This window comes from Bufo bufo, chromosome 1 (assembly GCF_905171765.1).
Source record: "Bufo bufo chromosome 1, aBufBuf1.1, whole genome shotgun sequence".
NCBI classification, from domain to species: domain Eukaryota; kingdom Metazoa; phylum Chordata; class Amphibia; order Anura; family Bufonidae; genus Bufo; species Bufo bufo.
The window spans coordinates 611,978,123-612,050,211 of record NC_053389.1 but is presented as its reverse complement, the minus strand read 5'-3'; the positions used below and the strand labels follow the sequence as shown (position 1 = coordinate 612,050,211).

General features: G+C 44.8%; 1 protein-coding gene across 3 annotated transcripts; it reads left to right on the top strand.

The window, feature by feature from the left end:
• The first annotated feature begins 24,118 nt into the window (after positions 1 to 24,118).
• On the top strand, positions 24,119 to 48,316 carry PKM (pyruvate kinase M1/2). Of its 3 annotated transcripts, none has more exons than XM_040413683.1 (11): positions 24,119 to 24,267; positions 30,405 to 30,567; positions 31,113 to 31,204; positions 31,603 to 31,734; positions 33,979 to 34,165; positions 36,924 to 37,194; positions 38,214 to 38,364; positions 38,449 to 38,601; positions 41,236 to 41,402; positions 46,888 to 47,069; positions 47,833 to 48,316. In XM_040413683.1, exons 2-11 carry the CDS (start codon positions 30,411 to 30,413, stop codon positions 47,937 to 47,939), a joined length of 1,599 nt encoding a protein of 532 aa, XP_040269617.1. In that variant the 5' UTR covers positions 24,119 to 24,267; positions 30,405 to 30,410; the 3' UTR covers positions 47,940 to 48,316. The 3 variants fall into 3 exon arrangements, with proteins under 3 accessions (XP_040269617.1, XP_040269618.1, XP_040269619.1); XM_040413684.1 differs by lacking the exon at positions 41,236 to 41,402 and adding an exon at positions 40,789 to 40,955; XM_040413685.1 differs by having other exon boundaries at positions 24,120 to 24,259.
• Positions 48,317 to 72,089: the final 23,773 nt, after the last annotated feature.

The window sequence follows — 72,089 nt, the reverse complement described above, 5'->3', positions numbered from 1 at the left end:
ACACTCCAGGAAGTTGTATCAGCCGCACACTGCTGCATTATGGGGAGGAATTTAAAGGGCAGCAATCAGTCCGACTGCATGACAGCTGAGATAGACTAACGAGATGAGAAACTAAACCAAAACAAAGAAATTCAAGGAGGAGGATCTGAAAAGCTCCTGTGAGCGCTTCTCAGCTGTCTGGCTGTGACACGGTCTGAGGATCTCATCTCGGTACCTAATGGCAGTCAGGCTACCTCTGGCGAGCACATGGAGGGCTGTGCGGCCCTCCAAAGAAATGCCACAACACACCATTACTGACCCAATGCCAAACCGGTCATGCTGGAGGATGTTGCAGGCAGCAGAACGTTCTCTACGGCGTCTCCAGACTCTGTCACGTCTGTCACATGTGCTCAGTGTGAACCTGCTTTCATCTGTGAAGAGCACAGGGCGCCAGTGGCGAATTTGCCAATCTTGGTGTTCTCTGGCAAATGCCAAACGTCCTGCACGGTGTTGGGCTGTAAGCACAACCCCCACCTGTGGACGTCGGGCCCTCATATCACCCTCATGGAGTCTGTTTCTGACCGTTTGAGCAGACACATGCACATTTGTGGCCTGCTGGAGGTCATTTTGCAGGGCTCTGGCAGTGCTCCTCCTGTTCCTCCTTGCACAAAGGCGGAGGTAGCGGTCCTGCTGCTGGGTTGTTGCCCTCCTACGGCCTCCTCCACATCTCCTGATGTACTGGCCTGTCTCCTGGTAGCGCCTCCATGCTCTGGACACTACGCTGACAGACACAGCAAACCTTCTTGCCACAGCTCGCATTTATGTGCCATCCTGGATAAGCTGCACTACCTGAGCCACTTGTGTGGGTTGTAGACTCCGTCTCATGCTACCACTAGAGTCAAAGCACCGCCAGCATTCAAAAGTGACCAAAACATCAGCCAGGAAGCATAGGAACTGAGAAGTGGTCTGTGATCACCACCTGCAGAACCACTTCTTTATTGGGTGTGTCTTGCTAATTGCCTATAATTTCCACCTGTTGTCTATCCCATTTTCACAACAGCATGTGAAATTGATTGTCACTCAGTGTTGCTTCCTAAGTGGACAGTTTGATTTCACAGAAGTGTGATTGACTTGGAGTTACATTGTGTTGTTTAAGTGTTCCCTTTATTTTTTTGAGCAGTGTATATAAAAGCAATTATTTAATGCTTTGCTAGATTATGAGTCTAGATTCTTCTGCAGGTAGAATGAAGCCTCACACTATCCTAAGACTACATCTCAATATGGAGATGATCAATTTATTTAATCATTTATTTATTCGCCAATCTAGATGGTATAATTTCACCCACACTATCAAATTAGTCTTAATAAAATGAAATATCATTTTCTGTGTCTCTTACCAAGTCCTAGTAGGAATCTCACTTCTGCTCCTAGGAAAGCTGGGTGGTCCATCATAGCGCATCTCATTATGGCTTTCATCTCGATAGACCCCTCTAGAGAGCTCCACTTCTCTCTCTTCCTTCCTTAATCTCCAGCTCTCGCTTTTTTTCTCTTGCTAGCTTCTCGTGCTATTCCGCACACGAGTAATTATTCCCCCCCTTAATCTAAGAATCATCCCCTTTAGATTAGGGATTCCCAATCAGGTAGGGTGGGTGTATTCGCATGCTAATAAAATCATGACGTTATCTCAACTCCTAATATGGTATAGAACAAATAATGGAATAATATAATGTTGTCCATCTGCCTCCAGATGGCACTGCGGTACTGTAGATGAACATCCCAACTTTTAAGCATAAAATTAAATATCTAATAATACGTTCTCATGACTTTGTAGACCTTTCTTACCATAAATCATTGAGGAAGGTCTTTTCCTGACACTTTTAATTACCTATATCCTGGACTTGTTGGAGTTGACTGTCTTCTCCTATCTTTTTGAAATATAGGTTGACGTGATGAAAATTTTATATAGCGGCTTTGATGCTTGGCATCGGAATTTGTACATTTCACTTATCTACGTCCGTGAATAACTATTATTAACCCAATTAACATAAACTTACTTGTTTCTGTACCTTCTACAATATCTTCTAAATGGTAAATACATGGTATGACATATATATAAATCGATACATTGTTACACATAGATAACACATTATATGAATTATTGATTAACATATGTTGTAAACTAAATATACCATGCAGAGATATATGTATAATATAATTATGAATATATAAATTGAACCTCATACAGCAGGTGTGCTTCAAGGACATGAGTTCCTTATCAAGTAACCTTGTTCCCTCCAGACAGACATGTTTTAGGGAGTTGGCATACTCCTTACAGATGGTCTCATGTCTTTAGCACTAACTTTTAATACAATGTCCGTTTATGTTCACAATTATTTTTTTTTTATATAAACTTAACTTGCCATGAACTCATCTTGGCTTCCTCAGCCATATAACATAACTTTGGTTCAGGCTGATCTTATTCTTAAAGGCAATGAGATGAGCATTTATTTTGATTATAATGTCATTAGATAATATTGTATACGTATGAAAATGCACAACATCTATGTCTACCCAGAGTTTCAGAGTACGATTATGAATTAGATCCAGCACACAGTTTGCAATGGAGGCTCTATAGTATGCCTGAAAATCAGGAAGGCCTGCTCCCCCCAAACTCTTCGCTCTAGATAATACTTTATAACTCACTCTGGCCCTTGAGCCATTCCAAATAAACCGAGAGGCTATTGACCAAAGTTGGATAAAGAATCTGTTAGGGATATTACAGGGGACCGTCTGGAACAGGTAAAGGAGTTTGGGTAAAATGTCCATCTTCAGGGCATTAATTCTACCGAACCAAGAAATCTGAAGGGGGGACCATTTCTGGAGAGTAGATTCCACGGTTCTAATCAACGGTTTGTAGTTCAGCTTAAAGAGGTGGTTAGGGTTAGCAGGGAGATTTATGCCCAGATGGCGGATCGAGTCGGAGGCCATTTTAAACGAAAATGTTTCTTTGATGTGGGTGACTTCTCCATGAGCCAGATAGATGTTCAAAATTTCAGATTTCTGGATATTTATTTTGAAATTGCTAAGCCTGCCGAACCTCTCAAATTCCCGGAGGACCGAGGGCAATCCTATTCTAGGGGAGGAAAGGTATAGAAGCAAATCGTCCGCGGTTCCCTGGCCCCAACCGCAACCCCTTTTATAGATTTGTTGCTCCGGAGTGCATTAGCCAGTGATTCCATGGTCAGGATGTAAAGGAAAGGGGAAAGGGGGCAACCCTGGCGTGTTCCGTTCCTTATAGTGAAGGGCGTTGAGAGAACGCCATTGACTCGGACCTGGGCAGAGGGAGAGGAATATAATGCCATGATACGATTAATCATTTTAGAGCCAAGACCCACACACTCTAGCGTTTGGGCCAGTTGACTTTATCAAAAGCCTTCTCTGCATCCACAGAAAGCGGGTACAGAGGAGACCCGGTAGACCTAGCTCTAACTATAATGCCCAAGGACTTTAGGGTACTATCGCCCGCTTCCCTACCAGGAACGAAGCCCACCTGTTCCTGATGGATACACTTCGGAATAAGGGGATGTACCCGCAGAGCGATTAATTTGGCATACATTTTTAAGTCCACATTTAAAAGGGATATTGGCCTATAGTTGGCACAATGGGAGGGATCTTTGTCAGGTTTGGGTATGACTGTTATATGGGCCTGTAGAGATTGGGGTGGGAATGGGACTTCCGAAGCTATGGAGTTAAAAGTCCGGAGGAGAAAAGGGGATAATTCTTCCGTGATAAGTTTATAAAAACGAGGAATTAGGCCATCTGGACCCGGACTCTTCCCATTTTTAAGATCTTTCATAACTCTTATGAGTTCTGAGGATGAGAAATCATCTTCCAATGCTAATGAGTCCTCGCTGGGAATACGTTTGGGGTCGAATTGGCTCAAATAATCCCTAGTGTCTAGTCTATAGGAATCAGAACTCGGGTCTCTCCCGGTGTTAAAGAGGACCTTTCACCGATTCTTACCCTATGAACTAACTATACAGATATGTAGAGCGGCGCCCGGGGATCTCACTGCACTTACTATTATCCCCGGGCGCCGCTCCGTTCTCCTGCTATGCCCTCCGGTATCTCCGCTCACTAAGTTATAGTAGGCGGAGATACCAGTCCCTAAGTTATGGTAGGCGGAGTCTGCCCTAGCGCTGGACAATCGCAGCGCAGAGCTCACAGCCTGGGAGTTTATTTTCTCCCAGGCTGTGAGCTCTGCAATGCGATTGGCCAGCGCTAGGGCAGACTCCGCCTACCATAACTTAGGGAACGGAGATACCGGAGGGCATAGCAGGAGAACGGAGCGGCGCCCGGGGATAATAGTAAGTGCAGAGAGATCCCCGGGCGCCGCTCCACATGTCTGTATACTTAGTTCATAGGGTAAGAATCGGTGAAAGGTCCTCTTTAAGGTCATAGAGGGAGCTATAATAAGTTCGGAACTCTGATGAGATTCCGGAAGGAGTATGTACCATGCCCTTATTTGGCGTGTTAATCGAGGTAACCTGTGTCTGTGGGAGCCGAGGGTGTAGAGCCCTAGCAAGCCATTTTCCACTCTTATCTCCGTATTCAAAAAACCCGAATTTAACCTTATCCCGAAGACATAAAGTTCTCTGATCAAGAATTCAGAGTATTTGCTGCCGGAGAAGAGAGATGTCAGCTTTCAACTGGTCAGACGGGGCGAGCCTATTTGATGTTTCTTTACTGTCAAGTGCTATCAGGAGAGAGGAAAGTTTCACGGAGCATTCTTTCTTGAGTCTGGCACCATGGGATATAAAATTCCTCTAAGTACACATTTTAGGGCTTCCCATTTTATCGGAGGGGGGGACGGGTCATTTTGATGGATGTTGGCGAATTCTGTAATGGCCCTGCGAATGTCAGTCATGCAAATTAGGTCATTTAGAAGATTATCATTCAATCTCCACGTGAAGGGGCGGGGGGATGTCTGTTGGAACCTGAGCAGGCCATACACAGGTGCATGGTCTGACCAAAGGAATCCATCCACCGAACAGAGTGGGTCTGCGTCCAGTAAAGAATGTGAGACAAATAGATGGTCTAATCTAGCATAACTATTATGGGCCTGAGAGTGAAAACTAAAATCTCTGACTCCCGGATGCAACACCCTCCATAAATCAACGAGGCAAAGGGAGGACAGGTCTTCTCTAAAACCGCGCTGGGATGCCGGAGAGATAGCAGACTTACCAGTCGAAGAATCTATAACAGGGTCCATCACCATATTGAGGTCGCCACCTAGTATGATAGAGGAACCATCTGCAAAGCGAGCCAGTTTCCTGAGGATCTTGGAGCCAAATGGTACCTGCCCTGGTTGGGAAAATAAACATTAGCAATTGTATACACATGATGACCATCAGAAAGCTTGATCAATATGTAGCGCCCCCTACCATCAATGTCCGAAGACAAAACCGTAGGGCGGAAGGACTTGTGGAAGGCTATGGAGACACCTCCTGGTTTTTTGACAGGATTGGGACTATGGAACCAAGTGGTATAACAACCACGCTCGCACCTGGGAACCGAAGCAAGCCTAAAGTGGGTCTCCTGAAACATGATAAGCATGACACGCTTCCGGTGAATGCAATATAAGATCTGGCTACGTTTTTCTGGTTTGTTGAGGCCCCTGGCATTATAAGTGCAAAAGGAAAGGGGATTCATCTCATCCACTGCTTAGGGGACGGGGTAGACGTAAAGGAATTGAGGACACGAGGGGGGAAAAAGGGAGGGAAACAAGAACAGACAAATAACTATCAGGCAAAGACAAACAAAACTCCAAAAGGAGAGAGCCAGAAACGTCGGCTCAGTTGTAAGCTAATATGTGACTATGGTCACGTTCGACACCAGGTGTCGGTATCCCTAATGAGGGGAAGGAGAGGTCAAGGGCAAGACAGCAGCTTTACTGACCTCCGGCATGTAAACAAGAATACAATAAGGTAGAACACATGGCATGAAACACTGGAACATGAAGATTATGCACTAAACGAGCGCACAGGAGTATGTAGAGTCCCGCGGTGGCCCCATAGGCTCAAGCAGGTGTTGCAGGATGACGGAGTGTCTCTGGGGCTTCGGTGTCGCCGTCTACCACTCTTCGCGACCACTGGAGGGAGGAACCAGGAGGGGCCTGGGCCATTCTGGAAGGTCCACTGGAGGTAGATCAAATGTGGCCAGGAATTTGGGCAGGTCGACAAGAGATTTGAAGACAGCAGACCTCCCATCCTTTCTTGCAGAAAGTTGAAACAGGTAACCCCATCTTTATAAGATCGCATTGTCCCTAAGCATGGACAGGAGAGGCTTTAAAGCTTTCCTGAGCTGTAAGGTGCGTCTTGCGAGATCCGCGAGAATCTGAATGGCGTTCGGGTCTACATTAGAACCAGCCGCATTTCGGGCCGCTCTGAGGATAGATTCTTTTTCCTTGTAGAAATGGATGTGACATATGATGTCTCTAGGACGGTTCATGGCTTTGCACCCAGGCGGCAAGATCATCCACAGATTCAGGGACCCCTCTGATCCGGAGGTTATTCCTCCGATTACGGTTTTCTATGTCGTCAATGTGGGTCAGAATGTCCTGCAATTGTGCAGCGTGATCATTTATGACTTTGTGGTGGCAGTCCAAGGTATTGAGGATCTGCTCCTGTTTGTTTTCTACATCCTCCACTCTCTGCCCTACATGTTTGATATCTTGGTGTAAGGCCGCCATATCCTGCTTGTGGGAGGCTTCCATCCTACTAAGCAAGGCGTCCACTTCTGTGGTAGTGGGGAGAGATTTTAAATGCATCTTCCAGTCCCATTCATCGTCTTGAGAGTGGGTGGTAGGTGATCTGCTTGAAGCAGCTGACATGGCTGGGGAACCACGCTGAGAAAGCTGCGGGCCTGGGTAGGCCTCTGGGCCTCTAGACGCCGGCGAGATGGACGTGGCCACTGAGGCAGGACTCACCGCTGCTGCATATGAAGCCGGAGGCCCTTCGGTGAGATGATCTCCCTGCATGCGGGAGCTGAGGGCAGCGGTCTTCCCTCTGGTCACCGGAGTTGAGGCGCTGGGTTCCTGCGCTATCTCCGCCATCTTGGAAGCGGTGCCTGCGGGGCCTGGATTCCCGGGCTGGCTGGACGGGCCGAAAAATCTTGAAATGTCGCCCGGTTCACGTGCTACAGGCGCTGGGGTGGAAGATGGACCCCTCTTGCGACCCAGGAAGGATCCCAAGGTCCTCTGTGTGCTATGGGTGAGTGTTATAAGCCGGCGGCGTTCAGGAGCTCAAGCTGCGTGCTGCTTACTCCGCCATCGGCAAGCTCCGCCCCCCCCCCCCGTTTTCTTCCATTTTTAAAAGGAAAGACGGATCTAGTATTCAAATTTGAGAGATGAAAGAGATGCAATCAGTTATGCAAATACTACAGTGGCTATAAAAGACAACCGAAGGTCACTTACCACTCAGAAGCTCCCTCTGAAGATTGCAAAGATGATGCCGGACCATATTCGTTTTGGATTTCAGGCTCTAATTCTGGTTTCACGCTGGAGAAGACGTCTTCGAGCCAGACGGCGTCGTAAGCGTTGCTATTGGGTGCATCCAATAACTTCTGCAAGAATAAGAAGGGGAGTTTTTGAATTGAGGGATTATCCAGAAAAGTTTTTTAATTACTTACGGATGACCGTAGAAAGTTTTGATGATCTCTTACAACGTGTGTCACCTCACATTCAAAGACAAGACACCACTTTTCGCCGCTGTGCTTCCCCAGCAGAATGCCTATTGCTGACCATAAGGTAAAGAACAGTGTATATTTATTATATATTGTAAAATTTATTTTGAGTATAAATTTTTTACGGTTGATATTTTTGGTTTTAGTGTGACCCAAAATTTGCTAAGTAATTCTGGCATCACTGTACAAAGTGCATAATTGGGGCTACAAATGATGCTCAGCATTATTATTTTGACTTCAACATCTTGTATGGTAAAGTTTTCATCCATATATTGGTCATTAACGATGTTGAATGCACTGTGATCAATATTGTTCGCCATGGAGAGCAACTTTTATCGTTGCATTTTCAAAAAAATTGTTTAGGCCGCATAAATTTTTTTGACCAAACAAAAGAATGGAAATAAGGTCCCATAGAATTGCATCCGATTGATATATTATTTTTATTGAAAATTATTTTACTAGGATTTACCCTATATATATATATTTTTTTAGGTTTCTGGCAAGTGGAGAAAGTTTCAGCTCACTCCATTTTCAATTTCGCCTTGGGATATCAACTGTCTCCATAATTGTGAAGGAGACATGCCGTGTTTTGTGGGAACAAATGCATGATGAATTTATCCCACATCCAACTCGACAGCATTGGACAGAAATAGCTGAAAAATTTTGGGACGTTTGTCAGTTTCCAAACTGCATCGGTGCGGTAGACCGGAAACATATTAGGATTATCAAGCCCCAAGGAACCGGATCAGAGTTTTTCAACTACAGGAAATATTTCTCGATCATCCTAATGGCCATCGCAGATGCCCAATATCATTTTGTTGCCGTCGACGTAGGGGCCTATGGACGCACCAACGATTCAATGGTTTTTAAAAATTATTATATGGTCCGTAGTCTATATAACAGACAATTTGATTTTCATCTGCCTCAACCACTGGCAGGTACAGATGGCCCACCCATGCCATTTGTATTGGTTGGTGATGCGGCCTTCCAAATGTGTGGAAATCTTCTGAAACCGTATTCAAGCTGCGGATTAGATTTTAAAAAACGCACATTCAACTACCTCTTGACCAGGGCTCGAAGAATGGTTGAATGCACATTCGGAATTTTGGTTGCAAAATGGAGGCTTTTCACTAAACCCATTCATATGAAGGTAGAATAGGTCGACGAGGTTGTAAAGTCTGCTGTTGTGTTACACAACTACCTCCTTAAAAAAGAACCACTCAATTTGGAACAGATACCGGAGGACAGCGAGATGGCAAGCATTCAAAGTTTTGGACCTCGGTCAAGTGTAGCGGTTTCACGTATGAGAGACTGTTTTGCAGATTATTTCTGCTCTGATGCAGGAAGGGTGGACTGGCAGGACCGATTTGTATAAACATTTTGTGATTCATTAGCAAAGAACCATTAAGTTCAGTTTGTTTGCCTGTTTGTTGCTGGTTACAGTGTGCTGTACTGTTGTATATTCGATTTTTTGTTCAATAAATATTGTTTATCAATGTACTTGTAATTTTTTTTTTACTATATTTATGTCCCCACGCCTGAGGAGCGACACATTCTTGCGTCGCTCCACTGGCGCTGGTATATTATGTCAGGCCTGTTATAGAGACTCATTTTCAATCTCCCCACACTAGAGGAGCGACACATACTTGTGTCACTCCACTGGCGCTGGGAGATTTTGTCAGGCCTGTTATGGGGACTCTGGTTCAATCTCCCCACGCTAGAGGAGCGACACATACTTGTGTCTCTCTACTGGCGCTTGGAGATTTGTTAAGGCCTGTTCTACATACACTATAAGTTATCTCCCATTGCTGGTGGAGCGACCCAAGTATTGGTCGCTTTAAAAGCGATGTGAGATGTTACATTTTTGTAAACCCTTTTTTTTTTTTTATTCAAAACAAATAAAATTTTGCAAAACAAAAATATTTTATTTTTAAATATAATTTTTTTCAAATAAAATAAACATTACATTTTTTTGAAACAAAGGCTACAAATGCCTGTATGTTGGCCCAGTTGGAGTAGAAGGTTGGGTGGTGGAGGGCAGAACACGGTTTGGTCCCCCTCGGTCCTGTTCTTGTGCCCCTGTGGACATATAAGTGTGTGTTGGGGCAAGTAAGACAGAGGGAGTATGCAATCTGGAGGGGGGGCAGGAGAAGGAGTAGAGGGAGTGTTGAAACTGGTTGCAGGAAAGTACCGTATTTTTCGCCCCATAAGACGCACTTCCCCCCCAAAAGTGGGGGGGAAATGCCCCTGCGTCTTATGGGGCAAATGCTGCCATTTTACATCGCAAAAGTGGGGGGGAAATGCCCCTGCGTCTTATGGGGAAAATGCTGCCATTTTACATCGCAGTCTGCGATTCTGCAGCATCGCAGACTGCGATGTATCAGCTGGACGGGGAAGGGAGGAGGGACCGGTGTCATGCAAATGCGGCTGGGCCGATGCGGTCACTGTACTCCAGCCCCACCGCTCACTTACTGCTTTATTTCCTAAACATTTTATAATAATAGCTTTCATTGAAGTTCCGATCCCCAGCCCCATCTGTACTACTTACTGTAACGGTCACGTCCACACACACACAGGGGGAAGGATAGTGACCACTGCGCTCCACCCTCACCCCTGGCCCTGCCTACTTGCCTCACGAGTCCTGATGACAGGGGACAACTGGACGACAGTCCCTAACTTAGGATACGTGCAGGGAAGACAGACAAGACAAAATACGGAACATGAACGGACCGGGTCAGAACCAAGAGAGCTACGCAGTACAAAGGGTTAAGCAAAGAATGGTCAGGAGAAGCCGGGGTCAAATACCAGGAGAGTAGAGAAGTACAAGAGGAGTCCTAAGAGAGTAGTCAGGTGGGAGCCGAGGTCACAATACCAGGACGGATGCGCAGTACAGAAGGAGCAGGCAAAAGGATCGCCAGGGAACGGAATCAGGTGAGTATTCAGTAGTCCAACAAATAGCCAGGAACCTAGAAATTAACAGGCAACCTGTGGCTAGCAGGCTGCCTGTATTTATAGTGGGGAGTGAGGGTCATGTGACGTGGCCAGCGTCACATGACCGACAGACCAACCAGTTGAGCACCGAGTGATCAGCTCGGCGCTGTAACGCACCTAGTTGATCAGTTAGGATCTCAACTGCGGTAGCAATGAACATCCACTATTATCCCACCGCCCTTGTTTTTGGCTGTGGGATTCGCGGTTACTCAGTATGTACCCCAGGCGTCTCTCTCAGTCTTGGGCGGGGAGTTTGGGGTAACAAAATCATTTACCGCTATCCATCTAATTAGTTACTGCTGGAAAGGAAGGTCCCCCAGTATTACAGGAGTCACAAGTTAGTATAAGCTTGTGCACAGTTCAGAGTTAGTATATAGTATGCCCTCAGTTTAGTATATAGTATGCCATAGGTTCAGGGTTAGTATATAGCATGTCCACAGTTTAGTATATAATATGCAGCAGGTTCAGAGTTAGTATAGCATGTCCTCAGTTTAGTATATAATATGCAGCAGGTTCAGAGTTAGTATAGCATGTCCTCAGTTTAGTATATAATATGCAGCAGGTTCAGAGTTAGTATAGCATGTCCTCAGCTTAGTATATAATATGCAGCAGGTTCAGAGTTAGTATAGCATGTCCTCAGTTTAGTATATAATATGCAGCAGGTTCAGAGTTAGTATAGCATGTCTTCAGTTTAGTATATAATATGCAGCAGGTTCAGAGTTAGTATAGCATGTCCTCAGTTTAGTATATAATATGCAGCAGGTTCAGAGTTAGTATAGCATGTCCTCAGTTTAGTATATAATATGCAGCAGGTTCAGAGTTAGTATGGGAATATCGCCTTACACCAGCAGGAACCACCCCACTCTGAGTTCCAGGAACTTAATCAGATCAGGTAACAGGCATATACTTGCGGTTAGTTGGTCCTGGCTAGGAAGCCAGCAGTGGGGAAGCCAGTGGCAAGAAGGTAGGCAGTCCTTCACAATGTTGTTAGGGATCCAGGTCTGGATATGTGGACAGAGTCCTCAGATGCAATGGAGCTAGCAGGGTGCGCACTCCATTAGTGGAACACCCTGCTTAGCACCTGTCTTCTATTTAAGGCCCGGAGGTAAGTGGGCGGAGTCACAGGGAGTCGCTGCGATCCAGGCTGTACTGTTACAGGCGCTCAAGGCAGACTTAGGAGCAGGGAGCCACCCAGCAGTCAAATACAGATCCTCATTCCCAAAGCTAAGCAACAGTTCTGCGGGCAATGGGGGACCAAGTGCACCTTCGGAACCCCGTTACAGTACCCCCCTTTTACGAGGGGCCACCGGACCCAAGACTTCAGGTGATGGCTTTTCAGGGTGTTCTAAATGAAATTTACGAACCAGTCTAGGAGCATGAACCTCCCTGGCAGGTACCCAGGATCTCTCTTCAAGTCCATACCCCTTGCAGTGAATCAGGTACTGCAAGGAGTTACGCACTTTCCTGACATCCACTATTTTAGACACGACATACTCGACAGCATCATTATCAAGAACCGGCGAGGCTTTCGATGGTACTACCGGTTCAAAATATTTTTTAAGTAGAGATTTATGGAACACATTATGAATGTGGAATGACTCGGGCAGCTCCAACCTAAATGATACCGGGTTAATCACCTCCGTGATCTTATATGGTCCAATAAAACGAGAAGCAAATTTTCTAGAAGCTACCTTGAGAGATAGATTCTTGTAGGACAACCATACTTTATCCCCAACCTGAAAGTTCACCCCCCTTGAACGTCTCCTATCGGCCTTGAGTTTTTGAGAACTTTGAGCCTTTTCTAGGTTCGATTGAACCCGGGCCCAAACTGTGCACAGTTCGGAGGAGAGTTTATCAGCTTCAGGGTTAGAGGAGGAGACGGACGACCCAGAATGAAAACGGGGATGAAAACCATGGTTACAAAAGAAAGGGGAGATCCCAGCAGAAGAATTGACACGGTTATTCAAAGCAAATTCAGCCAACGGAAGGAATTTGACCCATAATTGCTGGTCATCAGCAACATACAACCTCAGGAATTGTTCCACAGACTGATTAAGGCGTTCAGTCTGCCCATTACTCTCAGGATGGTAGGCGGAAGAAAAAGACAACGAAATTTTACATCTTTGACAGAAGGCCCTCCAGAATTTGGACACAAACTGCACACCCCTGTCCGAAACAATATTTTCTGGGATGCCATGTAAACGAACAATCTCTCTCACAAAAATAGACGCCAGGGTTTTAGCATTCGGAAGTTTAGACAGGGGAATGAAATGAACCATCTTGCTAAACCTATCGACCACTACCCAAACCACCCAAGCCAGCGGTAGGTCAGTTATAAAGTCCATCGAGATATGGGACCAGGGTCTACTGGGAATGGGTAGGGGTCGTAGGTTACCAGCAGGGCGAGTCCTAGGTGTCTTAGACCTGGCACAAACCTCACAGGCTGACAGGTAGGACTTGACATCCCTGGTCAGAGTGGGCCACCAATAAGATCTAGAAACCAGATCCTTAGTGCCCTCAACACCCGGATGTCCACAAAAGGCAGAATCGTGACACTCACCCAACAGCTGGAGACAAAATTGTATGGGAACAAACAACTTATCTGTTGGGGTGGATGCCGGTGCCAGATGTTGTTCAGCCTTAATGCGAGCCGGGATATCCTGGGTTACAGCCGCTAAGAAGATGTTTGCTGGTAGGATGGATTCAGGCGGCGTCTCAGTGGGTTGAAAAGCATGGAAGCTCCGAGATAATGCGTCTGCCTTCACATTTTTACTTCCCGGCCTGAACGTAATGGAGAAATCAAAACGGGTAAAAAACAGAGCCCATCGGGCTTGTCGGGGATTCAACCTCTTAGCGGACTCGAGAAACATTAGGTTTTTATGATCAGTGACAACAGTTACTCGATGCCTTGCCCCCTCCAAAAAATGTCTCCACTCCTCAAATGCCCATTTAATAGCCAGCAGCAAGAATTGTTCTTCTTTGTTCTCCCTTTGGGAGTGTTGTATTAAATGCCAAAATGTTAAATAAACGCTATTAAAAAAAAAATAGCCAGCAGCTCCCTATTCCCTATGTCGTAGTTTCTCTCCGTGGGAGAGAATTTCCTAGAGAAGAAGGCACACGGTCTCAGGTTAGTGAGGCTAGCAGGACCTTGTGAAAGGACTGCTCCTGCGCCGTCCTCGGACACATCCACCTCCACAATAAAGGGTCTCTCCTGATCAGGCTGGATCAAAATGGGAGCGCTACTAAATGCCTTTTTTAATGTTTCAAATGAAGAAATGGCCTTGGTAGACCAATTCTCCAAATCCGCCCCTTTCTTAGTAAGGTCGGTCAATGGCTTAGCAATTACAGAAAAATTCATGATAAATTTACGGTAGTAATTAGCGAAACCCAAAAACCGTTGTAAAGCCTTTAAGGATGAAGGCCTTACCCATTCCTTAATTGCTAAAACCTTACCAGGATCCATCTTAAAGGCGCGAGGAGTCAGAACATGCCCTAGAAACAGTATCTCCTGTACACCAAAGACAAATTTCTCTTGCTTAGCGGATAGCTGGTTCTCCCTCAACACCTCTAATACTTGTTTGACATGAGACACATGAGATTCGAAATCAGGAGAGAATATCAAAATGTTGTCAAGATAGACAATAATAAATTTACCTAAGAACTCCCTAAGAATATCGTTCATTAAGTTTTGGAACACAGCTGGGGCATTGCTGAGTCCAAAAGGCATCACCTGATATTCAAAGTGTCCTATCGGAGTATTGAACGCTGTCTTCCATTCGTCTCCCTCCTTGATTCGGATTAGATTGTATGCCCCTTTCAGGTCAATCTTGGAATACCAGGTTGCCCCCAAAACCTGGTTAAATAAATCCGGAATCAATGGGAGAGAGTATCTATTTTGGACAGTGATTTTATTTAATCTCCAATAATCAATACAAGGCCTAAGACCACCATCCTTCTTTTAAACAAAGAAAAACCCTGCTCCCATAGGAGAGACTGAAGGTCTAATATGCCCTTTAGCAAGGCTCTCCTTAATATAATCTTCCATAGCCTTGCGTTCGGGCCCTGAAAGATTATAAATTCGACCTTTAGGAAATTCGGCACCCTCAATTAGCTCTATGGCACAATCATAAGGTCTATGGGGGGGTAGAACCTCTGGAGTAAGGGACGAGAACACATCAGAATATTCCTTAATAACAGAGGGTAATGTATTAGACCTTACTGAAACCCCAGCCTGGACCACGGACAAGCATGAGTCACACTTAGGTCCCCATTTCACCAACTCTCCTTTGGACCAATCAATTGTGGGGTTATGTAAACGGAGCCAAGGCAACCCTAGTACCACCTCAACCGGTAGGTTCTCCAGGACTAGAGGAGAACATCTCTCAGAGTGGCACACACCCACGGACAGAGAAATTTCAGAGGTACATGACCTCACCGTACCACCAATCAGGGGAGTAGCATCAATAGCCATGACATGGATAGGTGTAGGTAAAGCAAACATTGGAATACCCAATTTACAAGCAAACTCAAAGTCAATAAAGCTGGCCGCTGAACTGGAATCAGTAAAGGCCTTACCCGGCCACTTATTAACCCCCAGAGAAATTGTTATGGGTACCAAAAGCTTACCTTTAGAAAAATCAGGGTGTACCTGGTCTTTAGGTTGTCTTGCCTTAGGAGACTTGTCAGAGAGGACCCTCTTAGGACACTTGTTGATCCAATGGCCAGGATCTCCACAGTAGAAGCACTCTCCGCGTCTGCGACAAAGATTACCCCGGGTCATGCCAACCTGCATGGGTTCCTCGATGGAGACCTCAGTGTTGTCCCTGGAAAAGGCCTCTGGCTGGACCACCATCTGAGAACAGAACTGTCGTTCTTGTCGTCTCTCTCTAACTCGTCTGTCAAGTCGGACAACTAGGGTCATCATCTCCTCTAACGTCTCAGGAATTTGGTAATTGACTAATAGATCTTTTAAATTATCAGATAGAGCAGACCTAAACTGACTCTTCAGGGCTGGTTCATTCCATCCTGAGGGGACACACCACCGTCTGAATTGGGTGCAATACTCCTCCGCAGGGAGATGACCCTAAACCAGTGCCCTAAGAGCCGTCTCGGCTACCAGGGCCCTGTCTGGTTCGTCATAGAGGGTACCCAGGGCCTGAAAAAAACCCTCCACAGAAGTTAGACAACTGGCCCCAGGAGGTAACGAAAATGCCCAGTCCTGGGGATCACCCTGTAGTAGAGAAATGATAATCCCCACGCGTTGGCTCTCGGGAACGGAGGACACGGGGCGCAAACGGAAGTAGAGTTTGCAATTCTCCTTAAAGGAGAGAAACCTCTTCCGGTCTCCAGAAAAGGGTTCTGGGAGCTTGATCTGGGGTTCAAATGTGGACTGGAGGACAGAGGAGTGGAAGAACCTTGCCCTAACTCACAAGAACTGAGTTTCTCTCCTAGCTCCTGCACCCTCTGTGTCAAGTTAGAGACATGGTCAGTCAGGGTAGTAAGAGGATTCATGATACAGTGGTTATTGGGCCTGTTAATCTGTAACGGTCACGTCCACACACACACAGGGGGAAGGATAGTGACCATTGCGCTCCACCCTCACCCCTGGCCCTGCCTACTTGCCTCACGAGTCCTGATGACAGGGGACAACTGGGCGACAGTCCCTAACTTAGGATACGTGCAGGGAAGAAAGACAAGACAAAATACGAAACATGAACGGACCGGGTCAGAACCAAGAGAGCTACGCAGTACAAAGGGTTAAGCAAAGAATGGTCAGGAGAAGCCGGGGTCAAATACCAGGAGAGTAGAGAAGTACAAGAGGAGTCCTAAGAGAGTAGTCAGGTGGGAGCCGAGGTCACAATACCAGGACGGATGCGCAGTACAGGAGGAGCAGGCAAAAGGATCGTCAGGGAACGGAATCAGGTGAGTATTCAGTAGTCCAACAAATAGCCAGGAACCTAGAAATTAACAGGCAACCTGTGGCTAGCAGGCTGCCTGTATTTATAGTGGGGAGTGAGGGTCATGTGACGTGGCCAGCGTCACATGACCGACAGACCAACCAGTTGAGCACCGAGTGATCAGCTCGGCGCTCAAGGCAGACTTAAAAGCAGGGAGCCACCCAGCAGTAAAGCCGCCCTGGGAATGAGGTCAAACACAGATCCTCATTCCCAAAGCTAAGCAACAGTTCTGCGGGCAATGGGGGACCGAGTGCACCTTCGGAACCCCGTTACACTTACTAAATGTCCTGTAGCAGGCAGAGCATGGCGGGCGGCCGGCCGTAACTCACTGACGTCACGTGCCTGCACCGCCTACTTCATTCATAAAGTAGGCAGCGCAGGTACGTGACATCAGTGAGTTCCGGCCGGCCGGCCCTGCTCTGCCTGCTACAGGACATTTAGTAAGTAGTACAGATGGGGCTGGGGATCGGAACTTCAATGAAAGCTATTATTATAAAATGTTTAGGCAATAAAGCGGTGGGGCCGGAGTACAGTGACCGCACCGGCCCCGCCGCATTTGCATGACACCGGCCCCTCCCACAGGTTTAGCTCCCGTATATAAGGGCATCTGTGGATGCCACTATTATGGGGTGGGGGATATGTGGATGGCACTGTTATGGGGGGGAGATCTATGGATGGCACTGTTATGGGGGGATGATCTGTTTGGGAAGGGGGGTAGGTAGTTTGGGAAGGGGGTTGTTGAGGTTGGGATGGGGGATAAGGCATGGATGGGGGATAGGGCATGGATGGGGGATAGGACATGGACGGGGGATAGGGCATGGACGGGGGATAGGGTATGGACGGGGGATAGGATGTGGGGCAGTGCTGTACTTGCCATAAGGCACTGTCCAATTGTCTTCGGGCCTCAAAAAGCTGGTCGGGCGCACACCGTCCATCACCGGGAGCAACGATAATCAATAGTGATGCACCGGACCCAACATCCGACGTCGGCACCGCCCCCTCCTGCAGACGTCACACTGTGTCCTCCAAAGCGGCAACTCTATTGGTGAATCCCATCAAGGACTCGTAAAAGAGCCTTGTGAGATCCTCGTAGTCTGCCTGACGGCTCCTACTGGTCCTCTGGCGACGCATTAAGGCCTCAAAGAGTGGTGCCATTGTGGTCATTGTTGAGTCGCCAGAGGGCAGAGGTAGGGGAACATTGAGGTCCCGACCAGCTGTTGGAGTGGAACGAGAGGGACCCGTGGTGGGCGGCTCTTCGGGGACCGCCTCCGGTTCGCCAGCCTCCAGAAGGACTTCATGAGGAGGTTCGGGCGCCCGAGTACTGCTTGATGTGCTGTAAAGGAAACCAAAAAATAATTAATTTAAAAATAGAGAACTATATGTGGATGTTCCGGACAGAGTGTCAAATGACAGTCTGCCTGGGCCACACACATAGATTGGAGATTAACATTCATAATTAGTATAAACATTAGAGCTTACCTTCGCAGCTGTAGAGGGTTCTTCTAAGGAAACCTAATGCGGCCGCATAACGGTACGGCTGCTTTCGGCTTCCTCTTGACCCACTCGGGCGCTTGATCTCCTCGTTAAAGGGATTCTGTCATGAGATTTTACCCCATATAACCTAAACAAATGCCCATGTCCGTACTAATAACATGAATCCTAAGCTGGCCTTATTAAACCTGCTTGTGGCTCTATTAGCCCAAAAAACAGGTTTTTATAACCTGTCAATCACCTACCTAAGGTGCCCAAGGGGACGTCCGTTAATACAGGGTGCCTGGCCGCACCCATCGCCGTCTGGTGCCCAGAGCCGCCTTCCCTGTCTTAATCGCCGCCCTCCCTGTCTACAGTGCCGCCTTCCTCACCTCAGCGCCGCCTCCGCAATCCTCCCGTCCCTCTGCCAGATCCCGCGCGTGCGCACTAGGCTCAGCCTGATGCGCCCGTGCGGACTCCTTGCAGATACTTCGTTGAGCGAAGTGCGCATCAGAAAAAAATAAAAAATAAATATTATAATTCTTATTTTTTACGGACATCAAAAATGGTTTACTATTTGATTGAACCTGCCACAACAACAATAAAAATATTGATGTTCACTATAGGTAGCAGTGACCAACTTCAACCAGACACAAAACCAATTTTGACAAAAAAGTAGACATAAGCAGTATACAAAGTAATACTGTATACTTACGGCACTCCTCCCGTTGACTTTCATTGAGGTCGTCCCAATTTGGCACTATCACCTTACAGATCTCGAGCCAGAGGAGTCGGGTAGCATGATGGTCTGCGTGGCGGCGGTCGGTGTGGTCCCACAGTGGTGGTCGGTCCTCAAACATCTGGATGAGGAGTTCGTTGTCGATAAGCAAACCGCCGACGTCCTCCTCATCCGTTCTGGCGGAGCCTCTGGAACCCTAAAAATAGAAAAAAATAAAAATAATAAAAATATAACCTCATGTTTGACAGATTTCAAATTAAAAACACTCATTGTGAAAATACTCGTACGACCACGACCGTCGCGTGCTCCCCGACTTCCTCTGGCTGTGGCTCGACGACCTTTATTGGAGTCAACGGGACAAGCTGCCTGTAATAGAAGTAAAAATAAGAAAAATTTACAAACATACAAATCATAATTGGGAGATAAAAATAAATAATTACCGCTTGCTGTCCTCCACCACCGACTTCCTCCTCTCCTGCGGTCTCTTGGCTGGGAAGCCTCTCCTCCACAGATGATTACTGTGAAATAAAAAAATAAAATTTTTACAATCCGGTCATAATATTATAATGGTGAATGCTTAAAAAATTGGCATACCGTATCATGTCGACGACGTCGTCTTGGAGGAGAGCTCCCTGCCTCAGTTGAAGATGATGTGCCTGTGTAAAAAATAAATAAATAAATTTGATTTGAACTATTAATAATACAACAAACCCACACAAATAATACTTACTGGACATTATTTTTGAAATAGTTCAAAATAAATTTCTGGTCTGGCTGGCCTGTTTTGGGGTCAAAGTACTTGCGGGCTTGCGGGCAGGGCAATTCTTTTTTTTTATTAGGAAAAACAAATTTTCTTTATATATTTTTTGGCCTACATGAGAAAAAAATAATAGGAGAGTTATTCATGTTGTAGGAGTACTACCCCTAGCATACACTATGTACTTGAACCACCTTCAGTCCTATGCAAAAGTACATAGGGACTGCATGTGGTGCAAGTACATAGTGGATGCTAGGAGTGGTAGTCATCAGGACTACCACCCCTTGCATCCACTATGCACTTGCATGACCTGCAGTGCCTATGCAAAAGTACATAGGCACTGCAGGTGGTGCAAGTACATAGTGGATGCTAGGAGTGGGAGTCATCAGGACTACCACCCCTAGCATCCACTATGCACTTGCACCATCTGCAGTGCCTATGCAAAAGTACATAGGCACTGCAGGTGATGCAAGTACATAGTGGATGCTAGGAGTGGTAGTCATCAGGACTACCACCCCTAGCATCCACTATGCACTTGCACCACCTGCAGTCACTATGCAAAAGTACATAGGCACTGCAGGTGGTGCAAGTACATAGTGGACGCTAGGAGTGGTAGTCATCAGGACTACCACCCCTAGCTTCCACTATGCACTTTCACCACCTGCAGTGCCTATGCAAAAGTGCATAGGCACTTCAGGTGGTGCAAGTACATAGTGGATGCTAGGAGTGGTAGTCATCAGGACTACCACCCCTAGCATCCACTATATACTTGCACCACCTGCAGTCCCTGTGCAAAAGTACATAGGGCCCCACAGGTGGTACAAGTACATAGTGGATGCTAGGAGTAGTAATCCACAAGACTACTACTCCTAGCATGACCTATGTACTACAGCTCCTATGTATAAATACATGGGAGCTGCTTATATTTCTTTATGCTTGATACAAAGACCCAAAAAAACAAACATTATACTCACCTCTAATGGCGTCCACCCTTCTCCCTCGCAGGCAGGATCGAAGAAAGAACAGGAAGTAGACTCCGCCCACAGCTCCTCCTATTTGATTGCGCAGGTGCAGAAAGAAAAGCCAGATCCATCGATCAGGCAAACAACGGAAATCTTTTCGACGGATCTGGCTCTAATACATTCCTATGGAGAAAACCGCTGGATCCGTCATTCCGGCAAGTCTTCAGTTTTTTTCGCCGGAGAAAAAACCATAGCATGCTATGGTTTTCTTTTTTGCCTGATCAGTCAAAATGACTAAACTGAAGACATCCTGAACGGATTACTCTCCATTCAGAATGTATGGGGATATGCCTGATCAGTTATTTTCTGGCATTGAGCCCTTTTGACGGAACTCTATGCCGGAAAAGAAAAACGCTAGTGTGAAAGTACCCTAAGTATGAACGTGACATCACATGGCCTAGGCCCTAGGCTACCCTGCCAGAAGCTGATCGGCAGGGGTTCCGGGTGATGGACACCCGACGATCAGATACTGATGATCTATGCAGTATAAAGGTCTTGGAAAACTCCTTTAGGGTACTTTCACACTAGCGTTTTCTTACAAATGCCATCAGTTGGCATACGTTTTGCCGGATCCGGCAGGCAGTTCCGACGACAGAACTGCTTGCCGCATCACTCTGCCGCAAGTGTGAAAGTAGCCTTAATGAAGCTCTGCTAGATATGGGGTGGGGGAGTGGCCCGCTCTTATCACACAGACTTTTCTATATATTATTATACAGGTCATCAAACCCGAGACCTTCTGTATGGCAAACAGAAGAGTTGCCATTACACTACAGACCTACCCTGTTAGGGCTCATGCACACGACCGTATGTATTTTGCGGTCTGCAAAAAACATATCTGCAAAAAATACGGATGACGTCCGTGTGCATTCCGTATCTTGCTGAATGGAACAGCTCGCCCTTCATAGAACAGTACTATCCTTGTCCGTAATGCGGACAATAATAGGACATGTTCTATTTTTTTTCAGAACGGATATATACGGAAACGGCATGCATATGGAGTAACTTCCGTTTTTTTGCGGACCCATTGAAGTGAGTGGTTCCGCATACGGTCCTCAAAAAAACAGAACGGACAGGGAAAGAAAAATAAGTTTGTGTGCATGAGCCCTTAGGAATTAAGAAAATGGCCGTCAGCTGTAAAGGGAAGATTTTTATGCCTAATACAGTCCTGATCAAAAATTTAAGACCACTTGAAAAATGGCAAAAAATCATATTTAGCATGGCTGGATCTTAACAAGGTTCCAAGTAGAGCTTCAACATGCAACAAGAAGAAATGGGAGTGAGACAAAACATTTTTTGAGCATTCAATTTAATGAAAACAACGAATAAACTGAAACAGGCTGTTTTTCAGCTGATCAAAAGTTTAGGACCACACCTCCAAAAAAAAACTAAACCCCCCCAAAACAGAAATCCAACTTCCAAACATGAACTCAGTAATGAGTAGCTCCGCTGTTATTGTTTATTACTTCAAAAATTAGTTTCGGCATGCTTGATGCAAGCGTTTCCATGAGGTGAGTGGGAACATTTTTCCAAGTGGTGAAGACGGCCGCACGAAGGCCATCTACTGTCTGGAACTGTTGTCCATTTTTGTAAACTTCCCTTGCCATCCATCCCCAAAGGTTCTCAATTGGAATAAGATCAGGGGAACACGCAGGATGGGCCAAAAGAGTGATGTTATTCTCCTGGAAGAAGTCCCTTGTCCTGCGGGCATTGTGTACTGTAGCGTTGTCCTGTTGAAAAACCCAGTCGTTACCACACAGACGAGGGCCCTCAGTCATGAGGAATGTTCTCTGCAACATCTGGACATAGCCAGCGGCCGTTTGACGCCCCTGCACTTCCTGAAGATCCATTGTTCCACTGAAGGAAAAAGCACCCCAGACCATTATGGCGCCCCCTCCACTGTGGCGCGTAGAAAACATCTCAGGTGGGATCTGCTTGTCATGCCAGTAACGTTGGAAACCATCAGGACCATCAAGGTTACATTTTTTCTCATCAGAGAATAAAACTTTCTTCCACCTTTGAATGTCCCATGTTTGGTGCTCTCTTGCAAAGTCCAAACGAGCAGTTCTGTGGCGTTCAAGGAGACGAGGTCTTTGAAGACGTTTTTTGTCTTTGAAGACCTTCAGTCTCAGATGCCGTCTGATGGTTATGGGGCTGCAGTCAGCACCAGTAAGGGCCTTAATTTGGGTCGAGGATCGTCCAGTGTCTTGACGGACAGCCAATTGGATCCTCCGGCTCAGTGCTGATGAAATTTTTTTGGGTCTTCCACTTGACTTTTTTGTTCCATAACCCTCAGGATCATTTAAGAAATTCCAAATGACTGTCTTACTGCGTCCCACCTCAGCAGCGATGGCGCGCTGTGAGAGACCCTGCTTATGCAGTTCAACAACCCGACCACGTTCAAAAAGGGAGAGTTTTTTTGCCTTTGCCATCGCAACGCGTGACTACCTGATAGAAAATGACAATGAATCCACATCTTTGCACAGATTTGGCCTTTTAAAGGCATGTGGTCCTAAACTTTTGATCAGCTGAAAAACAGCCTGTTTCAGTTTAATCGTTGTTTTCATTAAATTCAATGCTCAAAAAATGTTTTGTCTCACTCTCATTTCTTCTTGTTGCATGTTGAAGCTCTACTTGGAACCTTGTTAAGATCCAACAATGTAAAATATGATTTTTCAAGTGGTTTTAAACTTTTGATCAGGACTGTAGTATTACTGTATCTGTAGAGAAATGAGGAACCGCACTCTGTTTAGAAGTAATATCACCGGTGCCAATCAAGGGCTTAGTATTACTGTATACATTATTATTTTTGTTATAATAAAGTACTTCATATAAGCGTCTATGAGAGGCTGACCCACGGTGTAATTCAATAGCTTCACGCCTTCACCATACAAAGTTACCAACCTATTTCTAGTTTTCTTTTAGAATTGTATTATTTCATGATGCATAGCAAAACCAGTGTGGTATTATGTAAGAAAGAAAATGATATAAAATCCCATTTGTTACTTCGGGTAAGTGCTCTGTATGCACTGTAGTTCTAAATGGCATATTTTGCTAGACCCAATTATGAGTGCTTTACTGTCCTTCATCGAAGCCTAATTCACACTTGCGGTACGCGTGCGCCCTACGTGCCCCAGTAATCTCATAACCGCACTCCATCCTGTCAGAGAACTGGATGATGCGGAGAAGCGTTGCACGCATGCGCAGTCAGATTCCCCGAGCACGCACTCGGCAGATGCTACCTTACTGTATTCCGATTGGCTAAGAAAGAGAATGCGTCAGCCATCTAGATTTCATATAAATATCTTTCCGCTCAGAAAAATAGTTCCTCGTCGCTTTATGATTAGTAATTACCTAGTAGTTAACGCACATAAGCTGATTATTAAAAGGAAAAATTGGAGAAATGGATATCTGAGACTTCTCTGCAGGGTAAACGGAGTTTAAAAGAGGTGAATAAAAATAGGCGCAAGGATCTGTGCGGCAGGTGGGGACCGTGCTGCGGCTCTGCAGGGATCACCTTGCTTGAGAAGCTGCCGGCTACTGTCAGACCGGCGACGGAGAGTGAGAAGAGAGGAGTGAGCTGTAATTGTGCTGCCACACCCAGGTATACAGGTAACACGCTCCTTACCGCTATTCCTATGTAAAGTCAGGACTGCAGCAGTAGCCATGGGATCTGCTTAGGGCTGTGAATAGAATTCTAGTCACACGAGTATACAAAGAAAGTGACGCATGAGTGAGCCTCCCGTATTTGTGTGTGTGTGTTTGTTTTTTCTCCTCAGTCTACAATGTCTTCATGTTAATATCCATTATACATGATTTACAGAATCACAGTGAAGGCTTGTGAGACTTCAAAGATGGCTGCCTCTCCTTTTAGAAAGTGCTACATCCCTCGTCACCATGGAGATGCAGGGAGGTGTGTCTGCTGGGGTTCCCTTAGTGTGCCAGGCCTTGGGGTTCAGCAGATTGCCAGACCTGTGGCTGCATATCCCTAAGGCAAGGGACCTCCCTATTGCCAGCCAATCGGAGTTTATCTTCTATTTGTTAAACTGCCCAGGAGAGATGAGAGGTGCGCTGTGATTGGCTGTGTGCAGGTTCACTACATTATGCTGTAAACTTATGAATCATTTGAAAAAACAGGAGATATATATAATTTGCACGCTTTACTGTGAAGTCTCATTAAAAGCATGTCTTTATGATCACAGACCCTCTAGATAGGTTAGGATCCTCTTAAGTTGTGTGTATAATGCATGTTGGCAGGCACTCCCCTTTAATAACTGTGTGACTTACTGGTAATCATACCGACTAGGGGCAGATCGGAACTTGTAGACAGTATTAGGTAAGTGTACGTGTATGATTGCTCCACTAGCTGTTTGTCTGGCCCTTAAGGCTGGGTTTTCATGCAGTGGCTCTGGTCTTGATCTGACTCACATCATATAGTAGTATGTGGAGTTTTGCTTGCTTTTCTGTTCATTTCGTACTGTGGTGGGCAGCCTTGTAGAGGAGGGGGCGCTGGTATTTTGGGCACTGGATATCTATGGCGTGTCTAAATAAAGCAGCCTTCAGGGAGATGCGCTGTGAACCTGTCAAGGTCATCAGTGCGGTGGATGGCTATGGACCTCCCTCTACAGGCTGACTACATCAGAGCATGGGTCAATAGGTTGTCGGCTAGCTAGAACTGTCGCATGTAGACCCCGGGCCATATATGATGTATGTAAACGTGTTCACATGTGTAATATCATGTCCTTGTGCCTCGGTACACCTCCCTGTAGTGCTCCTGTTCTCTGGTAAAGACCCCTTACTTATTCACGTCTGCAGAATTTCATCATCATCATCTTTCAGAATGTGGTCCTGCTCCTGAGACCCCGCCAGGGCGAGCAGCCGCCAGCCAGGCGGTTTCCCTATGTCAGCCTTGTAATATGCAGGTGGCTTGAGTCTGCCACAGCAAAAGCCTCTTCCCTCCAGCTCCGGGATCAGCAACCTCTGGCACTCCAGCTGCTGTGAAACTACAACTCCCAGAATCCACATTTCTTTTCTATGGGAGTCACAAGAACAGCCAAGTAAATGTGCATGCTGGGAGTTGTAGTTTCACAGCAGCTGGAGTGCTGAAGGTTGCTGATCCCTCCACTAGCTCATAGAAGGGGGTAGCCCCTTTAACGGCTAAAGACCATGCAGCTCAGTTCAGGGGAATGAAAATACTGAGCACAAGTGGTACAACATCTTTTTTTTTTTTTTGGTGTACAAAAGTCCTTTTTTAACACCAAACATTTGCGACTTTTCACAATACTCCAACGCCATTGTCACTTTTTAGAAAAATGGGTGGGACTAAGCAGAGAGGGGGCGGGCAACGTCGGTCGGCTCAACACATGAATAATTAAGATGGAAATTGTAGATGTCATTTCAGTTTCTGGCGCTTGGACAGCACAATGATGCAACCAATTTCTAAGGGTGCCTTAACACAAGGTGGAGAGTTCCGCCAGAAAATCCCCCAGGGGCAGATTTTGGTGCAGGTTTTTACACATGGCTTAGGATGAGGATTTCTGAGCAGATTACATCCCCATTGAAATAAATGGAGACGTTCTGCTCCAGAAAATCCATAGCACATCGTTATTTATCGCTGACTAATGTTATGGGATTGACACTTTTCAACCCCATAGGATAACATGGGGGGGGGAGTCTTTATGTGGCGGATTTTCTGCTACGTGTGAAGGAACCCTTCAGAGGCGTGTGGATCAGTGGTTGGTCCGACTTTCAGCATTCCTGCCCTTTGAAGAGGCTGAAGTTCTGGTCCTAGGCCTGTGATGACCCATCAGTCACATGGCCTTTGGGCAGCCCAGTCCCATTCAAGTGAATGCGATCGAGCAGCTGAACCAAGCGCAGCCACTATCCAAGGTAGAGTGCTGAGACAGGTATATGATCAAGAGGTATATTCAGAGGCTGCGGAACCAGGAATTGGACCCCCATGGATCTGATGTTGACTAGCACTGGTCATCAGCATTTCTGGAAAGCTCCTTTTTTGTGCAGCTGAATATCCTGATGTCCTCCTGCTTTATTTTTTTGCTGGGAATGGATCCCAGCAGGAGAACTGATGTCCCACTCTGGGATCTGATCCTGTTGCTGCTGGTTTAATAGACCAGTAGGTGAAGATCTCCTCTCTAATGGTCTTTACATCCTCATTGCTTAGTCAGAGGCTTCCTGTATGCTGCAATACAGAGGAATAGCTGAGTAATATCCTTTTAGAAAACCCAGTTGTATCAACTGGTGACCAGGGGCCTCCCCTGCCCTTGTGCTGGAATTTACCAGACGCATCATGCCTCTCTTCTGTGTAGGGACTGTCATGACTAGCCTACTCCATGATGTCCTTATGAGATGAGCGATAGACCCTTCCAGCTCCTTAGGTTATGGAATATTTTTTCAGGCCAGGTTCACACTACAATCTTCTTGCTATTGCATTGTTTTTTAGTAAGTTGATCCACCTGATGCAATTTGGATTTAGGAGGATCAGAGGGTGTGGGTTCTCTGGCCTGCTCCCCATGTGACGTGCTCGTGTGCTGCTGCACGTCCAAACTGGGGTTTCCAGGCAGAGGGAGGGGTCTCATGGTGGCAGGTCCTACAAGAGATGCTGCCAGAGCAGTGCCAGTCCCTGAGAGGAGGCAGCCGCAGCATTGCATCAGGTACGCCCCACACGTATCTCACAGTGAGCGCTTTATTAAGTCGGCTTTTACAGTGTCTGGTGGACTGGCATGGTGGTGACTGGTTTCAGCATTCATGTTCTTTCCTTACCATAAGATGTGAGTCATCCTGATGAAATGATTCATTTTCTGACACACTGCCTGTAGTCTTCTGAGATGGTTTGTGAGTGGCTTTTTCCTTCTGCACACTGATGTATAACGACATCCTTGTGTATGTGAGCGGTTTCTTGCTTGGCTCTCAGATACTGTGCGGTAAAGGGATGGAGAAGTGTATGAGGAGGCTTTATTCTGCTCAAGTCCTTGCCAGCTGTTTTTACGATTACACATAGGGCAGTTTTCTTCTAGTCCTTATGCGGCAGGAGGGGGTGTATTATCACTGGGAATAGAAGAAACGTAGCGATGCTATTTATCAGGTATAGATGTCAGTTCTATTACTCCATGCAGATCTGCTGAGAATTTATACCTACAGGGTCTGAGTCTCTGGGTGTACAGTAACAATACTCTATGTGATAATCCTGCTTTGCTTGCTGTTCTGTACGGAGTCGGTGCTATTTTTTGTTTCCTAAGGGCTCATGCACACGACAATGTGCTGGCCGTTCCGTGCATTGGGAACTGCAATTTGCAGTCCCCAATGCACGGCAACATCCGTGTGGCAGCCGCAGACAGATTCGGTCCCATTCAACTTGAATGGGTCCGTGATATGTCCGCACCACAAAAAAGTAGTGCATGCACTACTTTTTTGTGGTGCGGAGGCACGGACAGAAAACCCATGGAAGCACTCCGTAGTGCTTCGGTTCCGTGCCTCCGTTCCGCATCTCCCGGATTGCGGACCCAATGAAGTGAATAGGTCCGCGGTCCGTGATGCAGGATGCACACGGCCGGTGCCCATGTATTGCGGACCACGGGGGGCACACAGTTGTGTGCATGAGCCCTAAGGCTGATGTCACACAAATTATTTTTTTGTGCCATTTTTCAGTTTTGGTGTGCTTTGTTTTATGGCAGCATTGTCAGGACTAGTGATGAGTGAACTTGTGTTTTCAAGTTCGACGTACAAGGTTCGGGTTATCTAACAATTCCGCTACCACGGATCATATGTCATGGTCCGTGGTAACTGAATCCATAACGGAATTCTTAGATAACCCGAACCTTTGTACACCGAATTTGAAAACACAAGTTCACTCAACACTAGTCAGGACACGCATTGTTTTGTAGTATTTTTTTTTTTTTTTTCCACCCTGACGGTGCGTTTTATTTTTATTTTTTGTTTGGGGGGGGAGACGGACAGGGTTATTGGCCTTTTTTTTTTTTTTTTTTTTTTTTTTAAATTGCATTCACTTCAATTTCCAGGTGTTTTAGTCCCCATAGAGTGCTGTCCGCATCCAAGCCGCAAAAACTGTGGCTCGGATGCGGACCAAAACAACGGTCGTGTGCATGAGGCCTTACTCGTGGTTTTTGGCGCGGAAACGGCTGTGGATTCACCCTCTCCATTACAAAGGGTGAAATCCACGGAGATCCAATGCATAAATTGAAATGCTGCAGATTTCAAATCCACACCGCAGGCCAGTTTACACTGTGGATCCTCCACCAGATATAAAGGAAAGACTCCTTCATGCTGGATCCACTTCTGGCTTTTGATAAAAAAAATCTCATAAAAAAAAAACATTTAAATAAAATAATAAAATGTGCAAAACCACCTAAAAGGGATAATTGAGAATATTTTTTTTTTTTTATTGGTTCTGTTTTTAAGCAGAGGCCCAAATGTGCTGAACAGTTGTTTAGCAGCAGATGCCAGCATTAGTAGTGCATGCTCTGTGACCACTGCTCCATACATAGAGAGCTGAGCTCTGTACTGCAATCCCTTTACCTCCGTGCACTACCACTCCATTCACACAGGAGACTTGGGGACGCCCAGTCTCATAATCAGTAGAGGTCCCAGCATCCCTGATGTAATGATAAATGGCCATGCACCAACCCTGACACATGAGACGTAAGAGTTGGGTCTCATTCACACGAGCATATGTCGCAGTGCCCGTAGTGCAGACCGCTAACAGCGGGTTCACAATACACAGACACCAGATGTGCGGACCGATTGACGTCAGTGTGTACGCGATCTGCAACATATGGCAAACGACAGGACATGTCCTGTCCATTGCGGTGCGGCGGCACGGACTCGAAAGCCCATGGAGGTGTTTTTCAGTGGGCTTCCGATCCGTGCTATTGGCGGTCTGCAACACGGGCACAGTGGCCATACGTTCGTCTGAATGAGCCCTTATTGGCAATACTGCACCATGACGGTAATATTCAGACTTGTGTATTGAGGATTTGTGTTCTTCCATAATGAATAGGACCTCGATCCAGAGCCTTCCACAAATATCCTGCATTCTCAGTTAGATTCCATGCAGTGGCCACATTCTCGCCATAGAAGTCAATGAAGCCTTGTAAAATGGATTATGGATCCATAAGTAATAGGGGGACAGTGCAGCTCTTAAGGATATTGTCCCATGAATAATGTAAAAAAATGAAAATCAGACATCATATAGTACATGACAATCTCTTTCTAAGAAAGGTAGAACCAGCCCTGTACCTCACATGGATCCATTCATTGCTCTGCTACATTTATATCAAGCTGACAGCTCAAGGGGAGTGTCTTCTCTGCTGCAGCTAAGGGGGCGTGTCCATGCTCTCCCTATCACAGCTCGGGAGGCAGATGAAGGATGAAACTGAGCATGTGCGGCCTTCTCAGTGAGCAGGACAAAGAAATAAGAAATTAAGTTAGTAGCTATACAACATTTTTAATTAAATGTAATTAGAAAAGTGTTCAGATCCAGGTGCTGGTTTTATATTTTTCGTGGGACAACCCCTGTAAAGTACACAGCACTGACATAAATATGAAGCTAAATTGCTCAACTTTCTAGAGTTGTATTTCAAGACAGTGTGAGGCCGAAGAGACGTGTAGTGTTGGTTTCTTGTCTACGCAATCCATTTTTCTATTTCACTGCATAGATAAGGTAAATGCTTCTTTTTTGTCCGGTCCTTAAAAGAAGATTTATTTTTGCACAGGTCACCATGTCTAAGTCCCCAGCATCAGATGCCGGCAGTGCCTTTATCCAGACACAGCAGCTGCATGCCGCAATGGCAGACACCTTCTTGGATCACATGTGCCGTCTGGACATTGACTCTGAGCCCATAGTAGCACGCAATACTGGAATTATCTGCACCATTGGTAAGTTGTGTTTATTTATTATAAATCACTTCAGCTTGTGATGAGCATCAAATGGGTTTCCAGGATTTTGATATTCATGAATTTCAGGATAGCTCATCAATATCAGATAAGCAGAGGTTCAACTCTTGGCACCCCGCCGATCAGCTGTTTGAAGAGGCCACAGCACTCGGGTTAGTGCCACTGTCTCTTTCTAGACCACTGACCTCACGTTCATTGGTTATGTGGCCTAGGCGCAGCTCAGTCCGATTTAGGTGCAATACGAAGTACAGCCACTGTACAGTGAGTGGCACGGTGACAAAGCTACATTGATCACCAGATCGCCACAGCCTGTTCAAACAGCTGATCAGCGGGGGTGCCAGGAGTCAGACCCCCAACAATTAGATATAGATAACCTACACTGAAGGTAAGCAATCAAAATCCAGGAAAAGCCCTTTAATTTGTGGAATGTGCATGATGCTGTATGGTGGCTTTGTGTACGACATTGAAGCATATTAAGAAATGTTACTGGATCTGTGTGAATGGACTTTCATTTATTCTTCCTCTAGGGCCAGCATCTCGCTCGGTGGAAATACTGAAAGAAATGATAAAATCGGGAATGAACGTCGCTCGTCTGAACTTTTCCCATGGGACACATGAGGTTAGGCTTGTGTATATCAGTAACCTGCTCTCAGCCAGTGCAGTAGAAGGTCACCGGAGAAATCCAATCTGCTCTCTGCAGCTGTTTGCTATAAAAATAGAATATTTTTGTGGGGGGGGGGGGGGGGAGTAGTTAGTATTTGTGTTCTTTAATTTTTCTAAAAACGTAACCCCTTTACTGTGTGCAATCTTTAGTTTTCCCCGAAACTTGGCAGATCAGTGTCTAATTATTCAGTAATGCCATGTGCACAGTGCCAACTGGCAGCAGAGCTCACTTGTTTCTTGAGGTGTGCCTATATCGGTATCAAATAAGCTATCCAGTGGAGGCTATTTGTATGGCTGCTTGCCAAATGACAGTTCAAAATGTAGTTTAATATTAATTTCTTATCTTTCTTACAGTACCATGCAGGCACCATCACGAATGTCCGAGAAGCCACAGAGAGCTTTTCTTCTAACCCCATCCTGTATAGACCAGTGGCTGTGGCATTAGACACTAAGGGACCAGAAATTCGCACTGGGCTTATCAAAGGAGTAAGTATTGTCATTTCCAAGTATGGAAGAAGTCATGTGGTAAGACTAGATTGAGAAAACTGCAATCCCATTGCGAGATTGGTGGTGACCCCCTGGTGAGTGACATTGCTGTAAAAGTATTTATTTATTTATTTATTTTTTTGTCGTCTTGGATACATTCACAGATATCTGTGGATGGAGTCATTGAGATGCTGTATGAGGGGAAGTGATCACAGGTTGATCCCGCTCTGTTCTGCACATGCATAAGGGTCTTTAGCAGTATATGTTTAATATGTGTTGGACCTTGGGATGCTCCTGGTGCATACATTAAAGGGAATCTGTCACCAGGAAATTCACTGTTAAAGAGGTCACCACAAAATACAATGCTATCTGAAAGCACCATGTTATAGAGCAGGAGGAGCTGAGCAGATTGATATATATTTTTGTGGGAAAAGATTCGGTAAAACCTGTAATTTATACATTTCTGTTTGCTTTCGGTACAGGAGGGAGGGGTTATCAGTGACTGACGGCTATCTCTGTATTCATTCTTATACACACAATGCCATCAATCACTAATAACACCTTCCTCCTGTACCAATAGCTGTTCACAGGGCTGCAAAACAAGAAAATATATAAATTACAGGTTTTTACAGATTTTATTTATTTTTTTTCCACAAAAATATACATCAATCTGCTTAGCTCCTCCTGCTCTATAACATAGTGCTTTCCGATTGCATCGCATTTTGTGGTGACAGGTCCTCTTTAAACCAGGCACAGTGATGAATGTAATGGTACATTTCACTTAGCAGCCCTGTCCTCTCCTTGATTGACAGTGATCGTCATTTCGTCTGTCCCTGTCAATCAAAATTCAAAGGTGGCACAGTGGAGAGGAGATGTTTATTGTTGTCCATGGGAGGGTTTTTTACACATACTGTGACCTGTGCAGAGGTCACTGTACAGGGAGGGGGAGCAGATAAATTGTGATAACAGACCATTATGAATGGTGGACCTTCTGTCAAGTATAAAGACATCTCACTGTAATCCTGCCTCTGATAATGACATGACTGCTGAAAAGTGATTTCTACAGAACGGGTATTCGGCTTAGGCCTCTTTCACACTTGCGTTGTTGGGATCCGGCATGCACTTCCGTTGCCGGAGGTGCCTGCCGGATCCGTAACAACGCAAGTGTACTGAAAGCATTTGAAGACGGAACCGTCTTCCAAATGCTTTCAGTGTTACTATGGCACCCAGGACGCTATTAAAGTCCTGGTTGCCATAGTAGGAGTGGGGAGCGGGGGAGCGGTATACTTACAGTCCGTGCGGCTCCCCGGGCGCTCCAGAATGACGTCAGAGCGCCCCATGCGCATGGATGACGTGATCCATGTGATCACGTGATCCATGCGCTTGGGGCGCCCTGACGTCACTCTGGAGCGCCCGGGGAGCCGCACGGACGGTAAGTATGCTGCTCCCCTGCTCCCCGCTACACTTACCATGGCTGTCAGGACTTTAGCGTCCCGGTAGCCATGGTAACTATTCAGAAAAAGCTAAACGTCGGGTCCGGCAATGCGCCGAAACGACGTTTAGCTTAAGGCCGGATCCGGATCAATGCCTTTCAATGGGCATTGATCCCGGATCCGGCCTTGCGGCAAGTCTTCAGGATTTTTGGCCGGAGCAAAAAGCGCAGCATGCTGCGGTATTTTCTCCGGCCAAAAAACGTTCCGTACCGGAACTGAAGACATCCTGATGCATCCTGAACGGATTACTCTCCATTCAGAATGCATTAGGATAATCCTGATCAGTATTCTTCCGGCATAGAGTCCCGACGACGGAACTCTATGCCGGAAGACAATAACGCAAGTGTGAAAGAGCCCTTAGTGGTCAGTACAGAAGCTATTTTTATTTTATTTTTTGTATTGACATGAAAAATTTAAACAAAGCATTACCAAAAACTCAGAAAAATCATATCACATGTAAAAACGTCAGTTATACAATACATCCTTTTTCTGATGACACATTCCCTTCAAGTCACTTTGACACTATTTATGAAAATCGGATAGATCTGACATGATTTGAGTAGGTCCTTTTTATTAGAATGGTGTCATTTTCACAATTCTCGATAAATAGGTAAAAAAATTGTGGAGGATAGATATAAACCCTTGATGCAAAACATGGACACAAATGTCTCCAACTAGAACCATAAAGCTTTTGACTCATGTTATGAAATGCAAATTAATGTATGTTAACTAACTGGAGCTGTTTCTGTAGAGTGGCACTGCAGAGGTCGAACTGAAGAAGGGGGCCACCCTTAAAGTGACCCTTGATGATGCCTACCAGGAAAAATGTGATGAAAATGTTCTGTGGGTTGATTACAAGAATCTAATCAGAGTGGTGCAGCCCGGCAGCAAGATATATATAGATGATGGACTCATTTCCCTGCTTGTTAAAGAGCTTGGTCAGTAGATGGTAATCTGTGTAATCTGGCTTTTCTATCCTTTGCTTTAGTTAGACTCCCACAAAAAATTAAATACATTATTCTCTGACCTGTTTAAAAAGGTACAGTAAATGATGTAAACTGTAGTGATGGTAATCTTCTTACCAGTGACTGTATATGGGAGTTATGCCCTCCCTTCTGAATCTCAGCTGTGTCATGTGACCAGCACTCTGACTTTCCAAAAAACCACAGCATCTTATTTGTTGACAGGAAGCCAGTTTCTCTGTGTACTCCTATGGGAACCTCAATGTCGGTCTCATAAAAATGAATAGATTAGTATCTGACTTGTCCTGTGTCAGTTGAAGAGTGCGGGTCACATGACATGGCTGAGGATCAGAAGAGAGGTTATAACTCACAAATACAGTCACTTGAGAAGGTTAGAGAATAAAAATGTTGGTGGGAGTCCTATTTTAAGATGTATCATATTACAAACCACATCTCTGTATATAGCGGACTAGCTATGTATTGCCTACAAGGTTTGTCAGTCTGCAGAATTTTATGAATGCTCCTGAAATGAATAGTCTTAGAGGTCCTGCAGACAAACTGGCCTTAAATGAAGCCAGTATTCTCTGCTCTGCACTGATGAGGGGTAATTACCCTGAAACTGTCTGCAGATAAGGTGCTGGCTTATTTAATATCTGAGTTATGTCTCGAGGCCTATTTGAAGGGTTGAATATTGACTTGTATGATAGCTGCCTTACATCTGGTGGAATTAGAGGCAGAGCTTGTTAAGGCTCCATTCAGACGTCCGTAGAATGGGTCCGCATCCGTTCCGCAATTTTACGGACCCATTCATTCTCTATGGGGACGGAATGGATGCGGAGAGCATACTATGTGCTCTCCGCATTTCTAAAGCGCGGCTTCTGTTTGACAGTTCCTGAGTATAGGTCATCAGTATCAAAAGCTCAGAAAATCCCTATAAAACACTGGAATGAAATGAGGAAGGAATGTAGTAGAAGGGCATAGTTACAGTGATCTAAAACATTACTTATTAAACATGATATCAGGTCATCAGGACTAATTAGAGTACCGTATATACTCAAGTATAAGCCGACCCGAGTATAAGCCGAGGCCCCTAATTTTAAGACTAGGGAATGCACACACTCTACATTATATATACACACATCTGCAAGAGGTTGACTCAGATTGATGGGAGTCTGACTCCCTGTATTTAATGCAGAGTGTGTGCATTATATACACACACACACTCTGCATTAAATACAGGGAGGGGAGGCTGTGCAGGGGCCGGTACTTACTGCCGGTGTAAATCTCGCGGTCTGCTCCCAGTGTAAATCTCGCGAGATTTACACTGGGAGCTTAAAGGGACACTGACAGGCCTTCTGAGCATAATTAGCTCTTTATATGCCCCCCTAGGTCTTATAATAAGTTTCCAATTCATATAAGTATTATCCCTGTGCGCATTGTAAAACGTTAAAAATAATCTTTATAATCACCTGTCCTTTCTGCCCAAGGGGCATTCTTTGTGCCGCATTTGTGCCCAGCCGCGTCCCAACTGCCGGATCCTTAGACACGCCCATCTCATTAGTATTCACTTTGCTGGGCGGTATTTTCCTGTCCCCGACATTCGGAGATCCTGCGCATGCGCCCGGCACCCTCGCTCGCCGGGATCACATTGCGCCAAGTGAATACTAATGAGATGGGCGTGTCTAAGGAGCCGGGCAATGTAAGTTGCCATAATACAGACCTAGACTCGAGTATAAGACGAGGGGGCTTTTTGAGCACAAAAATATGTGCCAAAAAACTTGTCTTATACTCGAGTATATACGGTATGTACTAAAGGGATGGGGTATATGTGTAATGTATTTTAGGCAGGATGAACATTCAAAGAATAATCCAATGATAGTGGCAAGTACCATAGTTATCCCAGTGCATGTAATGAGACACAGACCTCGTAATAAAAGTAAAGCGCAATTGAAATTCACTTAGAATTTTTGGATAGCTAAACTATTGTAGTTTTGGTTAGTATAGTTTTTCTCTGTTCCTTTAGTGCAGAGGTCAATGAGTCCTGTTTCACAAAGCAACAAGGGGAGTGATCATTTATAAATACGAGAGCTTAAAAGGGTTGGCTAAGATTTAAAGGGGCTTCCCAGGATTGACCTAAAATCGCCACCAGCAACAAGTCCTAGTGTAGGTGCTGGGGCCCCACTACACGCTATGCTCTGGTACTTGCATATACTACATATTGGTGAGTTTTCCTGTCTGCTCAGCCATGATGGCTTATCATAGGCAGGAATGCATCATTACCATCTATTGTAAGAGCAGTGTAGTGAGACCCTGCCCCCTCACCCCTTACACAGCTCTGCAAGTGGTGGCAACCAGTTCTGTTAATTTTATAGGAAGCATTGGAAGTGTAAAACTAAAAAATAAAGTTTTGATTTTCTAATCTGTCCCTCAAAGGCCAGGAAAGACCATTCCCCCAACTTATTCGGAGAATCATATTTATTTCACACAGGGACCCGCTCCTATCTGGCATTTGTGGCATATTTTTGCAATATGTCACAAATGCTGAGATGGGAAAACCCCTTTAAGTTGTGTTGTGCAGCAATATGTAAAAGTTTTGGGATATAAAATCCTGAAAAGACATAGCTGATCTTCTACTGTGTTCTCACATAATTATGAAAATCATCTATAAGAAAAAGCTGGGGAGGAATTGTGGTTGCCTGTTGAAAATCATACTTTTGTTTTACTTCCTTTCCAGGCCCTGACTACTGTTTGACTGAGGTAGAAAATGGAGGATCGCTCGGTAGCAAAAAAGGAGTTAACCTACCAGGAGCTGCAGTAGACTTGCCAGCGGTGTCAGGCAAGGACGTCCAGGATCTTAAGTTTGGAGTTGAGCAGGGAGTTGACATGGTTTTTGCGTCCTTTATCCGCAAGGCATCTGATGTCCATGCTGTGCGAGAAGTTTTGGGAGAGAAAGGAAAGAACATTAAAATTATAAGCAAGATAGAGAACCATGAAGGAGTACGAAGGTAGGTTTGACTGCTGGTTGAGAGGCAGTATAATTCGTGGAATGGCCCTAATTTACTATTGACTCTGTGCCTCGATTTTATTTATTTTTAATTTTTAATTTATTTTTTGTTCTACAATTTTGGCGCATTTTGCTGAAGAAAAGTGGGCAACACAAATATCTCAGTTCAAGGTGTTATACATGTGTGAAAGCCATAATTTCATAATACTGATGACCTATCCTCAGACTAGTAGTAAAAGCAGTGTGAAAGCAGCACTAGTATACCTTCCAGGCCTTCACAGGAATGCCCATCCAGTCTGAAACCCCTGATCCTCTACGGTTGCTCCTTAGATAATCCAAACATAGTTGACGGCATCATGTCCTACAAGGATTTCTTTAATATTTAAATAGAGTCCATAAAAATGTACAAAAAGTGCCAAAGATCGTGCAACGTTTTGACTATAACAGTCTTTCAAGCATGTTTTATATGTTGTAGTCGAAACGTTGCATGATCTTTGGCACTTTTTGTAAATTTTTATGGACTCTATTGGAATATTAAAGAAATCCTTGTAGGACATGCTGCCGTCGATTATGTTTGGTCTATCTTTAGACTAGGTCATCAACATCTGATCAGCAGGAGTCCAACCATCAGCACCCTACCAATCGGCTGTTTGAAGAGACTGCCACGCTCCATAAGTGCCGTGGCCTCTACCTAGACCACGGATGTCCCGTTCATTGGTCACGTGGCCTAGGTTCAGCTCAGTCCCATGGTAAGCTGTGAGGAGGCTATGGTGTTCACTGGAGCACTGTCTCTTCAAACAGCTGATGGACAGGGGTGCCAGCTGTCAGTCCCCCCATAGATCACATACTGATGACGTATCCTGAGGATAGGTCATTAGTGTTAAACACTTCGACACCCCCTTTAAATCCTTCCACGAGAATATACCATTGCTGTTATATACCATTGATTGTAAAAAAAAAAAAAAAAAAAACCTGACCATAACTGATTGTTTCCTTGCTACTTTCAATTTCTACTTCTAGATTTGATGAAATATTAGATGCTAGTGATGGTATTATGGTCGCCCGTGGAGATCTTGGTATTGAGATCCCAGCAGAAAAAGTATTCCTTGCTCAGAAGATGATGATTGGCCGGTGCAATCGTGCTGGGAAACCAGTGATCTGTGCCACACAGGTAATGGTGGCAGTCTGTGTGACTATAGTAGAACCTTGGTAATAAGATGGTGAGTACACAGTTTAGTAACATGATTCTTTTCAGATGCTGGAGAGTATGATCAAAAAGCCACGGCCAACTCGTGCTGAAGGCAGTGATGTTGCCAACGCAGTCCTGGATGGGGCAGACTGTATCATGCTTTCTGGGGAAACTGCTAAGGGAGACTACCCACTGGAGGCAGTGCGCATGCAGCACGCTGTGAGTATTCTGCTGGATCAAACACAACAATTAAGTACGCTACTTAGGGTACTTTCACACTAGCGTTTTTCTTTTCCAGCATAGAGTTCTGTCCTAGGGGCTCTATACCGGAAAAGAACTGATCAGTTTTTTATCTTAATGCATTCTGAATAGAGAGCAATCCGTTCAGGATGTCTTCAGTTCAGTCTTTTTGACTTTTCAGGACGGAGATGATACCACAGCATGCTGCGGTTTTATTTTTGTCCAAAATTCCGGAAACACTTGCTATTGAAATGCATTAATGCCGGCTCCGGCCCCGAGTGTTCCGGCAAAACTGATCCGGCATTGCGGTCTGCGCATGCTCAGACCGCAAAAAATGTGGGGAAAAAAATGCTTGATATGTTTTTTCCGGGTGACAGCGGAAAGACTGATCCAGCATTTCGATGCATTTGTCATATGGATCAGGATACTGATCCGTCTGATAAATGCCATCAGTTTGCATACGTTTTGATCAGTTCCGTTGCCAGAACTGCCAAGCTGGAATCCTCTGCCGCAAGTGTGAAAGTACCCTTAGCTAAATTAGTGTAGCCTCACAAGCACACTTAGACAACATACTTACATTTGCACATTAATAAAGTTATCTACTGAGCATACATCACTAGAACCCACATTTGTACAGTATGTTGTATTTTTATATTTAGTATGTGTGTATGGATATGTGTAAAAAGTGTGTGTGTGTGTATATATATTTTATTTATGTTAGTGGTGGTTGCTGGATCATGTTTTATTTTAGATGTGGTTGGTGTGGCATGCGCTGCTCTATTCGGCTTGCTTTAACGCCTTTGCGTAGTTAGTACTTAGATAGCTTAAGGTGAGCGCTGGCAAGTTCAACCCCTCCACCTCCCCACCCCCATTTCATCACTTTTTGCTGTGCATTTCGCCTATGACCTGTAACTTTATGCTGGATGCATCAGAAGCTTCAAATCCTCACAGTACTGTCAAGCATTGGCTCAGACTGGCTGAGATGTGCCCTCTGCAACCACACACAGGCGCACTTCTCTCACCCCTCATTTTTGCTGCTGGGTAGGACTGTCCTGGCTGTTCCTGGTACTAAGGTGGCTCCTCAGGCATGTTTTTATAGCTTCTGTGGGAGAGTGCTGACAGCGGCAGCCTGCCAGATTACCTATGCTTCAGTATGCACACGTCTCCCTCTGTCACTTAATGGTATACACATTGGTACAAAGACCTTTTTGTTTCATATAAGCAGATGCTGGCACGGAATTTGGCAGTCGTTTTATGATGCTTCATACTGGGGAGCCCCAGTTTTATATAGTTTGTGGCCATGCAGTTCTTGCGCTGGATTATGAAGCTGTGTTGAATAGGTATATATTAATAATATTAACCAGTTCAAGACCAAGCCACCAGACACTACTTTAGTTCATTCAGCTTCTAAAGCCATAACTATATTTTTATTTTTTTGGTGATGCATGAGGCTTTACGCTACTTTCACACTCCGCAGGGATCAACAAAAACGCTTCCGTTACTGATAATACAACTATCTGCACCCGTTATGAACGGGTCCGGTTGTATTATCTGTAAAGGAAATCTGTCACCAGGATAATTGCTATTGAAGTAAAGCCATGGCCTAATAGCACTTAGTACCTTATTTCCAGAAGTGCCTTTGTTCCAGCAATAGATGTTTTTATCTTCTGAAAATCCAGTTTATTTGGTATGCAAATGAGCCAGTAAGGTGCCCAGAGGGGCGCCACTCTTGCAGGAAGGAGCCCAGGCACGCCTGTGAAAGCTTTAATTAAAAATGATGTGACTAAAGGCATGTATTTTAGCAGAATTTTCTGTTTTGTACAAGAGTTAATGTCTTAATGTCTGTAGTCAGTAGCTTGAAGACAAGTCTGGAGGGTTCAAATTAACAATTTTCGACTTGTGTATATCTTCATGTGGAGTCTTATATCCTTCATTGTATTGGGTGCAGCAGCCTGTTGACTGATCTATATTACCAGTGTTCTGTCCCTTTTCTGATTCATACTTTCCTAGTTTCCTGTCTTTAACCCTAGTGTTTCTCTTCTACTCTAACCTTGTGACTTTTGATTCTAGTTTGTAAGTGCAGAGAATCACTCTGCTTTATTTTCTTTCTTTGGTTTATATCCCTCTCTCTCTCCTTTCCCTTTTCTCCTCCCCTCCGGCTCACAGATTGCTCTGGAGGCCGAGGCTGCTATTTTCCACCGCCAACTCTTCGAGGAACTTTCCCGTTTCACCATTAGCTCCAGGCACCGTGCAGAAGCGATGGCTGTAGGCGCAGTGGGGGCATCTTTTAAGTGTTTAGCAAGAGCGCTCATAGTTCTGACAGAGTCTGGCAGGTAGGGCTCACATGTAGCACTATCCATTTTGCTTTTAATGCTGCGACCTCTTGCGCTATTCCAATCCACAGACGAGGCAGGTCAATGGTGTGGATGATGTTTGAATGGGGTCAGTTGAAGTAGGTTCTGTTAAATAAAAGAAAAGTCTGACTGATGTGAATGTCTCCCATCCCATCCTGTTTCCCTTCCTTTTTGCTCATTCATTGACAACCCCCCCCCCCCCCCCACCCTCCATTGCCTGCACATGGCAATTGCGGCTTCCCCATCCAATTGCCGTTAGATCGCTCGCGAGGCGGAGGCAGCCATTTACCACAGACAGCTGTTTGAAGAGCTGAGACGCGTGTCGCCGTTGACCCAGGATCCAACAGAAGCGACTGCTGTTGGAGCAGTGGAGGCATCATTCAAGTGCTGTAGTGGAGCAATCATCGTCCTTACCAAATCTGGCAGGTAGGAGTGGGACTTTTAAAGTTGTATGCTATCCCCTTTTGAGGTCAAGGTCCTTGAGGTAAAATTCTAAAGGCATGAACAATTTTAGCAGTGTTAAAGGGGGTTGTCCCATCTTGGGCATTTGTGCCATACAGCGAGGATTTGCCATGAATGTCAGATGGGTGCCCCACCTCTGGGACCCACTCCTATCTTCAGAACAGAACCCCAAGTGTGCCCAACCTCTATTCACCGTTGTAGTAGTGATTTTTCTGAGGTCTTGTAGTAGTCAGTGGAGAAGACGCTGCACATGTGTTCTGCACTTTTCATTCACTTTAGGGGCCCCATTCAGGAGAGAGGTGTGGGTGCCATCTCTGGGACCTGCTTCTATCTTAACACATATGCATATCGTACTGATATTCCATAAATATCCCAGATGGGACAACTGCTTTTAATAAAGTAATGTTACTTTATAGCAAACTTGTGAAAACTGTATTTCTTTTCCCTTTGTTCAGTGTATCTGTTGCTCTGTTTAAAGCATGTCTCATGAAAATTTACTAAGCTGCTCGAAAAATGGAGTCTTCTATATTCAAATCTATAGTGCTAGATTTCACTATAGATATTGTGAGCAGTAAAATCCACACGTTAAAGGGGTTGGTCACTTTCTGAAGAAATACCTGAAATGACACAAAATTATGTGCACTAGCATTGTAAAGCTGAAAAAATCAAGATTTTTTTGAAATCCTGCACGCTGAGTTAACCTCGTTTTTGTCATACGTTTAACGTATACCAAAAACATTAACGGATGCATCAGTTCCATTGTAAAAAAAAGTATACGTTTTAACGTTTTTTGACTAGACTCTGTAGGACAGAAAAGCGTGATGTGCTACGCTTTTGTATATATTTTTTTTCTTTTCCCAATGTATACGGTCAACGGATGTCAAATGTGATGTGAACCCACCCTAAGCTGTACTTACTGCAGCAGCCATCAGTGGGTACTTTGCTATTTGCAGCAAGCTCCACTTCCATAGTTTTAAACACAGTAGTGATTACATGATTAACCCACTTGACTGCCTCCCCATCTGTGAGTTCCTTCACATGCATTTAGAGCTTAGGCTACTTTGACACTGGCGTTTTGAATTCCGTTTGAGATCCGTTTCAGGGCTCTCACAAACTGTTCAAAACAGATCAGTTCAGCACCAATGCATTCTGAATGGATAAGGATCAGTTCAGAATGCATCAGCTTGCCTCCATTCCGCTCTTGATGCGGACATCAAAACGCTGCTTGTAGCGTTTTGGTGTCCACCTGGTGATGCGGAGCCAAACGGATCCATCCTGACTTACAATGTAAGTCAATGGAGGCGGATCCGTTTTCACTGACACAATATGGTGCAATTAAAAACCGATCCGTCCCCCATAGACTTTCAATGTAAGTCAGGACGGATTAGTTTTGACTTAGACTTTTTTTTGACAGAATAATGCAAACTGATCCGTTCTGAATGGATACAACCGTTTGCATTATAGGTGCGGATCCGTCTGTGCAGATACCAGATGGATTCACACCTAACGCAGGTGTGAAAGTAGCCTTAGTGTATGCACAGATACAAATGTTGAGTTATGAACACGGCAGTACAGATGGGGGGGGGGGCTCTTCGGTAAGGCGCAAAACTTACTATGCCAGTACACATCAGTTTATGTAATTTCAGAAATTTCTTCAGAAAGTGGCCAACCCATTTAATATAAGAAGATATACTGCAGATTTTCAAAAATGTCCATGGCAACTTTCTGTAGTATGGGAATGTGCCTTTACTGTTCCACTGGAAGATGAGGGAAGCCAAAATGAATCCTCACAAGGAGGTTTCTGTACAACAGAGTTCTTATCTATAGTAAGACCCAAAGATTTCCCTGTTACAGGACCCCATATGACTGACAGCCATGTCTTTTACATAGCCTTAAAAACTGACCAAACAATTATAGGTATTAGGTGAATAGGTATTTAAAGGGGTTATCCAACCCCTATAATGCCCCTCATACTGGTCATAGTTACCTGCTCCTGGCACCCGCATCGCTTCTGATGGCCGCTGCTACATCTCCCCATTGCGTGGATCAAAACATTCGGTGACTAGGTGTGCAGCCAATAGCGGGCCACAACGGGAACGAGCCTCCCTAGCATCACTGAGGAGATGCAGCAGTGGCAGTCTGGGCATCAGAAGGGACGCCGGTGGTGGGGAGTGTGGGAAGTATGACCAGTATTTGGGGCCTGGGCATTTTCGGGGAGATTATAGAGAATGGATAACCCTTTTAACCACTTAACTGTTTTGCCCGAGTCCAGCTCGGGCACTGGGAAAAGTAGCTAACTGGAGGGGGAGGGCTGCTTTATATGGCGATATCCCCTGAATGGTAGCAGCCAAAAACATGCAACTGGTCTTGTTTGAAAGCTGACATTCCGGGCTTTTATGCAAGACCAAAACAGCTAAAGTCAAAGCAACAGAGGAGAAATCACTGTTGGGTTTTACTGGCGATTATTCCCGACTCTATTTCTGTTTTTACTTTCTCTTTCAGCTGCATTCACAGCATCCCGATTTCTATCAGTGATATCTTCCCCTGTACTGAACATATTTGTCATTCTGGTATTGTCTGAAAGCTTGGAATGCCAGCTTTCACCCAAGAATGTTTCTAGCAGCTACCATTCAGGAGATAACGGCATCTAAAGCAGCCCTCCACCTCCAGTTAGCTACTTTTCCCACTGCTGGAACTGGACTGGGTCAAAACAGTTAGGGGGTTAACTGGGAGTTTAAGTAGAACAATGGCTGACACGTAGATGATTCCCAGAGGTAAGGTCGTGTGTTTTTTTTTTTTTTTTTTTTTTTTTTAGTACTTCAGACAGCTGAGGTTGCTACTCTGATTTCAGGTGACATTTTCTCATGTGGTTCCTTCACTCTTTGACCTTTATTTGCTGCTTATTTATAGCACTCGACTTTCTATGGCTGGGTCATAGAAATAGTGATTTCCTTGTGAACGAGCATAATACATTGACCATATATCAAGAGCTTCCTAGTGCTTTATTTACAGTACCTTGAAAAATAATTCATTCCTCTTGAACTTTTCCACTTTTTTTTTCACGTTACACCCACAAACTTAAACCAACACAGTATCACATTTGTAGAGTGAAAAGATAAAATGATACATGGTTTTAAATTTTTTTTAACAAGTGTGTAACTTATTCTCAGTATACCTACAGCTGTTCTGTGAAGGCCTCAGAGGTTTGTTAGTGAACATTAGTGATCAAACCGCATCATAAAAACCAAGGTACACACCAGGCAGGTCAGGGATACAGTTGTGGAGAAGTGTAAAGCTGGGTTAGGTTATTAAAAAAGTCTTAAACTCTGAACATCTCACGGATCACTGTTCAGTCTATCATCCAAAAATGGAAGGAGTATGGCACAACTGCAAACCTAGCAATACATGGCTGTCCACCTAAACTGACATCCCAGGCAGAGCACTAATTAGAGAAGCAGCCAAGAGGCCCGTGGTCATTGTGGAGGAGCCGCAGCTCAGGTGGAAAAATCTGTCCACAAGACAACTATTAGTTGTGTACTCCACAAATCTGGCCTGTATGGAAGAGTGGCAAGAAAAAAAACATTTTTGAAAGCAAGCCATAAGAAGTTCCGTTTGCAGTTTGCCACAAGCTATGTAGGGGGCACAGCATAATCTGTGGAAGAAGCTGCTTTGGTCAGATGAGACCAAAGTTGAACTTTTTGGCCTAAATGCAAAATGCTATTGGGGTTATTTATCAAACTGGTGTAAAGTAAAACTGGCTTAGTTGCCCATAGCAACCAATCAGATTTGACTTTTGGAAAATGAAAGGTGGAATCAAATTGGTTGCTATGGGCAACTAAGCCAGTTCTACCTTACACCAGTTAGTTTTCTGCAACACATATGGGGTCATTTAACAAACTCTGCGCGCGCTGAACACACCATCCTCAGCGTGAAACGTGTCGGCAGCATTATGTTGTGAAGCTTTTCTTCAGCAGGGACAGGGAAGCTGGTCAGTTGATGGTAAGATACATGGAGCTAAATACAGGCCAGTCCTGGAGTAAAACCTGGTAGAGGCTTCTAAAGACTTGAGATTGGGGTGGAGGTTCACCTTCCATCAAGATAACTACCCTAAACTTACAACCAGAGCTACAATGGAATTGTTTATCAAAGCATATTCATGTGTTAGAATGGCCAAAACCTAAATCCCATTGAGAATCTGTGCTTGAGCTATTTTGCAAAGATGAATGGACAAAAATTTCTGCCTTTTTTAGATGTTCAAAGCTGGTAGAGACATACCCCAAAAGACTTGCAGCTGTAATTGCAGCAAATTGTGGTCATTGACTCAGGGGGTCTGAATACAAATGCATGCCACACTTTCCAGGTCTTTATTTGTATAAAAATATTAAACCATGTATCCTATTCTTTTCACTTTGCACATACTTGCTACTTTGCGTTGGTCTATCACATAAAATACCAATAAATTGCATATAAGTTTGTGGGTGTTACATGAAAACTATGTGTGTATGAATATTTTTTCAAGGCACTGTGAATCTAACTGGCATTCTTGATAGAAAAGTAGTTTCAAAAGTTAAAACTTGGAATGCTCTGAATTGATACTTGATTCCTGGAATTCCATAAAGATATGACTGTTATCTCAGCAGCAATTCAGTGACTTGTACCTTTTTATTCTCCATGAGCTGAATGTAATATTTAGGCATGGCCAAATTTCCACTGCATGCAGACAATTCTTTTGTAAGGCCAGTAGCACTTTGACACTGCAAAGACATTTCTTTATGAATAAACATTCCTGTTTACATGTAGCAGTCACTACAGATTGGCTTGTCTGGCAAACATTTGCAACCCCCTGGCTTTTTTTTTTTTTTGTCAAAATATTGCAATGAAAAGAAAACCTAAAAATTTTTCTATATTGAAATACAAGAAAAATGTATGACATATTTGAGGGTTTTTTAGCTTCCCGCTACATTGTATGCAATAGTAAATGGTGTCATTACAAAGTACAACTTGTCCCGTAAAAAAAAGAAAGCCCTCAGACGGCTATGTAAACGGAAAAATAAAAAAGAAATTATGGCTCTGGGACGACATGGAGTCAAATGAAAACTGAAAATCACCTGGTACTGTAAGTGTTATGCCAAATTCTTATTAAACTGATTTTGCTGTGTTTATGAGCTGTCCTGGGAACTAGAGATGAGGGATATAGATCAAGCTGTCCAGAGGAATCTATGGGGGCCATACTGTAACTTGTAAGTCTGATTTCATATGGAGGTTCCACATGTATCCAACAGAAGTATTTTGTGTACTCCATCAGATGCATAATATGAAAGTATTCTCCTGTAAAAAAAAATGTTTGCTTGGTCTGTATATATACTGGGACAAAAATATATGCTGCTTAAAATACGGATTTTTTTTCCTAGAAGAAAAAAAAAACTCTACACTATCTATCTGTTTTCAGGTCTGCACACCTGGTATCTCGGTATCGTCCACGTGCTCCAATTATAGCTGTGACCCGTAATGGACAAACTGCACGGCAGGCACATCTCTACCGTGGTATCTTTCCTGTACTATACAAAGAGCCAATACATGAGGCCTGGGCAGAAGATGTAGATCGTAGGGTCAGCTTTGCTATGGATATTGGTAAGACTTGTAGTGGTACATATATGGATCTAAATATATCATATTTTGTTTTATAAGACACTGGATTATAAGATGTATCTAGGTTTTAGAGAAGGAAAATCTGAAAAAAACAAAAAAAAATTTCATCAGACCCCCAATATCATACCAGAAATAACTAAATGGACCTACCTCTCCAGATGGCTTGCTGCTGTTCACCCTGTCGCTATTTCGCCGTGCTGCCGCTCTGTCCCCATTAACTATAATGGGGGGCAGAGCTCTGGCGCAGCATGGAGAGGCCGCCAGACTAAAGTCGGGCATGCAGTACTTTTAGTCCGGCGGCCTCTCACCGTGCTGTGCCGGAGCTCCGCCCCCGTCCCCATTATAGTCAATGGGGACGGAGTGGGAGGACTGATCCATCCTGCCGCTGGTGTGAAAGTAGCCTTATCTGTCCTTTTTTAGACTTTTCTTTTTTTTTTTTTTTTTTTTTTTTATGATCCACCCCTGATTGTGGCTTCCAAAACTGCATCAGGAAACCTTACCACGTGGCCATACCTAATGTCTCCATTTATGAATGGCATGCAGTCCTGGATTTAGGAGAAATGCTAGGGAATGCAATTGATATACTGGAAGTATAAAAAATGATGGGGATGTGCTTAGCTTGTAAAGGAAATCTCTTTTGTAGAATTGGGATAATATATTTATACTGTATAATAACCGTTAGAAGTATTGAAGTGTTTTGCGTGTGCTGTTTTTCCTAATTTATATATATTTTTTTGTAATATAGGTAAAGCCCGTGGTTTCTTCAAGACTGGTGATGTTGTCATCGTACTAACTGGCTGGCAGCCAGGTTCTGGTTTCACCAACACCATGAGGGTGGTCCCAGTTCCTTAAATGTTACCATATTCCAGCAGCTCTCGCTCACCCCCTCCTTTTTTCTTTAAAGTACACGCTGGCAGCCACCATTAGCCCATTGCTTTGTGTGGGACAGGCAGTACTGCGTGTGTAAATGGCACTGTTCTGCTGCTAGTTAAACTCCCTTTTAGTAATGATTAGAAGTGCTGCACTCCATGGGAAAAGATTTAGTGCTATTTGTGCTCACACTCCTTCTACTGTCCCATACCACAGTGTGCTGTAAGAGTGTCCTTTGTGTGTCGTCTATGAGCCGCTGTGTAGCTTGTATGGTAATGGGTATGTTCATATCCCAAATTGTCGACAACTTGCTGACGGCGTGCTCAATTTAGTGTTAAATAAAGCCACGCTAATAAGCACCTCGTGTTTGTTTCATGATTTGGTATTTCTAAAAATGGAGCGGTCTTCTGGCACTGACTTGTTAATATGGTAAAGGGTAGTTTCAGACAAACGTGTTCACTGTGGGAGCTGTATTTCCCATAATGGTCACTACTCATCTGAAGTGTATTCGCAGCATCATAGTGATATGTGAATTCCTTCCTGACTGAGTCTACTCACCTGTAGTCGCAGAATACTGTGACTACAGTAGACTTGCGTATAGGAAGGAATACACAACATTATAAATCATGCTGCTGAATATTCACTCCAGATGTGCATTGTCCAAAACTGGGAAATACAGCTCCCACACTGAACGTTTGTCTGAAACTACCGTAACCTAAAACTGCAAATCTGATGACTAGTAATATAGTTGGTGTAGATGGGCCAGTTGCTTAAAGGGAATGTTTTATGTATTTAATGTTAGCTTTTTATTTATGTATTTATTTATTGTATTTATTTCCTTTTTAAAAGTTTACTAGGGGGCAGCAATATTATTGATGCACCTTTCCTTCCTGTTAGGGATGAGCGAATTGACTTCAGATGAAACATCCGAAGTCGATTCGTATAAAACTTTGTTCCAATACTGTACGGAGCAGGAGCTCCGTACAGTATTAGAATGTATTGGCTCCGATGAGTCTCACAATACTTCGCACAACTTCATAAATTAATTTGTACTGTTAAACAATTTCCCGAACTCGGGTACCACTTGGAACCAAACCAGAGTTCAGGAAATGTTTTTTTTACAGTAAAAATTCATTTATGAAGTTATTGCGTGAAGTCTCACGAGACTTTGAAGCAATAACTTCAGCTCATCAGAGCAATACATTCTAATACTGTACGGAGCTCCTGCTCCGTACAGTATGAGAACTAAGTTTTATGCATCCCTACTTCCTGTATACGGTCTAGCAAGGTTTGATTTAGGCTAGTAATTTGACAGAAAAATTTCATTGATTACACTGAATACAATCCCTCGTCCAGAGACTAGGGGGATGCATACAGTGCCTTATCTATGTGCATAGTGTTAAGCTGGGCATATACTCAATAGATGGCTATTTCTCAACTAAGGATGCTCATGTTCTGAATGGGGGTAAGGGGACTGAAGGTCCCTCTACATGGGACTATTCAGTTCGTTCCTTCCCAGCAAGCGCCTGCTCATCAGTGGAGAAAAGCGGTGCATTTACATGCAGCGATCTCCTCCGCGGTATAGGGAGGAGTAATCACTAATGTCAACGCTCGTCCTCATACAGACTTGTTTTTTGCCGGCAGTGGAGTGCTGTTTAGGCAGCCTAATATGCTGCCGGCAAAGGATTATTTAGGTGCCTACACAAACAATCCATTTACCCGACGAACAAGCGTTTCACTCGTTCATCAGGTAATCAGTGGCATCTTTACACCGGCAGATAATTGCTAACTAGCGATAATCTGGCGGATTCTCAGCCCGTGTAAAGGGCCCTTAAGCCAGCAATCGACACCACAGGTGGCAGCTTATCTTCCTGAGAACAAAAGGATTGGTTATATTGAAATCTGACTGCCTACTCTTTCTCCCCCTCCTCCCCCCATCATGGGGGAGTTGGGAGTCCTCCATACACATTAGATGGTCATCCAGTAATTGCTATAGAGGCCAGAATGAAAACTGGAATATAAAGGTTCTTAATTTTTTTACTTGTATGCAGATAGACAAAAAAAAAAAAAACACCAGAAGAGTAATAATGAAAGAGTTAAACCATGAGTAATGAGGAGAAGAACAGCAGAAGAAGTGCTGGTTTAAAAAAATGTTGAATATTTTTCATGGGCCAACCCCTTTAAATACAGTTGGTGGAGGCTTCCAACATACCTGATGGTTTGTTCCCACAAGTAATAAAGCGGGTGCCAGACACCCCTAGTACTTGTTTTATTCTAATGTCCCTGCTGAAACTGAAAGTGTGTTTTTGGCCCAAACAACGTTCAGCCACTATATGTATAAGCTCTTGATCAACGTGTCCCTAAACCTGTTAACATTGTTTAAACTGTTAGAAATGGCCTACAAATTTTTTTTTTTTTTAAATTCTTTATTTCTATCTTGCAAAAATAACAAAATTATTGCATGTTGAATCACATACATTAGAAAATAATAGTCGGACCAAGCCGACTGACATCATGGAACATAATCCAACAATACATATACAATAACAATACCACAGTCAGTGTTTGATATTCAGCTTGCGGTGACAATAAAGCACCTTGATTCATCTGACAAAAAATCATATAGAAAAACACAAGGCCAAGAAGACATGGCCTCTGCATGAAATTAAAAGACAAATCAACAACATAAATGAAGAGGGGGGAGCACAGGACAAGGATACAAAAGGGAATAGGGGGGGGACAGAGAATTAAGGTGGAGGGAGGAGTGGAGAGTACATTGGTGTCCAGACGAGACTCTCAGGCCAGCAAATTCTGGTACTCCGTTGAGTCTTGGAAGGTGAACCAGGGGGTCCACATAGTAACAAAAGCCCTGTTACTACCTTTCATAGAGGCTGTGAGTTCCTCCATTCTTCGTATCTCTTCAACCTTCTGAATCCACATTCCCATAGAGGGAGGAGAGGCAGATTTCCACCTCGCAGGGACACAAGCTCTAGCCGCTATAACCAGGTGGCGCAAACAGGATCGCCGAAATAAGATCAACGGTAAGTCCGAGAGAAAGAGCAACAAATACTCTGGTGTGTTAGGAATAGAAAAGGGAAAAATGGAAGCCAGAGTCCCATGAACAGATTCCCAGAACGGTCTGATTTTATCATAATGCCAGAAAATATGCAGGAGAGAACCTGGGTGGGAGTCGCAGCGCCAACATAGAGGAGATGCCGACGGGAACATTCTCTGGAGACGAGTTGGGACATAATACCATCTCGATAGCAATTTGTAACTGGCCTCCTGATACTTAATGGCAATGGATGATTTATGGGTAAATTGGAAAATCCTAAGCCACTGGTCGGAGATATCCTTCTGCAAATCCTGAGCCCACTTGGCCGAATAAGAGGGGAGATAGTCCGACCCCGGCGTTACCAATGCCTTGTATATTTCTGAGAGAGAATGCCGATAAAGGCCGGAGCCGATACAAATTTTTTCAAAAGGAGTGAGTGCCCTGTCAGACCCCTGAGAGGGGGGGATAGAGGAAAGGAAGTGGTGAAGTTGTCTGGATCTCCAAGGACCTAGAGGGCAAGGGTCCATCTGTCCTAAAATTTCCGAGTAAGTGAGCCACCTACCGGAGGTTCTAAAGAATGGTGCCCGACACCTGCCGCTCAATCTCCACTGAGCAAACGGTCCCCCAGAGTTACCTGCCGGGAAGTCCGGATGTCTCAAGACAGGAAACATTGGGGAGGGTGTAGGGGAGATAGAGATCTGATGATACTTACGGAACTGAGTCAGGGTAGGACCTATGAGAGGAGAGGTCACTAGGAACCCTCCCATCAGTCCATAGCAGTAGTGCCAAAGGGGTCCGGGAAGAAAATTGCTCAATAGAGATCCATTGTTTGAACATGGTGTGTCGGGACCAGTCTACTACACGTTGAAACATTGAGGCTGCATAATACTTCCTTAGATCAGGGATCCCCAAACCCCCCTTTTCCTTTGGTACATGTAATAGGGATCTAGATATTCTTGAGCTTTTCCCCGCCCATAGAAATTTAAAGAGGTCACGATGTGCAATAGAAAAGAAGCTGGCCGGAATGTGGATTGGAAGGGTCTGGAACAGATACAACAGACGTGGAAGGACATTCATCTTAAAAATGGCACACCTGCCGAACCACGTGTAAAGGCCTTTGGACCACCTCTTAAGATCTTCTCTGATCCGACTCTAGAGGGGGGTAAAATTTCTTGGGAATAGCTCTCGTAAGTCTTTGGGGATCATCGTGCCCAAGTATTTAATGGCGCCTGCCGTCCAGCGGAAAGGCAAGGAGCCCGCCAGTTAAGCCTCAAGGGTGGGTGGAAGGCCTACAAATAATTTTTGTAATGTACATTATCAATTTTTTATTTTACTAGCAAAACAAGGCCCCAAAGTTTGGCCTTTCTGTAGTGCTCTTCACTGGAGCACATACAGAATCCGTACACCGTAGCCATGTAAGTGCTTAATGGATTCTGACTTCTACAATATGCGCCGCACTGAGCACTATACTGATAGGAGCACACATGGCTGCTCCTGCCTGTCCTCACTCTACTAGAGCTTGGCATAGCACATGGGTGTAAAAAGGAGGGTTGCAACTTTATTTTTTTATGCCCGTCATTAGTAAATGACCCCCGATTAGTGTTGAGTGAACTTTTTTTTTTTTTTTTTTTTAATCAAATTTTTATTAAAGGAGATTTCAATCAAGTACAGATAATGAATAATGTTCCATACATGTTGCTCAGTACATATATGCATGTTTATCCGTATAGCATAACATCAATAACCAATTTGCCATCTCCTCATACATTTTCTTAGTGAATAAACCCCTTCCCTTCCCCTCCCTCAACAATAAACCAAACAGTAAAAACAGAATACCTTTGGTCACAATCTATAAGCTTAGTAACAGATTTGGACTCAGTTTCAGTACCACCCTATCTCCCATCCATTTGGTCTCCTCCAAGTATCTCGTCATCTATCCTTTTGAACTGGAAAACATTAATCCAATACCAGTTTTCCCAGTGTTCCCTTCAGTTGTTCCTCCAGGTACCACTTGGTATTGAGAAAAAGGGTTATGGCTTCTTTTCTTTCAACCAATTCCAAAGAATTTTCTATAAACTGTCTCCACTTATGGAAGAACTGCTTGGTCGATTTCTCTTTATTATTCTCCGTGTCTAACCTATCCATATATAGGACATGTTTCATCGTACCTATAGCTTCATCTAATGTGGGTATGGATGGCTTTATCCAGTGCCTAAGAATAGTTTTCTTAACTGCCAATAAAAACTAAATAGACATAGTGGAAGATACAATTAAGCAGGGTGAGCTGGGGTTCTATGCCCCAGACCAATTTTATATATTTAACACGGGGCACTCCCATAATCCATGTAACAAACCTGCTTTTGGCAGGTGACATTTCGGGCACCACATTAGGTAATGTTCTGGGGCATCTCTATATGATAGGTCAAATGCGTACGTCGCCTTGTGCAATATTCTAAAGTGCATTTCCCACCAAGGTTCGCTGCAAATGGCCTCCCTCACCCTTTCCAGTCCTTCTCGTAGTTTCCCCGACAGAAGTGTCTCCCAGTTCCTCCTCCCACTTTTTGAACACCTTTTCGAGTAAACATTTTGGACCTTTTTGTATAGATCAGACAGGGATGTCTCCTGGGATCCCACCAAGTGTTCAAACCATCCCATTCTTTCTAACTCTCCCATATTTACCGATTGTGCCCTACAATATGATAATCTGTCTATGTGGTAAGAAGTGGGAGGCCGGTAGATCAAATTTAGACTGAAGATCTCGCCACGACATTATCTCAGTTCCTGAAGTGGACAAAATCTGCTTTACCATATGAATATCCTTCTCTCTCCACTGTACAAACATCTTGGATTGTCTACCCTGGGAAAAAGCTGGCAAGGTCCACAACGGCATATACGGAGTAATATACATAGGCAATTTGTATAGCTTCCTCACTAATCTCCAAGCTGTCATGGTATCCTTAATCAGACTATAGTATTTTATTCCCACTGGGGTGTCCCTGATTCTGGTATGCAGAAGGGCTACCAGATCCCAAGGATAGGCCAATTCCATTTCCGGGGAGATTGGAAAAATGTGACGTATTCATCACCCAATCTCTCACATGTAACATAGTACATAAGGCCGAAAAAAGACATTTGTCCATCCAGTTCGGCCTGTCATCCTGCAAGTTGATCCAGAGGAAGGAAAAAAAACCCTGTGAGGTAGAAGCCAATTTTCCTCTAAATAGAGACAACACATTATAATTTCTAATATTCGGTAGCTGCAGTCCTCCCTCCCACTTTGTTAGACATAATTTGTCATATGCGATATGTGGTCTCTTCCCCCTCCAGAGTAATCTTGAGAAAGCCTTTTGTAGTCTGCCAACATCTTTATGCTTTATCAATAATGGTATGGTCTGTATGGGGTAGAGCAATCTGGAAAAACTCACCATTTTCAATAGGTGTGCCCTACCAAATAAAGTTAACGGCAGTTGTGCCCATTTCTCTAGTTCCAACTCGATCTTCCGTATCAACGGGTCATAATTTAACTGGTATAGGGCGGAAACCTAGATAGGTCAGGTAAGTGTGAGCTATTTCAACCTCTGGGCCCCCCCCCCCCCCCCTTTACCACATGTCTCCCGGTCCCTAAGGTATAATAGTTGACTCTTACAGACATTTATGCGATACCCTGTAACCCTACCGTTATATAAAATGGTGTCCAGGATACTCTTGAGGTGAGCCTGTGGAGAGTTCACAAATAACAAGACATCAGCAAAGTAGATGAGCTTTACCTCTCGATTTCTTATTTTAATTCCCCTATACACCATAGACTGAATCAGGTACTGAACTAACGGCTCCAAAGCTAGGTTAAAAAGTAAAGGGGATAATGGGCAGCCCTGCCTTGTGCCCCTAAAGAGACAGAAAGGATCAGACAGAAAACCCGGAGTATTTCCCCTTGCTTGAGGATTTTTATATAGTCTCTCCAAGAATACTCTAAAGGGTCCACTCAGACCGAAGGCCTCCAGTGATCTCCTGAGCCATTCCCAGTTTACATTGTCAAAAGCCTTCTCTGCATCTATCGACAACAAGGCAGGGCTGCACTGATCATTATGACCTCCGGATAGGTAATCTTGGACAGCTAGTACCGTCCGTATGTTTGTCACCGCTGCTCTACCCTTTATAAAGTCTACCTGGTGGGGGCCTATAAGATTGGGCATATACATTGCCAACCTATTTGCCATCAACTTGGTCAATATTTTTAAATCCTGATTGATTAATGAGATTGGCCTATATGAGCTGGGTAAAGTTAAATCTTTCCCTGGTTTAGGAATGAGTTTTATGTGAGCCATGTTACCCGAGGCCATTATGTCTTTTCCTTGTAAGCACGAGTTAAAAAGGGCGGTTAAGGTTGGGGTCACCTCTGCATTCAATCTTTTATTAAATTCCGCTGATTATCCATCCGGGCCCGGCGCCTTGCCATTTTTCAATGACTTTATAGTTAGTTTGACCTCTTCCTCAGTGATCTGTTTATTTAGTTGTGATAGCATCTCTTCTGACAATTTTGGAAGATAAACTCCAGCAAGGAGTTCCTCCGCCCTAGTTGACTCATATTCCTCCTGCATATAAAGTCTGTTATTTTTTGGGGGTCCGTCAATTTTTCCCCTTTATCGTTTGTAATACACTTAATGTGTGAGGTCTGGTACTGGGGTCTCGTTAGATTAGCTAACATTTTGCCAGATTTATTTCCGAATTTAAACAAAGACGCTTGCTTGTGATCTATATAAAGTTTTGTCTTCTGGTGTAAATGATGATCATAGTTATGTTTCGCCGTAACCCATTTGACCCTATTCAAATCCGAGGGATCAGTTAAAAAGGTGGTATAAGCAGTACGTACTACTTCTGTAGCTCGTTGTAAGTTAAGCTGTAATTTTTTCTTTTTGGTCACCGTGTAGGAGATTATCTGTCCTCTAATTACGGCCTTTGCTGTATCCCAAAACAAACTATGATCCTCCCTATGGTCTCCATTATTATCAGAGAACTCCCACCACCCTCCTCTCAACCTATCTATAAATTCCTCGTCTGTGGCCAGATATGTGGGGAGTCTCCAAATGTAATCCGTCCCTTTTGGAATATTGTCTGCTAGAACTAATGAGACTGGCGCATGGTCGGATATTACCATGTCCGTGATTTCAGTCATTATTACTCTCTCCATGAGCTTATTGGAGGACAAGACATAATCCAGTCTGGACCAAGACTGATGGGAATGAGAGAAATGGGTGAATTCTCTCTCCACTGGGTTAGTGGATCTCCATGCATCTATCAGATGCGTGGCTCGCAAAAAAGGTTGGAGAGTGAATTTTCCCCTTACTTTAGGATTTGATTCGTCTTTCAGACCAGTCATCCTCAGTTGTCTTCTATCTTCGTCTATATGATGAACCACATTTAAATCTCCTGCCACTAGAACCTGACCCCCATCCTCCTGCAATCTTTTTTGATTCCAGTTCCCTAAAGGAGGCCTGAGCCGAGTTAGGGCCGTAAACATTATAGATAGTATGCCAGCGTCAGTTTCTAGTTTTACCCTCAAAATTCTCCCTTGCCTATCACTGTCAGTGGAAAGAACCTCATGTCTTAACCTCTTGTGTATAAGTAAAAGGACTCCAGCTTTCCTGCCGTTTGACGGAGAACCCAAAACCCTGCCCACCCAAAGGCGTTGCATTCGCCACTGATCAACTTCCTCCAGGTGTGTTTCCTGCAGTAATGCTATATCTGCATTCAGTTTTTTCAAGTGCCTAAGAACCATTATCCTTTTCTGAGGGGCTCTCAACCCCTTTACATTCCAAGTAATAATCTTTATAGTGTTCTCTCTGTTTGGGTTGTGTAAGTGACGACCTGGAGGAGGCCAATTTCCCACCCGGCAGTACAGTATAGTCAAAACATCATATTTATAGATTATGACCAAATAAAAGAGAGAAAACAAGAACATACCCAAATCCCCTAGAACCATATCTGTAACCATAACACAATACTTCTTCCTCTCAGGGAGGCATGCCCAGCTTGAAGACCCCCTGGACTTCACTTTTTTCGCACTCACTCGGCCGGAACAGCTGGAATTCCTTGTGCCAAGTCTAACCAGGTGTTATATAGAGAAACCCATATTCTGCTCCCCCCCCCCCACACCCAAACAGCAAATTTTAAAGCCCAACTCCTCTCCCTTTTTCATTCCCAGACTCTTTAGAATTCCCGTATAACCATTTCAGATGAAGCCTGAGTTAGTACCCCTATCTTCAGGCTACTCTCATCTGTCCCCTAAATTCTGACTGCCCGCATCTCCCCCCTAAAACCAGACAGCCCACACCGTCAGAAAAGGACTAACGGCCCATGTCCCAGACCTGCAGCAATATTTTCAGTCCCATTCCGGACTGGAAGATGGTTTCCGCTCTCTTCCAGGTGACCTCTGGGTCCGGCCGGTGGATGTGGCATTATGTCGGGCCTCCTGACGTCTCCCCCTGGGTGATCTATCTCTTGGTGAGGAGGCGTTCCTGACGTTAACCCCAGAGTCGCCATTTTCTATAGCGTCCCAAGCCTCCTTTGGCGATATGAATGTGTCGATCCTGCCGTCTTGCTTGAAGATCCTCAGGATAGCTAGGTATATAAGGGCAAACTTCGTCTTCTGCTGCACCAGGTGTGTGCATAACTGCGAAAAGGCCCTCCGTTTCCTGGCCACCTCCGCCGAATAATCTCCAAAAAGCAATATTCGGTGACCTCACAGTTTCAAAGGCTGGTTAAGACGTCTGTACTTGTGGAGGACAGCTTCCTTGTCTGCATAATTTTGATATTTGGCAATCGTGGGACGCGGTCTCACTCTTGGCCCTTCTGCTGTGGTTTCTCTCGGTGGACCAGTTCTATGCGCCCTTTCCACTGTCACTGGGGATTGAAGTCCCAACGCCTTCAGTATTTTCTCTGCACAAATGCTTATAAGCTGTTGCGCCGAGATACCTTCCGGAAGACCAATTATACGTAAATTGCTCCGCCGTGAGCGGTTCTCCAAGTCCTCGATTTTATCTCTGAGCACTTGATTTGCCCGCAGAACCTCTCCGACTTGGGTCTGGGCCTTCTCCAACTACTCCCATTCTCTGTTCCAGCTCTGTTTTCTGAGCCTCATTCTGCACTACTTCCCCTTGCAGCTGTTTCATGGTGGCCGCTACCGTTGCCTCCAACGTGGCCTTGATATCTGGGGCAAGTAACTGGGCGACTGCTATGGCCATTTCTTTACATGATAGCTCCATGCCCTGTATGTGCTGGGGTGTCTCCTTCAGCATCTCTTGGGAGTCGCTTACTTCTGGGCAATGAGGTGGTTGCGAGGAGGTGCGGGTGTTCCTCTTTTTCCCGTCCGCCATCTTCTCTCTCTGCCGGATCGTGCTGCGGGCGTGGAGACTCCGTGTGCAGGGCGCCGCTGCGCTTAAAAAATTTCTCCATAAACCTCCGGGGTACTTCAGGTGGTGATTCTTGTGGGTTTTTATCCCCGGTCTGCAGCGATTCCCCACGATATGTGGAGGGGTGGTGCGGAGCTCTCACCCGCCGTCTCCCTACATGTGCGCGCCGGAACCGGAAGTCGTGAACTTGTGTTTTAAGTTCTGCGTCCAAAGTTCGGGTTATAGCAGAATCCAGTTATGGATTCCACTACCACGGACCATAACTGGATTCTTCAATAACCTGAACTTTGGACACAGAACTTAAAACACAAGTTTGCGCAACACTACCTCTGTGTTAAAAACAAGGAAAATGGGCAAGTGTAAGGGCATGAGGGACTTTGCCAAAGTGTGAAGACTGGGTCGAAGCATCTTCAAATTAGGTTGTGGGGTATTCCTGGAATGCAGCAGTTACTACATGCCAAAAGTGGTCTCAGGATGGACAGCCAATGAACTGGCTTACAGGGTCATGGATGCCCACAAAAAAATAATAATAATAATTGCTGAAAAAGTTAATGCTGGCTGTAACAGGTATCCAAACAGTGCATTGCTGCATTATGGGACTGAATGGCCACCGACCAGAGTGCCTATGCTGAGCCCTGTCCACCACCAAAAGTGCCTACAATTTGCATGTATCTCATCAGAACTGGACAGCGAGCAATGGAAAAATTGTGGTCTGCCAAGTCTCGTTTTCTTTTTCATCAAATGGACAGCCATGTCTGCGTATTTTATCATGGGGGACAGAGCACCAGTATGCAAGAAAAAGGCAAGCCAGCAGTGTTGCCTTTCCTTTAGCATGCTGACACAAGGTCAGGCTTTATGATGCAGTTTTTTAAGCCAATTTCAGGTGTAGATCATAGGAGGAGAGAAAGTATTAAGGACAGATACACTTTCTTTCAATCCACTCCTGGGTTTGGCTTCAAAAACTGTATAAAAAAAACTTGAACGTGTGTTGGCACCCTTAGGCTAGGGCTACATAACGACATTTGTCTATGTAATGTCGCGCAACGTTTTTGTAATGATAGTCTATGGTGTCGCTCTGCAACGCGACAGTCACACAAAAATCCATTCCATGACTGAATGCATAACGCAATGCCTTTAGAGGCATTGCATCATAATAGAAGTCTATGGCCTGCATAACGGATCCGTCCTGTTTCCGTTATGCAGGAGATGACTCCAGCCCAACGAAAACCGGACAGATCCGCTATGCAGCCCATAGACTTCTATTATGATGGAATGCCTCTAAAGTCATTGCATTATGCATTCCATCATGGAATTGCGTTATGGTTCATGGTAACGGAATCCATAACGCAATTCAGATTATACTACAACCCGAACATCAAAATATGAAATTCGCTCATCCCTAATGTAGGTTTTTGTCCTCTATATATGATCGATTCCAGGGATATTTCCAATAACCAATGTAAGAAAATTCTGTCAAATATTTATTGTTCATGTGTTAATCGGATCCGAGGATTTTTTTTTCAATATGCCACAAGGGTATTGCGCTGAAAACATCTTCACATAAGGCTGCCTTCTTGGCTGTAAAGCCGGTGTGTGGAGGCTCCTGGCTGGGCGTGCCTGGATGGACTGGTAACAGGGTCATGGTCTGTACTCGGGACATCATTGCGTGGGGGGGGGAAGGGGGGCCCTGACTGAGTATAGGGGAAACAGATAAATAAGATAGCCTACAACGTTTGAGAGACAGCTTATTTTTATTGTATTGAGCATGGGGAAAGCGAGCAGGGCCCGGAACAGAAGAAAAGTGGGCGGGGCCTTCCATGTACTCCGGCCCCCGTGCCCCATAGCAGCTGTGTGGTCTGCCTATACAGCTCGGGCAGTGGGGAAAGTAGCTAACTGTTCTGCCCGACCTGGGTTTGGGCAGAAAATGGAGAGGGGTAGGGCTGGTCTTGTTTGAAAGCTGACATTCCAGGCTTCCATACAAGACCAAAATGACAGCTATAGGGCTCATGCACACAAACTTATCATCTTTCCGCTTCAGTTTTTTTTTTTTTTTTTTTCGGGGTGTATGCGGAACCATTCACTTCAATGGGTCGGCAAAAACAGCGGAAGGTACTCTGTGTGCATTCAGTTTCCGTATTTCTGTACTGCAAAAAAGTAGTGCATGTCCTATTATTGTCCGCAAATCACGGTCCGAGGCCTCATTCTATTCAATGGGTCCGCAAAAAATAAGGAACACATCCGTATGTTATCCGTATTTTGCAGATCTATACTGTAGAAATGCTCTGTTTGGTGATTAATAAATTACTGTTTCCGATACGCAAAAAACGGATCGCATACGGATATGTTTTGTGGAATAACCCTCAGATATGGAACGGATCAGTGAAAAATGGACCACAAAACAACTACGGTCGTGTGCATGAGCCCTTAGCCCAAGCAACAGAGGAGAAATCACTGTTAGAAATAGAGTCAAGAATAATCGTGGGTAAAACCTGTTTGTACTTTCACTTTCAGCAGTATTCACAGCATCCCGATTTCTATCAGTGATATCTTCCCCTGTTCTGAATGTATTGCTATCCAATAAGTGATAACTGAGGCAGCATGTCCGGTGAAAATCCCTTTATTGGGAACTGCTTACATGCAAAACGTGTTTAAAAAGTTGCTACGTTTCGGCTATAGCATAGCCTTTGTCAAGCACCATGTGATCCCCAAATGATCCTGCTTAAAAAGTGTCCCCATACGGACGTGGCCAATTACATGATTACATAATACATTGGTTATCGACAGTGCAACCAAGTGTGTGCATATAAATGTGCACACACTTGGATGCACAGATTGGAAAAAAAATTAAACTATAAAAAAAAAAAGATTATAGCACTATCTTAGCCAAATTTCTCTATATTCGTTTTTTTTCAAATATTCGCTATATTGCTATATATTCTTGTTTTAGAATATTACGAATATTCGAAAAAACTAAGTTATAGCAATATAGCGAATATTCGAAAAGAAACGAATATAGTGAAATTTGGCTATAGTGCTATAATCTTTTTTTTTATAGTTGTAATTTTTTTCTCATCTGAAGTTCAGATTGGAAAAAGATTACAACTATTAGACAAAGAAGATTATAGCACTATATTAGCTAAATTGCTCTATTCGTTTTTTTCGAATATTCGCTATATTGCTATATATTCTTTTAGAATATTACGAATATTCTAAAAAACAAAGTTATAGCAATATAGCGAATATTCGAAAAAAAAAAAAAAATATAGAGCAATTTAGCTAATATAGTGCTATAATCTTCTGTCTAATAGTTGTAAGTTGAAAAATTCGCAATAAAATTCGCATTACGAAAATTCACAAGCAACACTACTCCTAAAGTCAAATATACTGCAGCCTTCTCATTGGCCCACAAGCTAGAAGCAGGGAGGGATCATGTGTACTGATTAAAAAAAAATTCGAATATTCAAAATTACGAATATATCACTATATTCAAAATATTCGCAAATTTTCGAAGTACCTATATTCGCGATAAAAATTTGAATATTCATGATCAACACTACTGGTCACCACTTCATGTCACCTTAAAGTGCCAAGTGATTGGTGTTAAGGAGTCAGATATAAATCTGAATTTGTGCACTTTCGTGACAAATATTAAGATCGTGTTCTAAAATTAACATCACCTTGCAGACTACTCGGTGAGTAGGTGGATTTAATGAAAGGCGAACACATTACCTGGAAACGATTACGTTCTCCCTATATAACAGAGCCACCTTGTGGGTACTCTATGGATTGCAACAGCAAATTTATACAAGAATTGCAGTGCAAGCTTTAAAATCATGATGGTATTATTCCAGCAACACTACAATGGTCTGATATATGATTCAATATCCTAAAAGGTGGTTATCAGAATAAAAAAATATATATATGTTAAAGGGAACCTGTCACCAGGATTTTGTGTATAGAGCTGAGGACATGGGTTGCTAGATGGCCGCTAGCACATCCACAATACCCAGTCCCCATAGCTCTGTGTGCTTTTATTCTGTAAAAAAACGATTTGATACATATGCAAATTAACCTGAGATGAGTCCTGTCCCTGACTCATCTCACATACAGGACTCATCTCAGGTTAATTTGCATATGTATCAAATCGTTTTTTTGACACAATAAAAGCACACAGAGCTATGGGGACTGGGTATTGCAGATGTGCTAGCGGCCATCTAGCAACCCATGTCCTCAGCTCTATACACAAAATCTTGGTGACAGGTTCCCTTTAAAGGGCATAGAAAGTAAATGCTCCACACTGTGTTTGTTGAACCTTTATAACACCTCTTTCTACTTATCGGCGCTCTCCTCCGACAATCACTTTATGGCTCAACAAAATACAGGAGATGAGCAGGATGGAAAACTTGGTACCCTGAAGAACCAGGACCTGACTGACTAACTAACAGCTTGCTGACCTGACTAAAGGGCTGGCGGGGTGCCCTTAGCCATGCCGGGGGTAGGCCTATAAGGGGGCATACCCTAAGGAATATGAAAAGAAAAAGGGGAGGGAGGGTGGGGCACCGGAAACGTACGCAAAGCAGGTGAGACCGTGCCTCCATTTTATAGGCGCCTGCGCCCCTCCCACAAATACAGGCTGACTTGTCAGCCTTACCTATTTGTGGTCACGGTTATGGAAGAGAACTTGGTACCCTGAAGAACCAGGGCCTAAGGGTGCCCTTAGCCATGCCGGGGGTAGGCCTATAAGGGGGCAAAAAACCAAGCCAAGTAGTGTAGAGAATAACTTTGTTGAACCTGTACCAACTCATAAAGCCAAACTGTGAAAGGCCTTGGATATCTCGGCGTGGGGATTCGGGATATAACGCGCAAAGCACGAGGAGTGCCAGCGACCCATTTTACGAATAAAAGGGACATTATGTTTTGAAGCCGCCGATGCAGCCCCAATGCGGAATGAGTGCCCTGAAATTGCCTTGGGATCAAAGCCCAAGCCAGATGCAAAGGTGCGAATATGTGAGATGAACTGAGAAGGAGTGATGGCACTGACCTTGAGGCTGGGTTCACACTTGAGTGTTTTACAGCGCGTTCAAACGCGCTGTAAAACGCTCAACACATGAAAACCAATGCTTCCCTATGGCCCTGGTTCTCACTTGAGCGTTTTACAGCGCTGAAAAACGCCCTACACTCAAACAAGTTCTTGAGCTTCTTTGGGGCGTTTTGACGCGCGTTTGTGGCCATAGGACATTGCAGTCAATCACACAAACGCGCGTCAAACGCGCGTTTACTATTGCACATAACGCGCGTTAAACGCGCATATCAAAGACGCTCAGGTCTGAACCCAGCCTAAACGGGAGCAAAGGGCTGTCCAGGGCCGAGTCCCCCAAAACTGACAGCAAGTTCCTAAGAACTTGAACTGGGCACCATGCGTTGAAGGTCTGAAAGTACTTCACCTCCACCGGTGGCCCTACCTGAGAGGTTTTGGAAGCCAGAAGGTATAGGGTGAAATGGTCGTTACACCATACCAGCTGACCCCTGGTTAAGCCTTTTGCCTTGGCTGAAATGCTGGTAAATTCCCCGGGTCTCAAAAAGCCATAGAAGCTAAGGTACATGGCCGCTTTGATGACTGTGCTGGAATGGAGCCCAAAAGGAAGACCATCTAGGGAGGTGGAAAGCTTTCTGAAGAGTTCCCCTGACATCGGATGTCTGCTCGTAACGGACCCCCCGCTACTCTTCTGAATGCCTCTGAGCGTCGCATTGATTGCCTGGGACAAGAAAACAGACCTATTCTGGATCCTCCAACATAGAAAAATGCTGGACCCCGGCCAAGTACAATTTGATAGTGTTGTAGGACAGTTTGAGGTCAGTATGGCAGTAAGCTATGAAGGTTGTGATGTACGTGGTCTTGTCGGTATTCTCCCTTGGATAAAGGAGTGTGAATCTGTTAAACGTGTTCCAAGCGGTTTTTATAATTCCTGGCCATGTTAACAGACAGAGACTTCTGCATCAGAGACTTGGCTGAAGAAATGTATGATTTTAATCCATTATTAGCGATTGAAAAACCGGAGGGGGTAGCCCCACTCGTTCTGCCTCCGGCATGATCTGAAAGAAAGCATTAAAATTAAAACGTGAAAATTAAAACGTGATAATGCGTCTGCGGCGACGTTACGTATGCCTGCATGATACGTGACAATTATGCTGCAGAGAGAGCAAAACCAGCCTGCGGACAAAAGACATGATCTGGGGTGACCCCTAGTGATGATTTCTACCACCGTCTGGGTGTCGGTGATGAAAGCCACAGAAGAATTGGCCCATTGCCTGCCCCATACTTGGGCAGCCACTACGATCGGGTAGAATTCTAATAACGGAGAAGATTTCAAAGCGACTCTTGCTGATGAAATCTCTGACGGCCAAGGGCCCGCAAACCATTGATTCCCGCAGTTTGCCGCGAATCCCCCGAAGGCGGCGGCGGCCGAGAAAATCAAGGTGGATGCGGGCCCCAGTTACGGAACGAACAGGGAGACTCCGTTCCATTCGGCCAGAAAGTCCCTCCACATGGCCAAATCGGCCATGGCTTGGGCATCTAAACAAATGAGGCTGTCTTGCTCGGGAGATGAGGGGAGTAACTGCAGTAGCCTGGACATGAAAGCCCTACCTTGGGGCATGACTCTAGTGGCGAAATTTAGCATGCCTAGCAGGGACAGAAATTCTACTTTGGCACAGGTCCTATTGCCCACTGACTTGGAGAAGGCCTCCTTGATTTTTGTGAGCTTCTCTGCTGGTAACCTGGCCTCCATTTTAACTGTGTCCAAGACTATGCCCAGGAAATAGATTACCGTTGCGGGGCCTTCTATTTTTGAGGGTGCCACCGGGACATTGAGTCTGGAAAAAAGTTGGAGAAGGGTCTTGAGCTTGCTGGGCTTGCAGTCTGGCCTCTCTATCAAAAGGAAATCATCCAGGTAATGGATGACCAGCGGACAGTCGCAGCGGTTGACCAAGACCCAGTGCAAAGCCTGTGCAAACTGCTCAAAAAGCCAGGGACTGCTTTTAGACCCGAACGTTAGGCGGTTTGCAAAGTATAGTATTGGTCCTGCCACTTGATCCCATAGAACTTCCAAAGCTGCGGCTGAATGGGCAGTAGTTTGAAAGCGTCAGCGATGTCCGCCTTGGTCAACCATGCCCCCCTGCCTACCTGGAGAATGAGCTGAATGGCCTCATCTATTGAAGAGTAGCGCATTGAAAACTCCTCAGAGGGAACTAAGGAATTTAATATGGGTATACTAGAGCCATGAGGTGCAGAAAGGTCGTAAATCAAACGTTTTTTTTATTAGAAAACTTTTCTGACAATATGCCTATGGGGTTGATCCTCCAATAGTCGAAGGGGACAACAGAAAATGGACCGATGAGAAACCCCTTCTCTAATTCGGACCTGATTAGTGTCCCCACTGACTCGGGATCCCCGGCTGCTGATAAGAGGTTGGGACCGACCCAAGTGGACTGGGGAAGAGCTACTAGGCCCGTGTGAAAGCCTGCGGTGAACCCAGAAACCAAGAATTGGATGAACTGCGGATTGTGGTGGCCTTGCAGAAGGGCTGCCAGTAAGTCCACATTGACCCCGGTTAGTCATAACGGTCTGGAGGATCTTTGAGGACAAGCCGTTTGGGGGGGGGTGCCCTGAAACACATGGAACAGACATGGAGGGCCCTACATTTATTGTAGTAACAGGCGTGCAGGTTGTAGTTATTGCAGACCTGGCTGTTGCCCAAGAAAACTATGGGACGACCCAATTTGTCTGTGGTTGGGCCAGACCCGTAGCTACTGGGGAAAGATCTGCCCTGGGTCATAGAGGGTCCTACATTGGGGCACCAATCTGAGGAGTGGGAGGATGACTGGCAGGAGGCACACGCCGGGGCCTTGAGCCCTGCAAAAAAAAGCTCCATGTCCATGGAAGCCCAGTTTGTGACGTGCTGGAATTGGGCAAGAGCGGCGGCAGCCTTGGCAGAAAACGAGCGGTGGTAGTCATAAAAAAGCATGCCCACCGTACTTGTGGCCCAAGTCCGAGACCCGGTAAAGGTAGGTATCCAACTCCTCCCGCCTCGCAGGGTGGGCTGAGCAAAGGACATCCCTGAACAGACTGAAAGCCAGGACAAACTTGTGATGGACAGCTTTTTGTTGAGGCGGGCATCCCTGGCTTTGAGAACGATGGACACGTCGCCGCAAGCGATCGTTTTGCTCTCAACTGTGTCGTGAGTGGCTATGAGGATAGACGCTAGGGTGACGTCTTTTCCCTCTAGGATGTCTTTTTTTTATATTGATGGGAATGAAATGTGAGGGAGCTACTTCTGGCGTGCTTAGAACCCTACCTGGGGGAAAGGGCCCTGAAGTGGAGGCTACTGGCAAGGGTGATGCAGACTGGGTAGTTGCTGACCCCCGATAGGATTCTACTGCCAGAAGCCTAGTCTGCACATCCGAGACTGAGGAGGCGATGTTATTCATCATTGAATGAAGCTGTCAGTGACAGTTGGAGAGTAGACATGGAGACTTGCTCCAAATCTGGGGCTGCTGTCTGTACAATTCTGCCTTCTGGGCGGAAGCAGTGTGTTGAATCCCTCTCCTATTTAGTTCCGTGATTAATTTCGGAATTGTCCAGTTCCTTAAAGATGAGATGCTGGCCTGCTCGGACGCGGGGGTTTCAGGAACCGACAAGGCCTCCTTGATGTCGGATGTGTGCGACATACTGCAACTGCGAGATGACAAACAGTAATTAATACCGGAGCTGGAGGCCCTGCAGTTTGGTAGAGAGACCCGAGACCGTGGTTGGTGGTAGAAGGAAACTAGTGAGTTGGCCGAGTGACTGGTGCCTAATTGAACAAACGGGCGTTACTGTGGAGGACCTGGGTGCACTGGGGCGTGAAATGGCCTGGGGAAGCTAAAGTGATGTGGCACCAAAACAGGAAGGTTGAGTAAGGGAGAAAATGAACACCAAACCTGAATTCGGACCTGAGGAAAATGATAATGGAAGCGAGCCTGAAACGTGACAGCAACATACATGATAATTAATAGACGTAAGCCTGAAATGTAATAGGCAACAGACATGGTAGATAATAAGCATAGCCTGAAGCGTAACAGGCGAAGACATGGTAATTAATAAACGTAAGCCTGAAACGTAACAGGCAACACACATGGTAATTAAAAATGTAAGCCTGAAACGTAACAGGCAACAGACATGGTAGATAATAAGTGTAGCTTCTCTATATTGTTAGATAATAAGCATAGCCTGAAGCGTAACAGGCGAAGACATGGTAATTAATAAACGTAAGCCTGAAACGTAACAGGCAACAGACATGGTAATTAAAAAACGTGAGCCTGAAACGTAACAGGCAACAAACGTGTCGAATGATGACGTAAGCCTGAAGCGTAATAGGCGACAAACATGGTAATTAACCGCCTCCGGACCGCCTAACGCAGGATTGCGGTCCGGAGACGGCAGCCCTGCGCTCAGCGACGCATATACGTGTCATCTCGCGTGAGCCGAGATTTCCTGTGAAGGCGCGCACGTTCACAGGATCGGAAGGTAAGAGAGTGGATCTCCAGCCTGCCATCGGCGATCGTTCGCTGGCAGGCTGGAGATGCGATTTTTTTTAACCCCTAACAGGTATATTAGACGCTGTTTTGATAACAGTGTCTAATATACCTGCTACCTGGTCCTCTGGTGGTCCCTTTTGTTTGGATCGACCACCAGAGGACACAGGTAGCTCAGTAAAGTAGCACCAAACACCACTACACTACACTACACCCCCCCCTGTCACTTATTAACCCCTTATGAACCACTGATAACCCCTGATCACCCCATATAGACTGCCTGATCACCCCCCCTGTCATTGATCACCCCCCTGTCAGGCTCCATTCGGACGTCCGTATGATTTTTACGGATCCACTGATACATGGATCGGATCCGCAAAACACATACTGACATCTGAATGGAGCCTTACAGGGGGGTGATCAATGACGGGGGTGATCACCTCATATACACTCCCTGATCACCCCCTGTCATTGATCACCCCCCTGTGAGGCTCCATTCGGACGTCCGTATGATTTTTACGGATCCACTGATACATGGATCGGATCCGCAAAACACATACGGACGTCTGAATGGAGCCTTACAGGGGGGTGATCACCCCATATAGACTCCCTGATCACCCCCCTGTCATTGATCACCCCCCTGTCATTGATCACCCCCCTGCCATTGCTCACCCCCCTGTAAGGCTGCATTCAGATGTCCGTATGTTTTTTACGGATCCACTGATACATGGATCGGATCCGCAAAACACATACGGACATCTGAATGGAGCCTTATAGGGGGGTGATCAATGACAGGGGGGTGATCACCCCATAGAGACTCCCTGATCACCCCCCTGTCATTGATCACCCCCCTGTCATTGATCACCCCCCTGTAAGGCTCCATTCAGACATTTTTTTGGCCCAAGTTAGCGGAATTTTATTTATTTTTTCTTACAAAGTCTCATATTCCACTAACTTGTGTCAAAAAATAAAATCTCACATGAACTCACCATACCCCTCGCGGAATCCAAATGCGTAAAATTTTTTAGAGATTTATATTCCAGACTTCTTCTCACGCTTTAGGGCCCCTAGAATGCCAGGGCAGTATAAATACCCCACATGTGACCCCATTTCGGAAAGAAGGACACCCCAAGGTATTCGCTGAGGGGAATATTGAGTCCATGAAAGATTGAAATTTTTGTCCCAAGTTAGCGGAAAGGGAGACTTTGTGAGAAAAAAAAAAAAAATCAATTTCCGCTAACTTGTGCCAAAAAAAATAATAATTTCTATGAACTCGCCATGCCCCTCATTGAATACCTTGGGGTGTCTTCTTTCCTAAATGGGGTCACATGTGGGGTATTTATACTGCCCTGGCATTTTAGGGGCCCTAAAGCGTGAGAAGAAGTCTGGGATCCAAATGTCTAAAAATGCCCTCATAAAAGGAATGTGGGCCCCTTTGCGCATCTAGGCTGCAAAAAAGTGTCACACATCTGGTATCGCCGTACTCAGGAGAAGTTGGGCAATGTGTTTTGGGGTGTCATTTTACATATACCCATGCTGGGTGAGATAAATATCTTGGTCAAATGCCAACTTTGTATAAAAAATGGGAAAAGTTGTCTTTTGCCAAGATATTTCTCTCACCCAGCATGGGTATATGTAAAAAGACACCCCAAAACACATTGCCCAACTTCTCCTGAGTACGGAGATACCAGATGTGTGACACTTTTTTGCAGCCTAGGTGGGCAAAGGTGCCCACATTCCAAAGAGCACCTTTCGGATTTCACAGGTCATTTACCTACTTACCACACATTAGGGCCCCTAGAATGCCAGGGCAGTATAACTACCCCACAAGTGACCCCATTTTGGAAAGAAGACACCCCAAGGTATTCCGTGAGGGGCATGGTGAGTTCCTAGAATTTTTTTTTTTTGTCACAAGTTAGTGGAAAATGATGTTTTTTTGTTTTTTTCTTACAAAGTCTCATATTCCACTAACTTGTGACAAAAAATAAAAACTTCTATGAACTCACTATGCCCATCAGCGAATACCTTGGGGTGTCTTCTTTCCAAAATGGGGTCACTTGTGGGGTAGTTATACTGCCCTGGCATTCTAGGGGCCCAAATGTGTGGTAAGTAGTTTGAAATCAAAATGTGTACAAAATGGCCGGTGAAATCCAAAAGGTGCTCTTTGGAATGTGGGCCCCTTTGCCCACCTAGGCTGCAAAAAAGTGTCACACATGTGGTATCTCCGTACTCAGGAGAAGTTGGGCAATGTGTTTTGGGGTGTCATTTTACATATACCTATGCTGGGTGAGAGAAATATCTTGGCAAAAGACAACTTTTCCCATTTTTTTATACAAAGTTGGCATTTGACCAAGATATTTATCTCACCCAGCATGGGTATATGTAAAATGACACCCCAAAACACATTGCCCAACCTCTCCTGAGTACGGAGATACCAGATGTGTGACACTTTTTTGCAGCCTAGGTGGGCAAAGGTGCCCACATTCCAAAGAGCACCTTTCGGATTTCACAGGTCATTTACCTACTTACCACACATTAGGGCCCCTAGAATGCCAGAGCAGTATAACTACCCCACAAGTGGAAAGAAGACACCCCAGGGTATTCGCTGATGGGCATAGTGAGTTCATAGAAGTTTTTATTTTTTGTCACAAGTTAGTGGAATATGAGACTTTGTAAGAAAGAAATAAAGAAAAAAAATCATCATTTTCCACTAACTTGTGACAAAAAATAAAAAGTTCTATGAGCTCACTATGCCCATCAGCCAATACCTTAGGGTGTCTACTTTCCGAAATGGGGTCATTTGTGGGGTGTTTGTACTGTCTGGGCATTGTAGAACCTCAGGAAACATGACAGGTGCTCAGAAAGTCAGAGCTGCTTCAGAAAGCGGAAATTCACATTTTTGTACCATAGTTTGTAAACGCTAAAACTTTTACCCAAACATTTTTTTTTTATCAAAGACATGTAGAACAATAAATTTATAGAAAAATCTATATATGGATGTCGTTTTTTTTGCAAAATTTTACAACTGAAAGTGAAAAATGTCATTTTTTTGCAAAAAAAATCGTTAAATTTCGATTAATAACAAAAAAAGTAAAAATGTCAGCAGCAATGAAATACCACCAAATGAAAGCTCTATTAGTGAGAAGAAAAGGAGGTAAAATTCACTTGGGTGGTAAGTTGCATGACCGAGCAATAAACAGTGAAAGTACTGTAGGTCAGAAGTGTAAAAAGTGGCCTGGTCATTAAGGGTGTTTAAGCTATAGGGGCTGAGGTGGTTAATAAACGTGAGCCTGAAACGTAACAGGCAACAGACATGGTAAAAGATAAATGTAAGCCTGGATGTAACAGGCAAACAGACGTGGTAATCAATGAATGTGAGCCTGACACGCAACAGGCAAAGACATGGTGAATCAATGAACGGGAGCCTGAAATGTAACAGGCAACAGACCTGGTGACTAAAACGTGAGCCTGAAACGGCAGGCAATAGACATGGTGGTTACTGAACCCTGGGGAAAGTAACCGTGACTGGCAGCAACATTCATAACTTTAATGGGACTGAAAGTGACGGAATAAGGATGTGGTGGGAAAAAGACGTACTTACCGAAACGTCCGCAGTTAAAACCACATCTCCTTGTTTGATGTACTGCTATGATGTAGCAGAGTGGAATAGGCGGCGGTCGGATCAGACGGAATGTTTGACTGACTATTTGAGAGAACCTCGGCTGACGGTATTAGCTATGGTCGGGGGAGGACATGAAGCCTGCAAAACAATCGGTATTGTGACCACAGTGCAAGGGTTGGATCCGAGTGGGCGAAACATGAAAAACTGGTCGTGACCCCCCTTTTTGGACTGGGGGGGGGGTGCAGGCTCCTGACTGTGCATTGGCCACAACTGTTGTAGGATTGCCAACATGATGACTTGTGGAGTTGGCTGGGAATGCTGATGCTAACCATGTGGGAAGGTGCAATACATTAAATCTCCCACTAGAGGGCGGCAGAGCGTTGTGGTGGTAGGAGGAGGACGGCCACCCGACAAGGCCGTGGTGAGAAAGACCACCCCCTCTCTACCCCCCTGTGGAACGTGCGCCGGCGTTG

Coding starts and splice junctions, on each gene's coding strand:
- PKM (XM_040413683.1), top strand. CDS start 30,411: ATGTCTAAGTCCCCAGCATCAGATGCCGGCAGTGCCTTTATCCAGACA. Junction 34,166..36,923: donor CCTGCTTGTTAAAGAGCTTG/GTCAGTAGATGG, acceptor CTTCCTTTCCAG/GCCCTGACTACTGTTTGACT. Junction 37,195..38,213: donor AACCATGAAGGAGTACGAAG/GTAGGTTTGACT, acceptor TTCTACTTCTAG/ATTTGATGAAATATTAGATG.